We start from the raw sequence: 72,089 nt of genomic DNA on the forward strand, positions 1-72,089 counted from the left end.
TTTTAACTTAATAGCATAAACAAAAGAGTATGGAAATACTCTCAAAACAACTTAAAATCTCCATAACACAAAAAGTTTGTAACGTCGACAATAAAGCTACAAAAATCAAATCAAGCCTTTATCCCAACCCGGTGTTACATGATTAGAGCAAGGAACCAATAAATAAAAGTGATAAACTACAAAAGTCACTTCAAGATGCTATCCTTCCACTTACTTCAGTCAAAGCTACTCCTGAGTATCTGTACGATGCCCATATGAAGACAACATCCCAACAGAAGAGGGTGAGCATACACTTTAATAATTAGTAGTGGAAAACAAAGATTAACTAACAACATCACACATTAATTGCAACAATCACCAACATATCAAGTATTCTCATTCACTCGTCATAACACCAAAAATAATCACCAAATGTAACACAATGCAAATGTACTCGACAACTGACTCAACATGTATGTGGTACCAAATTATGAACACTTGGGTCCATTTCACTCAACGATCCCCACCATAGGATCGATTCTCTCTTGAAATCAAAGCCTACTATGTTAGCATATGTGACGCTACTCATATAAACCCTTTCGACCTCAGAACTGGGACACTGATTTGTACTCATCTTGAATTGAAGGTTTCTCAGAGTCACAATTGTAACGCCCCAAACTACTTTCAGGATTATCGAATGACCCCACAAACCAACACGGATCTTTTCAGTATGTTTTATCCTCACTCACACGCTTTTCGAGAAACTTTCCAGAAGGTCACATATTTAATTTAGGCTTTTATTTAATTTATTAGAAATAATAAAATAATTTAGTACGTTATAATAATAATAGTTAGAATAATTAAAAACAAATTATTATATTAAAGATTTATTTAAGTGTGACAAATATAAATATTTAATTGTATTTATTTGAAATAATTATTTAATTGAGATTAAAATAATATTACAATTGTTTAACCGTTACGGGAGAATGTTTAAGTAGGAAGTAAAATGTTTGAAAGTTTAAGTGTTATTACCGTTAGGCAACACAACAATTATTGGGATTTTTATTATTATCAATAAATAATAATTAACAATTATTAGGAATATAATTTCAACCTTAGAATTAGCACTAGGAGAAATACGATAGAATTTTCTGGGAAAGCAGTCTAGGGCGTTACAACAGCAGGCTTTGAATTCAACATAATTTGTCTAGAATCTTCCGTAGGCATGTCTCTTGAGATAAGCATAATTTCGAATGCTTTCTGTCTCTTTGGATGTCAATCCCAAGAATCTTGGATGCAACTCCCAGATCCTTCATATCAAACTCTTTATTGGAATCAACCTCCACCTTCATTACATCCCCGACATTGTTGTTTTCTATGAGAATATCATCCATATAAAGCAACAAAATAATAAATGAATTAGGTCAAAATCTGAAGTAAACAAAGTGGTCGAACTGACTTCTAATGAAACCTATGTGTGCCATGAACTTGTCAAATCTCATATTCCACTATTGAGGAGATTGTCTCAATCCATATAAAGATCTATTCAGCTTGCACACATAATCTTCCTTTCCCTTTTCTGCATACCCTTCAGGTTGCCTCATCAAGATTGTTACATCTAGATCTCCATACAAGAAAGCAGTTTTCACATCCATTTATTCAATTCTAGGTTGAACTGTGCCACCATGGCAAGTAACATTCGAATGGACTTGTGCTTCATAATAGGGAGAACACATCATTAAAGTTGACACCTTCTTTCTGAGTGAAACCCCTTGCGACCAATCTTGCCTTGTATCTTTTCGATGTCACTTCTTCGATTCCTTCCTTAACTTTGAAAATCCACTTAAAACTGACTAACCTGGCTCTAGCAGATTTCTTGATCAGTTCCCAAGTGTGGTTATCATGAAGAACACATCCCCTTGCGACCAATCTTTCCTTGTATCTTTTCGATGTCACTCCTTCGAGTCCTTCCTTAACTTTGAAAATCCACTTAAAATTGACTAACCTGGCTCTAGCAGATTTCTTGATCAGTTCCCAAGTGTGGTTATCATGAAGAGACTTCATCTCATCATACATGGCTTTCACCCATTCAATCTTGTTTCGACTCCTCATAACTTCATTATAGTCTCTAGGTTCTTCATCTAGAGTCTCACTTGTAGAGATTAAGGCATAAGCAATGAGATTTACATACCCAAGTCTTTAAGGTGGCTTGATGACTCTTCTCGACCTATCTCTTGCCAACAGGTAGTCATCGAAAGTTTTCTAAACTTCCTCAATATCTTCAACATCTTGATCTAGGATACACAATTCAGCATCGACATGCTCCACCTTAACAGGAATCTCTTCACGTTCCATCTCTTCTTCACATATCTGTACATTTCAACTAACATCGTCAGTTTTCTTGAAAGCCATCTCATTTTCATTGAAAACTACATCTCGACTGGTGATACACCTCCTATAACCTGACTCTAGGCACCATAGCCTATAAGCTTTGACTCCTTCAGCGTATGCCATGAATATGCATCTCAGAGCTTTAGATTCGACCTTGTCTTGCCTAATATGAGCATAGGCTATGCATCTAAATACTCTAAGTTTGTTGAGATCTAGCGGGTGTCCCGACCAAACTTCTTCGGGTGTTTTCATATCTAACGCAGTCGAATGACACCTGTTTATCATATACGTTGCTGTCGAAATAGCCTCTACCCAAAATACCTTATTTAACCCAACACTAGTCAACATGCATCTAACTCTTTCCAAAATGGTTTGATTAAACCTTTCAGCCAAACCATTTTTGTGTGGAGTACATGTAGTAGTTATGTGATTTGCAATACCAGAGGTTGCACAAAAACTGTCGAACACCTCATTGCAAAATTCAAGGCCATTGTCGGTTCTCAACCTCTTGACCTTTCTGCCAGTTTGATTTTCGACCAGAGTCTTCCAACTTTTGAAGTTCTCAAAAGTTTCATCCTTAGTCTTCTGGGTGAATACCCATAACTTTCTAGAATAATCATCAACTATTGATAGAAAATACCTTTCTCATGAATGTGATGGACACCCTGCAGGCCCCCAAAGATCAACATGGATGTAATCAAGGGATCGATGTGTTCTTTGTTTTCCTTTATTGAACTTCACTCTGCAAGATTTTCCAAGTACACAGGGTTCACAAAACTTCAGCTTTTTGACTTTGTCTCCACCAATTAGATTTTGTTTCTCCAATTCGACCAGACCCCTTTCATTGACATGGCTCAATCTCATGTGCCAAATTTATGTCTTCGACAAAGGTTTTGTGGATGCAACATCTGCAGAACCACTGACAACTTCAGCCTCAAGGGTATACAAGCCTTGTTTCTTCACGCCTCTTAAGACTTCCTTCGACCCCTTCATGACTTTTAGAATACTTTTCTCTCCTTGGAAAACATATCCTTTCTTGTCGAATTCACCAAGAAAAATCAAATTTATCTTCAAATCAAGTACATACCTGACTTCAGTCAACAACCTTATTGACTCATCATGGAGCTTGAATCTCACAGACCCAACACCTACAATTTTGCAAGCATTATTATTTCCAAGCAATGCAGATCCACCATCTTGATCACATAGTTCCTCGAACAAGTCTTTGTTTGGAGTCATGTGCCAAGTGCCACCTGAATCCATAATCCACTTTTTACTTGAGTCACCACTTGAGACCACAAGAACATCATATGAGTCGAAATCATTATGAATAATAGATGCGTTGCCATTATCCTTACCTTCATGATCTTTCAGGCGTTCATGACACACTTTTATTTTATTACCCTCATTCTTACAGTGATAACATCGAATACCAGATGCATCACCACTATAAGACTTTTACCCTTCTTCTTGTCGAACTTGCCATATTTGTTTGTGAATTTCTCCTTAACTGACAAGCCTTCACCAGTCAAAGATGGATTGTGCTTCTTTAATTCATTCAAATCCTTAGACTACAAGGTTGGTTGAACTTCTTCAAAGGTCATAGACTCTCTTCCATACAAGATAGTTCTTTGAAGTGAGCATGTGATCTAGGCAAAGCACACAACAACAATAATGTTTGATCTTCATCCTCGATCTTGACATCGACATTTTTCAGATAAAAAATCAGCATGTTGAACATATCCAACTGCTCAGCTAGAACTTTGTCTTCACTCATCTTGAATGAATACAAAGTTTGCTTCAGGTAGAGGCGATTGAGCAATGATTTGGTCATGTACAAACTTCCAAGTTTCACCCATAACCCTGACGCTATCGTCTCCTTCGAAACCCGTCGAAGAACCTTATCACTAAGGCTCAATAAGATGGTGTTGTGTGTTTTCTCTACCATAGTCGTTTTTTCTTTGTCCTTTAACGCAACATCTATGGCTTCAGCTTCCTTCAACGCTTATAAACAACTCTGCTGAACTAGTAAGGCTTTCATCTTCAAGCGCCATAGACCGAAACCGTTCACTCCGGTGAAGTTTTCAATCTCATACTTTGTTGACGACATCTTCTCCAAACTCATTGCACTAATTTGTTGTGAAAATGATACCGGAATAACAAAGTATAATCAATTTCTTGATCGGAAAGAAACACATAAGGGTAGAAAAAAGGGAAGCAAGAAGAACACAACAAGTTGGTTATAAACTGATATTCTTTATTTTCTCTTTGGAACAAGATTACAAGTGTTATGGAATAACAAATAACCTCTCTCACCCTAATTAGGATTTGTGTTATGCAGTGATGAGAGACTAGTATGTTATTTATAAGAAAACTAACACACTAAACTAATGAGCTTTTACACACAAGCCCATTACACGAGCCAACATAGAGAACAATCTAACTTAAACAATTGAGCATAACAAACAGACTTAATTCGACATGCTAACAATCCTAGCATACTTCGACTACAATATGTGAACAGACTTCGACGACATGCTAATGATCGTGTCAGATTGTCAAACCAAGAATTTACCCTTCGACCATACTATAGTTTGATTCAATATCTCATATTATGAATTGTAATCAAGAGAAAGAGAAGATCAATTACTACATAATTGATTCAAGTACAAAACTTCTTCATCTATTATCTAAAATTTTGTTTTGATCACAGAGTGTTAAGTGATCATTGTTTGAGATAGAATGTGGTGTGCTTTCTATTCAAGTGTAAAAGAAAATGGTGTGATTTCTTGTTTATGTAAGAAAATGTATGAGTGATCTTGGTGTGAGATTTGTAGAGATTCTAACATAGTAAAATCTTTCTCGGGATGTGAGAGAATTATATATACCTTTAGTTGAAAACAGAAATTGATATATATTTTGGTGTTATTTATTTTTCTGCATTTATTTTCAACACTTTTAACATTCATAACAGTTTTGAAAAAAATAAGAACAACATTTTTATAGCTAGCTCATAATCGAGCAAATTTTTAAAATACCGGAAAATTTAACTGACCCCTTCTATTACATTTCATTCTTACAACAATATATTTCAAAGTGAATATAGAAAAAAAAGTAAATGTGTTTTCCTAAACTATTTGAATCCAAAGTGCTACTCCTAAACCTACCCTTGGTGGTCTCCTTCCTCCTTTCAAAGTTAACATTTTTGAATTGCTTTTATTTTGTGTGTTGCTAGTTTTGTGTTTGGGCGTTGTGGGTTGTGTAGTTTATACATAGTGAGAGAATGTGATTGAGTGAGATGTGAACCATGTGAAGAAGTGGGGTTAGTGTGTGAATTGGTTATTGTTTGATGAAGGAAAGAAACATAAAAGGAAATAGAGAGTTATACTACCAAATTTGATGCTATACTAAATTGAATCTAAATTCGACAAAAACGTGACAAATCACATTGACATGGATCACACCTTTTTGTATATTGTTATTATTATTTTGTTTTCACGTTATAAATAAAAACACCTTACCTTTTTATCCTCGTTTCCACATTCTTTACTTCTAGCATGTTTCATTGTCTTTGTCAAACGAAAAATTGTAATCGAAACCCAATTGCTGCTTCTTCAACGGCACAAAACTCATGCTACATATAATACAAATTAGAGAATATAAATAACACAAATAAGCGACAAGGTTTTGAATGAAGAATCTATGTACAGCTTTCATGTGTTGTTTCCCATTGCAACCATCGAGGGTAAGTAACAAAAAGATAAATGTGACAAATCAGGCTTTTCATGTGGTTACCGTTAAGAAAATTGAAAAAAATGGTTCCTTTCACATGGATCGCATTTTGATGTTCTAAATTAAAATTGAGTCAATTTTTTTTCTAAATTAAAATATATTTAGTCAAATACTGAGATCTATATCAAATATATCTAGTGGAAATTTTTACTGTTGTTATTCTACGGTTATTGTTATAATAAGTATTTTCCACCACATGTCTTTTTTTGGATAGTAATACAAGTAAAAATAATATTTAATATATTTATTTAATAAAATTAAATATTTTAATAGGATACTCCCATAAATTATATTTTTTATGGTAAATTCTTAGGTACTAAAATGTATTTAAATAATTTTCATTTATTCAAAATAAATTATTATAGAAAAGTGACTCGCATGTTATGAATAGGTGATAAATAGGTAGTCAACCAAACTTTAGAGTAGGGTATCAGAGGAGTGTTATTTTTTTATTAGTTAAAGAATTAAACACATATTTTTATTTAGAAATTGTATCCATAATTATTATGGTAAAAAGCTATTTAAATAAATTAAATAGGTAAATAAATTAACTAACCATTTTATTTGTTGTATCATCGTAAAATTTAATTATATTAACTTATATTTCATGTCTACATTTTTTTCTTGTAAGTAAATAGTCATGCTTAATTTCATATATTTAGTTCTCTCATATTTTGTTGATTTTCTTGCATTATAAAATAATAATGATTGATTATATTTAAAATAAAAAACGCATTTCATTGTATAATAATCATTATAATATTTGGTGGAATTTAAATTCTATTTATGTTTTAAAAAAAAAAACTAAAACTAAATTAGATATGTCCAACAAACTATCATTTTTCTAATAATTATTTGTTGAATTAGACTTTATGTTCCATCCTTTTTTTTATTCAATAATTTTTCTTTATAAAAAAAAATCTTATTATTTTTCTCACGTTATAAAAAACAATTGATTGATTATATAAAAAAAATATATTCTATAATAATGATACATTATTTGTAGAGTATAAGAAAAATATATATTAAATAATAAAATAGTTAAAATAATAAAGTATTGAATTGATTAATATTCATAAATAAAAGGAATTAAAAAATATATTATATCAAAAATATTATATAAATAATAATAGATATAACACTTAAACTGAATTTTTTAACCAAATAATCCAATTTTTATTTTTTTTTTCAAAATAATCCACTTTTTAGATTATTTCCCAAAATACCCCACTTTGAAGAGGTGGCGCCAGATGAATTGGCGTCTGCTCTTAAACTTAGTGAGGTGGCGCCAATTGGATTGGCTAATGCACCTAGTGCTGCCAATTCAATTGACGCCCGTGTGTTAATTTATAAAGGAGACGCCAATTGGTCTGACACCTGTGTGTGTTTCATAATTTTTTTTGAAAAACATTGTACATTTTAGATAAAAGTCGAAATCAGACCAATTCATATTAATATTAATACGCGTTTACACAAAAAGACTAATGTCGTTGATCATGATGACCTAACTGATCTCCGGTCCCACATCCCCTAGCTACCCGAACTCGTGGCCCTAACCCAAGTTGATGATTCACCTAAGGTGTTTGAGTATCTGAGAGACCAGGAACATCACCACCAACTGCAGGAGATTGCATGAGATGTTCAAACAAATCTGTGTAGTCTTGTGTATGCATTGAAGAGCTACCACCAAACCTGAGTTCATGACCCATGCCAGAGTAGTTGGGTTGTGTTTGAGTTATTCGAGGGCGACCAAGACGATTGAAGGGAGACATTGGTGTGAATGATGCATCGAGGAAAGGTTGAAATGATTGTTGTGGTGTTTGGTAGCCATATGGGTGTTGCATGTTTTGGTTTTGTGATGTTTGGGTTTCTTGGCTATAGTAGAAGGAAGGACGGTTGGTGTTAAATGATCGTTGAGTGTTTTGGCTAAGGCGGCTATGGTAGGGTGATATGTTGGGTGCATAACGATGTTAGGTGTCTTGATGAAGATCTACTTGTTGGTGTCGCATCCGCGAAAAAACAACCGGCGGGCTAAAAATAAAACACACACAGAGCCGCCACTGCGCGTTATTTATCCCAAGATAGGGAAAGGAAACGCTCAGAGAAACCTGGAAAGGAAATGGTCTCACGACCAGAGAGAAAGGGTAAGGGAGTCGGTTACGCAAGGGGAAGGTATTAGCACCCCTCACGTCCGTCGTACTCGACGGGATCCACGTTCTAAGAAAAGAAAAGGTTGCTAGACATCACACACACACAGGGAACGCAGGTGGGGTTAAGAGGAACGAGCTCGATAAGGTATCGCACCTTATGCCTACATATCTTGTCTGGAACAAGAATCAGAGCCACTGTAGTTCGGCTTACGCACGCCAAACAACACAAAGCATACAAACAAGCAAGGGTGGCAAACATGGAGCCCGACAACCACTGGATGGAATTACGTCGGCATCCGAACCAAAACACACTCAAAACGGCAAACGTGGAGCCCGACAGCCAATCACTGGACTTATGTCGGCATCCGAACCAAACACACAGTCAGATAACAAGTAAACACACACAAAAAGAAAAAGGTTGCCCGGAGTGGTCTCGCACGACCACCTGCCTACATACCTCGTCTGGAACAAGGATCAGGGCGATGTAGTTCCCCTGAAAGGGACTGAATTGCTAGCCAGAAACCAGGGAAAGACACACTACTAGGGAGCTGGACTCGAGCCTAGTGTTGTCATGCATCGTTTACCCTAAGTTCGGTTTTCTATCCTACTTGCATAAGCAAACTACTCCTATCCAGGAAAGAAGCAAGCACACAAGCATACAGAATAATTCAAGCATACATCAAATGAGAACAAGCCTCTCAAACAGATATCCACATAGCACGCACTATAACCAAACAAGTGGCTCACACAATAGGTTTGACTGCCGAAGCGAGTCGTCTGTACGGGCTGGGTTTGCTCTTAACCTTGCCATTACGAGGCTAAGGTGAAGCAGATGAAAGGTGAAGTGAGGATCAGACCTCACAACTCTTATCCCTAACCAGGGAGAGCTTCTGACAAATGAGCATGGGTCCAGAATGGGGGAACCCTTCTATACTCAAAGACTCTGACACAATGTGCACTGCACGGATCTTGGGCTTGTAATCTCAATGCTACAACCATGTAATGGGAGCAAGGAGAAGACTCAACTGAATAGTGGGGGATAGATTGCATATCCCTACCTTCCACCAATTGCCTCTTTTAGAGGACTTTCACCTGCTTGGCACGAAAAATAAACAACCACAATCATTGCCTCTTAAGGAGGACTTCAGACATTTGTTTGCCCGGCCAAATAACAGACCGGGTCTCCAGACTACATGAAGTTAGGAAGTTATACCTCAATGCAAGTTGCTTAAGCAAAGCAAAGCAAAAGTTCACAAGGAACTGAGCAACTAAAAGTACCTGGAAACAGTCAAACACAGTTAGTATTCAGACAGACAAAAATAAACAACAAGTATTAATCAGTCAGACTATACAAACTAATGCACAACAAAGGCAAGCTATGAGCTCAAGCCCAAACTTCACAACCTACAAAACAAAGTTATGTTAGTGTACAAACATCAAACAACATCAATTGAATTGACTTGGATCATTCTCCATAAGCATTGCACCTTTTCATCCTGAAAACTCAATCAAATGTTAGAAACTAGACCACTAGGCCAAGCCTAGGGTCCAAAGATGACAAAAATTCCTAAACAGCAAGGTATCTCTAACCAAACTCAAATTAATGTCAAACAAAAGCCAACACAATTAATCCCATGTCCATATCATTCATTATATTCATTCCATGCACAAAACAATTCAAACTAGTTCAAATGAAGCACCAAACATCCAAACAGAACTATTGCATTCAATTCCATATCAAAACAGTTCCAAAAATCCCCAAATAAATTATACCTAAACAGAACATGTTCAAGGTCTAGCATGTGAAATTTTAGCTTAATTGGACAAATGGAACCATGTCAATGAAAATCAACAAAAACAGACACAATTATATGCTCCAAATCACAACATCAATACATGCAGCCACTTCAAAAATTCATAAATCCATAAAGACAATAAAGAAATGGATGAGACCAAAACAGGGATGTCATACAATGTGTCTATAACATTCCTACCAAATTTCATGATCATTCAATACCATATTAGCATTTCACAAAAGATCTACCAACATGTATCACATGAGCTTGCACAATTGACCAACAGAGATGAAAAATAGCAATCAAATTGAAAATGCCACATAAAATTCCACAAAAATTCACATAGCATCTTAACATGTTAATGAACATCCATGCAAAATTTCACATCATTCTAACAAGCACAAGTCATGAAAATAAATCCAGCAAGATGACCTAACTAGGTGTGACACAAATTGTCACACCTAGGTTCAAAAATTCATAACTCAAACACCAGGAATCCAAAATTCATGAAATTTACATGTAAATCACCATTAGCCAGTCCATAATCATCACAAAAATTTTCAAGCATTTCTTTCAAAGCATGAGGATTTCACATCCAAAATGGCAAAATGTATCAAAAATGAGTACATGTGAATCAACCCTAGGTCAAACCAATTTTTCACCAAGCACAATTTCTAAAATCATACTCATAAAAAACTAGAGACAAAATGGAAGCTATAGAAAAAATCCTCATATTTTTGTGACCTTCCAATAATTTTTTATGAATTTTCTAATGTTTGTATGATTTTTATAATAATTATTTGAATTAATATTAATTAATTAAATGGATTAGAAAGCTTCAGTGGCAATTTTGAAATTATGCCGAACATTGCCAAAACGACGTCACTTCGTTTTAATGTGTTGGCACTTCCTGATTCGTCCAGGCGCGCGGGAAACATGAGTTTGAACATGAAGCGCAGTTTCGCGGATCAAACACACGAGCCTTTCCAGAATTCCTTCTTCTTCTTCGCAGCATCAACACGTTCAACACCTTCCAATGCGATTTTACTCATTCCTCAACCAAAACTTACAAACTAATAACCTTTGGAAAGGTCTCAGCAAGAGGATCATGGATACGCAACTAATTTTGCCTAACTCTCATTGCACAAGCCGGATCGATCATTTAAAGTTTTAACATCAAAGCTTCTAATCAACATAACTCAATCTACAGTTCACTATTTTCAAAACCAATTGCATCACGATGCTCTACGATAAACACTCTACCAAACACATACAACAATTTGAAGAATCATGAAACTCGAATTCTGACCTTAATTCGAAGGCAGTGTCGAAATTGGAGCTTTCAAGTCGTTTGGATCCAAAACAGATGCAGCATAGGCTCCAAGAAGTTGAATGCAAGGCTCAGGTTCGGTCGATTTTGCTCCTAGTGCTCGAATTCTCCAAATGCCATTGATGGAGCAAACTTGGACAGTCACGTTTGCAAGGTTTTGGATGTTGAATGCCACAAACAGTCCAAGGAGATGATGAATCAAGATCAACACAACAATAATTTTCGCATTTGATCAAGAATTGAGAGAGATTTGGTGAATTGAAGTGTTATGTGGTTCTTGAGAATTTGAGAGAATGTGATGAATTTGGATCTGATTTTGGGGAATTGTGAATTCTGTTATGATTATAATGTGATTAAGAATATATATGCCACCTTAATCCAAGCTTAAACATGTTAATTAACCAAATGCATTTGATTAGTGAAATGACTAATTTTCAAGTAAGGGCAAAATGGTACTTTCCAAAGCCAGCTCATTGCCACCTCATGGACAGCTCATACAACTTCCAAATACCTGTCATGAGCTATTGCAACTTGTTTCACTCTCATTGGATGTGTATTTTAGAAAATCACATGTGAATGGCTATGTGTCCATTTTTGCAATTTCATTTTTCAAGCCAATTTCCAAACCACAAGGCCTTAGCATATTATGATGATTCCAACAACTTTCAAATGCCATTTATGAGGTGTTGCAAAAACCCCCACTCAAAAATTCCAATTATTTCACAAGTTGGACAATTTTGCCCTTGGTCCATTTTAACTGTCCAATTGAAATTTGACTTTTTGCATTGACCACTTTTGATAAAATCCAATTATGCACCATGAAAGTACATGTCAAATGGAGTTTGTGCATATAAAGAACTTGCAATTTGGACAAACCATGTGGAAATTATGGCCTCCTGATTATGGGTCATTTCTGAAATTCACTGAGCCATAATTTTCCAACCATACATGGGATTTTCAAGTTCTTGGACTTTTTGGAAAGGTGAGAACAAGATCTACAACTTTCATGTTGAACAATTTTTCATTTGAAGCTTCCTTGGACACGTGGCTTTGAGGTTAAAAACTTTCCATTTTTGAAAACTTCCATTACAAGTCACTTTCTATTTTTGGCAGTTTTAGTTCTGACTTGATTTTCTTCATTCTTAAGCTTTGAGATGTCAAATAACACTTGTTCCAACATGAATGAAGTGTATCCAACTCATTTCCACCTCCAAATTCATCAGATCATGTACAGTTGACCACAGTTGACTTTTCAACTGACAGATGAATCAGGCAATGCATAGATCAATCTGAGCCCCAATCTTCAACTGAAATGGCTCAAGGGTGAAACCCTAGCCTCAATTAGCTCAATATAATCACACAATGAACCCCATAACCATCATAAACCCCATCTCCTGACCATGCCCCTGACTGGCCCAATGCAACTGATTAGGGTTGACCAGTGGTCAAAACCCTAATCTCAAGAAATCTGCCTCAACACTTGATGAAATCCAACCATGATGATGATGATGTATCATTTTAAACAAGATGAAAACCAATATCCTTTGAGAACCATGAAACCCTAATTTGGACCTCCACATCCTCAGATGATTAATGACCAGTCCAATAAAACCCTAGCTTTCACATGACCTCCTCATCTTCTGATCAAGACTTGTGAGGATGACTTTGCACAACGTAACCACATGATATGCAATATGCAATGCCTAATGACCTAAAAAATGAAATGTAACATGCAAAGCTAGTCCCAAGAGAGGAGGGCAAATTTTGAGGTGTTACAGCTGCCCCTATTCAATCCACTGTGAACCTGTCGATATGAATAGCCTCGGCTTTCAGATGATCAGGATGAAGAGTGATTGAATACCAAGAACAGACGAACAATTTGCACTCTGATGGGACATAATTAACAGCGCCTGTCAGCATCGGCGAAGAAACAAACTCGAAAAACGTCGACCTGGATACCAAAATAAATGGTAACGCAGGGATAACCATGGTCTGATCACCACACATCCACGCGGGATTATTATTCTCTTCTTTTTTATGCTTTTCTTGAACCCCGAAATTTTCTTATTCTTTTTCATTTTCTTGGCCTGAACACCACTTCGGTCTGAACACCTCTTCGATCTGGATACCACTTCGGTCTGGATACCGGGAAACTGGCCGGATTGCCGCAAGCTGCATCGATCTAATCTTTGTGAGCTTCTTCGATCTGGAAATCGGAAACTGGCCGGAGTGCCACAAGTTCTTCGTCCTGATGGTTGAGAACCTCTTCGATCTGGAAATCGGAAACTGGCCGGAGTGCCACAAGTTCTTCGTCCTGACTGTTGAGAACCTCTTCGATCTGGAAATCGGAAACTTCTTCGATCTGGAAATCGGAAACTTCTTCGATCTGGAAATCGGAAACTTCTTCGATCTGGAAATCGGAAACTTCTTCGATCTGGAAATCGGAAACTGGCCGGATTGCCGCAAGCTGCATCGATCTAATCATCATGAGCTTCTTCGATCTGGAAATCGGAACTGGCCGGAGTGCCACAAGTTCTTCGTCCTGATGGTTGAGAACCTCTTCGATCTGGAAATCGGAAACTGGCCGGAGTGCCACAACGACCCATGCTGAGGATGACAAGCCCTGAGCCGACTGCTCTCTATTCAACCCTGGCAGACAAACACTTCGCGTTTAGCTGGGGATTATCTTCTTTCTTGTTTTTCTTTTCGGACCCCGAAACTTTCTTGATTAACATTCCCATCTCTGCTGGACAGAAACTTACCCTCCAGTATCGTACTACTGGGGAATATCCTTGATTAAAACCATGATGCTAGACTCCTCGGAGTAACACCTTCACTGTCTGATAAAACCAATCCTCAAGCGGTAACCACGGCTTGAATCGCGCTGATCGCGTAACGTCTTCTGATATTATTTCCATCTCTGTCCGACGGAAACATTTCCTCCAATATCGCACTACTGGGGAACATTGCTGATCTGACGTCATGATGCTAAACTCCACAGAGTAACATCTTCGCTTTCTGGCACAACCACCTCTCAAACGGTAACCACGGCTTGAGACTAGCTCTATGCTTGCAACAATGATGCATGATCTTTTTCTGCGTAATGCTCCATAATTATGGAAATGTTACGCGATTTATTATTTTTTCTATGCAATATGCTATGCTTATTTACATGATGAATGCATAAAAAATATCCCCCTCAAGGGACTCTTCTGAGGAGCTCGAGACACTCTGTTGAGGAACTCGTCACTGCTCCGACTCCACCCTGCTGGGGAATAACACTGCTGCTGGGAAAAGGTAACCCTTGCTGGGGAAAGAACCTCCTTTGCACCCAATCCGCTCGGGAAACTGCTGGGGATAAGCACTACCAACACTCTGTGGGGATACAACAGTTTTTGACTTGCCAGGGATATCGATCCCAACTCTGCTTTGGGAAACCCTCACCGATACCTGCTGCCTTCACCGGGGAAATGCTCACAGATACTCCGCTGGGGAAAATAGCAATCTCCAGACTCAACTGGGGATGCATCACTCTTTTACCTGCTGGGCAACCCTCCTGACCCTGCTAGGGAAATGCCTATTATTCCGCTGGGAACAACCCATGCAATCCATAGGTAGGATCAACTCAGCTGAGCATGCAAACATCCGTCCGCTACGGGAACTTGTCCAATCCACTGGTAGGATGATCACTGTTGGAGATATATTTCATTGAAACCCGCTCCACTCGGGGAACTGCTGGAGATATATTTCTTTGAACCCGCTCCACTCGGGGAGTAGCAACCTTCAGGCCTAGTTGCTGAGGAAACACCGTTGTAAACCTACCGGGGATAACCATCTTGACTCGGCTGGGGAAACCACAGACCTCGGATCTGCAGGGGATTTGGTCCTCTACTCCTGCTTGGGGACCTAGCTGGGAAATGAGAAAAATTGGTACAGAACACCCGTTGACTCGTCGAACCATGGTATCTACCTCCCAATCTCGTATCAGCTTTCCACTTTTGAGGATTCCCAGACTCGTCTGGACCTTTTCTGCTCCATCATCTTGTATTCCCAATCGCTCCGCGCTCGACGGAAATTGAACTCCTGGGAACTATACAAAATTTCAATCTTTCGACTTTGAAGAGTCTTCTTGATTAATTTCAAACGTCGTCGTACGCCTCGACGTCTCCCCTCGTCCCTTCATCCTCGTTCGTTTCTGGTCAGACTCTGCGGGGAATTTCTACAGACTTTCCAATCTTCCGACTTTGAAGAGTCTTCTTGATTAACATCAAGGATCGTCGTACGCCTCAACGTCACTTCCTACCGTTTTCATTCATTCGTCCCTGAGCGAACTCTCTGGGGATCTATTACAAAGCTTCCACATCACAACCTGCAAGTGAGTGACGAATACCTAACAGTTCCTGCAAAACAGATCATCAGATAAAACCGTGCCCCAGGCGTGTCAAGATTTCAACACTTGGGTCACTCAACCTTCCAAATAAGATTTCAGCTTCCAATCTTATAAACATGCATTGGAAGGGACCTGTATGTCTTAAAAATGCAAAATTCTTTATCAAAAATAATTGGATGTTTTTGTAATCAAAGCGGTAATGAAAACAAAAAACAAAATTATTTGACTGAATATGCATTTTATTGATTTGGAAAAGTGTGGCTCAAATGAGCAATACAAAGGAAGCAATTCCTGAAAAGAGGTAATTATGCTCAAAAGGAAAAATCTATCCTAATGGCAATGTGAAACCCGTGATCTCATCGAGTTCCAACTCGGTTACACCCCATATGTCCTCAGACTCTCCATGCTTTCTGCCTTCTGAACAAGATGATTCCGACTGATCCCTACCGGGTATTATCCGTGATGCTTTAACCAAAGCGCAAACGATCATGCTGGACGCAGTTGTTTGTTTCAATCCCTCTTTTGCCTGGACCGCCCTTTCGGGTTTTCAGTCCACCGGGATACCCTTTTTTGCCCAAGTCGCCTTCTCAGGTTTTCGACTTGCCGGGTGTACAATTTTCTCATTTTATCCCTAATTTTTGCCCGAACCTTTTTCTGTTTTTGGTTCGCCGGGATGCCCATTTTTGCCTGGACTATTTTATTCTTTTCGTCCAACGGGTCAATTTATACGAAGTATTTTTTAACTGCGTCCGCATTCACAGGGGATGGAAAATCTTCACCATCCATGGTCGTTAACAACAAGGCTCCACCAGAGAAAACCTTCTTGACCACGAATGGACCTTCATAATTCGGTGTCCACTTGCCCCTTCGATCGTTCTGAGGAGGAAGGATCCTTTTCAACACCATATCACCTACGTGATACACCCGAGGTCGCACCTTCTTGTCAAAAGCCCGCTTCATCCTCTGCTGATACAACTGCCCATGACAGATGGCTGCTAGCCTCTTTTCTTCAATTAGACTTAATTCTTCGTACCGGGTCCTTACCCATTCAGCCTCTTGCAATTTGACGTCCATCAGGACTCTCAAAGAGGGAATCTGAACCTCAACAGGTAATACAGCCTCCATTCCATGTACCAATGAGAAAGGAGTTGCCCCAGTAGATGTACGCACCGACGTTCGATACCCATGCAATGCAAACGGCAACATCTCATGCCAGTCTCTGTAGGTTACCACCATTTTCTGCACAATCACACCATTGGTGTATTCAAACGTTATCCGGGCAACAAAAGCTCATTCACCTTAACCTCCCCATCAGACATCAGAATCCGTTCGGATTCAGGGTCAGGCCCCTCCTCCGGGATCGGTTACTCTCAATCTTTCGATTTGAGTACCTCGAGATGTCCTCATCAGGGAACTCAAACTTCATCGGCTGATAACCTCAACGGGTTGCAGAGAGATGTAATCAGACAATACACCCCTTGATTGCTTTCTGAGCGGATCACAAATCAGTCAACATTCTTTTGCTCTCCCGCAACCCGTCCGGTCGATGCTGGCTTCTCAAACACATACTCGATCGGATCCATCTCGGAAATCCACAAAGTGGTATGAACCAGCATATACTGTCTCGGTCGGCGAGCAGCCTATGCCAAAGTACATCAAGTTCTCCGAGCTGTGAATGTATTGTTTCACAGTCGGTAAACTTTTTGCTAAGGTAAATTGCATGCTCTTTTCGACAAGACTCGTCATGCTGACCCAATACACCTCGTAGACCCCTCGAAGGCCGTCAAGTATCAGATTAACAATTTCTCTCCATAGGAGGTATCAGAATCAGAGGTTCCTGCAACTTATTCTTTTGTTTTTCGATGCCCCTTGGAAATCATTATTTCGCCTGACCGTTTGATCCTTTTTTTCAATATCTTGAATATAGGTTCGCACGTGGCTGTTAGATGAGATGTGAACCATGACAGGTAGTTCAATCTATCTATGAAACCACGAACCCCTCCTTTATGTTCTCGGTTCAGGCGTTTCTCTTATTGTTCTTTTTTTTTTTTTTTTTTTTTTTTTTTTGCAGGATGAACCTCGATTCCTCCCTTACAATGAACCCCCAACATTTTACCGGACCGCACTCTGACAGTGCACTTATTTGAATTCAACCTCAGTTTGAATTGTCTCCACCAGATGCCCCACTCCTGTTTGGGACTTTGCTATCATGTCATCAACATAGCATTCTATTTCATGATGAATCATATCATGAAACAAAGTCACCATGATACGTGGCACCGGCGTTCTGCTTCTCTAGAGGACAGTTTTCTCTTCATGGTAGCTTGTGCACCACGACATTGGTACTTGACCCTAGCATATCCTGACATGACCAGGCGAAGGTATCCACATGTCCCTTCAATAGGACTACCGTTCTGCTCTCGACTCGCCTCTGAAGCGGCCCCAATTTTCCTATTTCCTTCCTGACCTCGGCGGTATACAGGTTAACAATCTCAACTTGCCCTTCATGCGGCTGAATCACCTTCTCCTCTTGTTTTGACAACCTGGTTAATCCCAGCAGATCACAATCTTCTTCGCCTTCTTCTTTGGCATGATATATCGGTTTGTCGAAGTCATATGAGGTGTAACCAAATTGTTATCAACGAGATCCGGAGAATTACTTTTTTTCGAAGTTGGGACGAGACAAATCAAAAGGGGAAAAATGAAAATAAACATTGCCATTTTTATTTGTTTTTAAACTGCAAAAATAAATGAAAAACAAGGAACACCGCTTTTTTGACTGAAAAACATCCATTTATTTATGATGCAGAAAATGCAAATTTATGACATGAGGTGGCCCTTACAATGAACCATTACGTGTCGGGCAACACATATGGCTTCCATGCATATAAACTGAAAACAAGAAATTATTACTCTTCAGGATGAGTGACAGTGCTGATCTTTTTAAGCCTTCCAGTTCCCTGCCACGCACGATTTTATCCAGGACTCAGGTTCACAGTCACTGTCAGTCTCTTCCCCCACCGTATAGGCGTGATCTGAATCTTCAGCAATTGCATTCACCATCACCTGACCATGTGCCGGCATGGGATTGGCATTAACGTTGGGAGATGGTGCGAAGTTGATTGCTTTGGAATCCACCAGGTCTTGGACTACGTGCTTAAAAGCTTTGCAGTCCTCTACACTGTGCCCGGGAGCACCCGAATGGAATTCACATTTGACATTTTCATCAAAACTGGCTGGCCTTTGTTCAGGTCCCATAGGTGCCAAAGTCCTCAACTGTACCAGCCCCATATCTTTCAACTTTTTCAATAGGAAAGAATATGTCACAGGCGGCCTGTCAAAATGCCGATCACTCATCCTCCTCCTGACTGGATATCCTACCCTTTGAGACCTCTGTTGAAATGGCTGACGCTGCTGTTGCTGTTGTGCAGGCTGATTGTCAGCAGGAATAGTTACCGCAGCGGTGTGCTGGAAGTAACGATTCCTACTGGATCCTCTCTGAGCGTAGACCGCACTGGTATTACCCTCATTTTTCCTTTGGCCATTTCCGAAGGGCTTCTTCGATCCTGATGACGAAGCATTACCTTGTATCTTCCCCATTTTCAGCCAACTTTCGATTCTCTCACCAGCCACCACAATGTCTGCAAAGTTGGTTACCAGACAACCCACCATTCTTTCAGCAAAAACCCCTTGCAGGGTACCCATGAAGAGATCAGACATCTCTCTGTCCACTAGCGGAGGTTGAACTCTGGCAGCCAACTCCCTCCATCTTTGAGCGTACTCTTTAAACCCTTCACTACTCTTCTGAGACATACCCTGCAGCTGGGTACGACTCGGAGCCATATCAGCATTGAACTGATACTGTTTAAAGAATGCATCTCCCAGATCCTGCCAGCTCTTGATGTCAGCAGATTTCAACTTGGTGTACCACTCCAAGGATCCTCCAGACAGACTGTCCTGGAAGAAGTACATCCACAGTTTTTGATCTGTAGTGTATGCAGAGATCTTGCGGACAAAGGCTTGAAGGTGGGTTTCCGGGCAGGAACTCCCATTGTATTTGTCAAATGCAGGTGCTTTGAATTTCTGTGGGATCACAATCCCCTCAACTAGCCCCATGTTGGACATATTGACAAATCCCGGAGTGGCGTGGCTTTCCAGAGCCCTTACCTTCTCTGCCAGTAACTGAATCTCTTTGCTTTGTGGTTGGGCACCATACTGCCCAAGCGGTTCATTCAGCATGGAGAATTGATCAGCCTCTCTGTCCTCCTCCCTGTCATCATCAAACCCATAGAAAGGAGGCACAAAATTGTCCTTCAAATTCTGCCCCAGACCGGGCCCAGGTTGACCACCAGCACCAAAACCAGCAGCATTGTTGTTCACCATACCCACGGTTGCTCCTTTTTTACCGTCTCTGGATCCACCCAGCCCCTGATTGGAGACACCATCCAGATTAACAACACTGTTAACAGCTGAAGCCCGCTCGAGCTTTTCAACTTTGTCAGCCAAAGCTTTCTGATCAACTGCAAAACCCTGCATGATGTTGATCAGCTCAGTCATCTTGTCCTTCAGCTCGAGGAGATCAGTACTCGGAAGATCCATCAGTCGAGGAGTGTTGCGCCTGGTGAAGTATCTGTGAGGACGGGTTGAGTGCAAAGGTACAGTTCTACGAGCACGAGCAATGATTCCTGCAAAACAGCAAACAGGTTAATATGCATGAATGCAACGTCTATCCATATGAGGAAGCTTCTGTCTTTCGATCCTGGTTTCATCGAGACAGATGATATTTCTCCAATAACATTTTGACATCCAGATGTCTCTCAACCAGATTCTCAATCCATAATACTCCCCATATGGCTAGACGTAGGTTTGGTGCAGATGAATGCAAAATGAGAATGATGTATGAATGAATGCAATGGGCTGTGCCATCCTCCAAGTCATCTGATCATCTGTTGCTCTGAATCACAGCCCTGATCTCTGAACTGATCACAACCATCTGAAGGCGAAAATGTAACCACAAATCCAACTCAAGGGTTCCGAAATAAACGGAAGACAAATACGTCATCATCATCACCATCACCAATCTCTGAGCAGATACCCATAACCATCTGAATCGGCCTGGGGAATCCTGAAATAAACGGATCCCCACTGATAAATATCTCGGTCCGGGGAATCCTGAAATAAACGGATCCCCACTAATAAATCACGGACAGCATTCCGGCGTCTCGGCAATAAATGACCATAAATCCGACTTATAAATAGGACTCTGATCCACGGAACAATTAGTCACCATCAAAGTCACCATCTGAACATGCATCTGAAAGAATCACCCTCCCCTCACAGGTAAATTCTAAACAGGTCATCCTAAGGCGGACAATAGTCTCGACAATCGGGCAGAGATACTCAATGGGTTTGCCCTTTCGGGTGTGCCATTGCAGCTCTCCTGAGATCGTCTAAACCAAAGATCCGGGAAATAATCGGTCACCAGAGTCAATAATTCAGATGAAGTAACTCAACCAAAGTGGAGTACCCCACAGAGGAAAGCACTATCAAATGAACCTCGTCTGGCTTGTGGTATGTCACGTTGCAACAATATGCTGATCCAGCAAATGAGGAACATGAGACCACACTAGTCCTAGGTGTATACTCGGGCCTGGGTTTTAGCCCCACTCAGAACACCCACCCCAAACAGAGGAACCACCTGCACAGAGGACGGCAACAACATGATAGTATGATGCATGCAGACATTAATGCAAATATATACAATGGTTAGAATAATAAATGCAATAAATAACACAAAACAAGCAACCTAAACTATCCTAGAACGCTAGGAAGGACTCGCTTAGGGAAGATGGACCAGCATAGGTCTACATCTCAGGGTCCCCAGCAGAGTCGCCAGCTGTCGCATCCGCGAAAAAACAACCGGCGGGCTAAAAATAAAACACACACAGAGCCGCCACTGCGCGTTATTTATCCCAAGATAGGGAAAGGAAACGCTCAGAGAAACCTGGAAAGGAAATGGTCTCACGACCAGAGAGAAAGGGTAAGGGAGTCGGTTACGCAAGGGGAAGGTATTAGCACCCCTCACGTCCGTCGTACTCGACGGGATCCACGTTCTAAGAAAAGAAAAGGTTGCTAGACATCACACACACACACACAGGGAACGCAGGTGGGGTTAAGAGGAACGAGCTCGATAAGGTATCGCACCTTATGCCTACATATCTTGTCTGGAACAAGAATCAGAGCCACTGTAGTTCGGCTTACGCACGCCAAACAACACAAAGCATACAAACAAGCAAGGGTGGCAAACATGGAGCCCGACAACCACTGGATAGAATTACGTCGGCATCCGAACCAAAACACACTCAAAACGGCAAACGTGGAGCCCGACAGCCAATCACTGGACTTATGTCGGCATCCGAACCAAACACACAGTCAGATAACAAGTAAACACACACAAAAAGAAAAAGGTTGCCCGGAGTGGTCTCGCACGACCACCTGCCTACATACCTCGTCTGGAACAAGGATCAGGGCGATGTAGTTCCCCTGAAAGGGACTGAATTGCTAGCCAGAAACCAGGGAAAGACACACTACTAGGGAGCTGGACTCGAGCCTAGTGTTGTCATGCATCGTTTACCCTAAGTTCGGTTTTCTATCCTACTTGCATAAGCAAACTACTCCTATCCAGGAAAGAAGCAAGCACACAAGCATACAGAATAATTCAAGCATACATCAAATGAGAACAAGCCTCTCAAACAGATATCCACATAGCACGCACTATAACCAAACAAGTGGCTCACACAATAGGTTTGACTGCCGAAGCGAGTCGTCTGTACGGGCTGGGTTTGCTCTTAACCTTGCCATTACGAGGCTAAGGTGAAGCAGATGAAAGGTGAAGTGAGGATCAGACCTCACAGCTCTTATCCCTAACCAGGGAGAGCTTCTGACAAATGAGCATGGGTCCAGAATGGGGGAACCCTTCTATACTCAAAGACTCTGACACAATGTGCACTGCACGGATCTTGGGCTTGTAATCTCAATGCTACAACCATGTAATGGGAGCAAGGAGAAGACTCAACTGAATAGTGGGGGATAGATTGCATATCCCTACCTTCCACCAATTGCCTCTTTTAGAGGACTTTCACCTGCTTGGCACGAAAAATAAACAACCACAATCATTGCCTCTTAAGGAGGACTTCAGACATTTGTTTGCCCGGCCAAATAACAGACCGGGTCTCCAGACTACATGAAGTTAGGAAGTTATACCTCAATGCAAGTTGCTTAAGCAAAGCAAAGCAAAAGTTCACAAGGAACTGAGCAACTAAAAGTACCTGGAAACAGTCAAACACAGTTAGTATTCAGACAGACAAAAATAAACAACAAGTATTAATCAGTCAGACTATACAAACTAATGCACAACAAAGGCAAGCTATGAGCTCAAGCCCAAACTTCACAACCTACAAAACAAAGTTATGTTAGTGTACAAACATCAAACAACATCAATTGAATTGACTTGGATCATTCTCCATAAGCATTGCACCTTTTCATCCTGAAAACTCAATCAAATGTTAGAAACTAGACCACTAGGCCAAGCCTAGGGTCCAAAGATGACAAAAATTCCTAAACAGCAAGGTATCTCTAACCAAACTCAAATTAATGTCAAACAAAAGCCAACACAATTAATCCCATGTCCATATCATTCATTATATTCATTCCATGCACAAAACAATTCAAACTAGTTCAAATGAAGCACCAAACATCCAAACAGAACTATTGCATTCAATTCCATATCAAAACAGTTCCAAAAATCCCCAAATAAATTATACCTAAACAGAACATGTTCAAGGTCTAGCATGTGAAATTTTAGCTTAATTGGACAAATGGAACCATGTCAATGAAAATCAACAAAAACAGACACAATTATATGCTCCAAATCACAACATCAATACATGCAGCCACTTCAAAAATTCATAAATCCATAAAGACAATAAAGAAATGGATGAGACCAAAACAGGGATGTCATACAATGTGTCTATAACATTCCTACCAAATTTCATGATCATTCAATACCATATTAGCATTTCACAAAAGATCTACCAACATGTATCACATGAGCTTGCACAATTGACCAACAGAGATGAAAAATAGCAATCAAATTGAAAATGACACATAAAATTCCACAAAAATTCACATAGCATCTTAACATGTTAATGAACATCCATGCAAAATTTCACATCATTCTAACAAGCACAAGTCATGAAAATAAATCCAGCAAGATGACCTAACTAGGTGTGACACAAATTGTCACACCTAGGTTCAAAAATTCATAACTCAAACACCAGGAATCCAAAATTCATGAAATTTACATGTAAATCACCATTAGCCAGTCCATAATCATCACAAAAATTTTCAAGCATTTCTTTCAAAGCATGAGGATTTCACATCCAAAATGGCAAAATGTATCAAAAATGAGTACATGTGAATCAACCCTAGGTCAAACCAATTTTTCACCAAGCACAATTTCTAAAATCATACTCATAAAAAACTAGAGACAAAATGGAAGCTATAGAAAAAATCCTCATATTTTTGTGACCTTCCAATAATTTTTTATGAATTTTCTAATGTTTGTATGATTTTTATAATAATTATTTGAATTAATATTAATTAATTAAATGGATTAGAAAGCTTCAGTGGCAATTTTGAAATTATGCCGAACATTGCCAAAACGACGTCACTTCGTTTTAATGTGTTGGCACTTCCTGATTCGTCCAGGCGCGCGGGAAACATGAGTTTGAACATGAAGCGCAGTTTCGCGGATCAAACACACGAGCCTTTCCAGAATTCCTTCTTCTTCTTCGCAGCATCAACACGTTCAACACCTTCCAATGCGATTTTACTCATTCCTCAACCAAAACTTACAAACTAATAACCTTTGGAAAGGTCTCAGCAAGAGGATCATGGATACGCAACTAATTTTGCCTAACTCTCATTGCACAAGCCGGATCGATCATTTAAAGTTTTAACATCAAAGCTTCTAATCAACATAACTCAATCTACAGTTCACTATTTTCAAAACCAATTGCATCACGATGCTCTACGATAAACACTCTACCAAACACATACAACAATTTGAAGAATCATGAAACTCGAATTCTGACCTTAATTCGAAGGCAGTGTCGAAATTGGAGCTTTCAAGTCGTTTGGATCCAAAACAGATGCAGCATAGGCTCCAAGAAGTTGAATGCAAGGCTCAGGTTCGGTCGATTTTGCTCCTAGTGCTCGAATTCTCCAAATGCCATTGATGGAGCAAACTTGGACAGTCACGTTTGCAAGGTTTTGGATGTTGAATGCCACAAACAGTCCAAGGAGATGATGAATCAAGATCAACACAACAATAATTTTCGCATTTGATCAAGAATTGAGAGAGATTTGGTGAATTGAAGTGTTATGTGGTTCTTGAGAATTTGAGAGAATGTGATGAATTTGGATCTGATTTTGGGGAATTGTGAATTCTGTTATGATTATAATGTGATTAAGAATATATATGCCACCTTAATCCAAGCTTAAACATGTTAATTAACCAAATGCATTTGATTAGTGAAATGACTAATTTTCAAGTAAGGGCAAAATGGTACTTTCCAAAGCCAGCTCATTGCCACCTCATGGACAGCTCATACAACTTCCAAATACCTGTCATGAGCTATTGCAACTTGTTTCACTCTCATTGGATGTGTATTTTAGAAAATCACATGTGAATGGCTATGTGTCCATTTTTGCAATTTCATTTTTCAAGCCAATTTCCAAACCACAAGGCCTTAGCATATTATGATGATTCCAACAACTTTCAAATGCCATTTATGAGGTGTTGCAAAAACCCCCACTCAAAAATTCCAATTATTTCACAAGTTGGACAATTTTGCCCTTGGTCCATTTTAACTGTCCAATTGAAATTTGACTTTTTGCATTGACCACTTTTGATAAAATCCAATTATGCACCATGAAAGTACATGTCAAATGGAGTTTGTGCATATAAAGAACTTGCAATTTGGACAAACCATGTGGAAATTATGGCCTCCTGATTATGGGTCATTTCTGAAATTCACTGAGCCATAATTTTCCAACCATACATGGGATTTTCAAGTTCTTGGACTTTTTGGAAAGGTGAGAACAAGATCTACAACTTTCATGTTGAACAATTTTTCATTTGAAGCTTCCTTGGACACGTGGCTTTGAGGTTAAAAACTTTCCATTTTTGAAAACTTCCATTACAAGTCACTTTCTATTTTTGGCAGTTTTAGTTCTGACTTGATTTTCTTCATTCTTAAGCTTTGAGATGTCAAATAACACTTGTTCCAACATGAATGAAGTGTATCCAACTCATTTCCACCTCCAAATTCATCAGATCATGTACAGTTGACCACAGTTGACTTTTCAACTGACAGATGAATCAGGCAATGCATAGATCAATCTGAGCCCCAATCTTCAACTGAAATGGCTCAAGGGTGAAACCCTAGCCTCAATTAGCTCAATATAATCACACAATGAACCCCATAACCATCATAAACCCCATCTCCTGACCATGCCCCTGACTGGCCCAATGCAACTGATTAGGGTTGACCAGTGGTCAAAACCCTAATCTCAAGAAATCTGCCTCAACACTTGATGAAATCCAACCATGATGATGATGATGTATCATTTTAAACAAGATGAAAACCAATATCCTTTGAGAACCATGAAACCCTAATTTGGACCTCCACATCCTCAGATGATTAATGACCAGTCCAATAAAACCCTAGCTTTCACATGACCTCCTCATCTTCTGATCAAGACTTGTGAGGATGACTTTGCACAACGTAACCACATGATATGCAATATGCAATGCCTAATGACCTAAAAAATGAAATGTAACATGCAAAGCTAGTCCCAAGAGAGGAGGGCAAATTTTGAGGTGTTACAGTTGGTGGTGGTATGCGGTATGCTCTTGGTATTGTGGTTGGGTGTTTGGCATGTTAGGGTCGTAGGTTTGTGTGTTTATGGATCAGAATTTTTGATGGATAGTGGGTTGTGAGTAATTGGTCTGACAATGTTGTTGGGAGTTAGATGTTGAACTTTCTTGTGTGTAAGTTGCCTGACGTGGATCGTATAGGTACATATCATCGGTGATGAACTCAAATCCAATCGATTTGTACCAAGCCATATAATTACGAGTTGGTTTTTCTTCGGTTGGCATCACAGCGTCAATTAAGACATGGTCTTGTCGGTGCTTCCATTTTCGACACTCAAATCTAGCGAAGCTTTGCCATGGGTTAAAGTTCCATTGGTCATTAACTTTTCGTAGATGCCATTCTCTGAGGTTTGTTGAAGGATTTTGGATGTGTTGAAGCATACCAGATTACAATTTAACACGGTCACTATTGTGCATCTCCACAGTGGTGAATCTTATGATTGGTGTGCATGTAGTCTAAACAGTTGCGTCTTGTTCGTTGATTTCATGGTCAAGATCCAAATTTAGATATGGACGCCAAATGAATTGAAATGTGACCATATATGAATTGAAAATATGGGGTATCTGTGTAAAAAATTCACTTAAGCTTATCTAAATAAATTTAAGAAAAATATTTTTTAAAAGGTGAAGTCATAGTTAACAATTATTTTCATTGAAAACTTTGAAATTGTCTTTTATGCAATTTTGACTTTCAACAATCATCTTGGTCTCCCTTGAACCCCCTATGGTGGTCGGCCATCATGAAATATTTTTAAATCCTATGGCCGTGACTCGACGCCCCTTTTCCTAATTCCAAACTTTCTTAGAAAATTGAGTTCGAAATTCCAAAGAAAAATTTCGTTCAAGCTCTCAATCAAAATTCAAATGTGTGTCAAATTCTAACATCTCAGTTGTGTCAACACCGTTACAAAGAAGACTGCTTGTCCGTATCCATCCTTGAGGAGAAGTACTTAGTTGGGATTAATGCTTGCAAGCACAATCTCCATGGACATGTGATTTGTCCTAAGGGGTCCTCTTTGTTAACCGTTGCAACATTGCGAAATAAGCTAACTCTGTTGTGGAACAAGCTCGGCCGTTGGGGGGATTACGTGGCTTGGGAAGGTTTCTATGAGCTTTCGTTCTCCTTTCTTGAAGATGCGAAAAGAGCAATATATAACGGTGGTTAGAACCTCTCTCCAGGAACCCTTAAACTCTTTTCGTGGACCAAAAACTTTAAACCGAATCTTCAAAAATCAACTACTTCCCAGGTATGGATTCATATGTTTGGTATTGCTCAATTTTTGATCGACATTTTAGTCATTTTGACGAGTCCTGTTTGATGTTGATCTTGCTTCACCTATTTTCTTCAACGTCCTTGTGGAGAGGCAAGGCTTCACTTTTTTCGTCCACATCGAATATGAGAATTTACCATTGTTTTGTTCTGTTTGTAAAGAAGTTGGCCATTCTTTGGATTCCTACAGAAAAATAACCAAAGAGCCTTTGAACAATGCTCTTGGAGCCAAGAAGAAACCAACACAAATTTATGTTCAGGTTCACAAAGAGAATGCCAAAGTTGTGTAGGTCCGGTTCCTGAACCAACAACAATAGTGGACAACCAAAGTGGAAATAGTCCTTTGGTGGAAAATGTTTTTTGGAGTAAAATCGGCTTAGCAAAATTCAACAACATGGATTTTTTGAAGAGGTTATAAGTGGTATTGAGAAATCTCCACCTTTAAGTAAAAAAATTCACAGCTCTGCTGGATGTTATAGAAGAGTCTGTGGAATCGGGTGACATTTCCTTGGACAAAGAATTTGTTGATGCGACCCAAGTGATCAAAGACGAAAGTGACGCTACTGAAAATTTCTTAGACTCTAACCTTAAAAATCAGAATTTTCTGCGTAATTCTTGAAGGCCTTGGCTGAAAATAATATTGGAGATGAAACTAACACTGTTGATTTGGAGGATTCTCTGTTAGAACCTCCTGGTTTCACTATCATTAGAAGCAAGAATAAGAAGAAAAAAGTCAAGATGACTAGTGTTTATATCACCAGATCTAAGGTTGTCCATACTATAACTTTCAAATGATTTGTCTTTATTGGAACTCTAGAGGCTTGGCCAATGATCCTACTAAATTGGCTCTTCGTAGATTAATCATAAAACATAAACCGACTTTCTTTTTTTTCTTCTTATGAACCATATATGACTTATGATAACTTCCCTCAAAACTGGTTTCGAAACTTGGTTTGAAGCTTATTACTGTCAACTTTAGGCCTAACAACATTGCTAATTATGGTGTTTTTGTAAGCTTCATTTGAAATATGTCATTCTTTCCATTGGTGAACAACACATTGTGTTTACTTCTACTTTCGAGAATAAGGGTTTTGGGTTGGTTGTTATTTATGCTTCTACTAGCTACCTCAAAATAAGAGATATTTAGCATGATTTATCTTCTATAATTTCTAATCATAAAATTCCTTGAAGTTTTTTTGGAGACTTTAATGTGGTTATGGGAGCTCATGAGCATCTTGGTGCTTCCTCTCTGGCTAGACTCCATATTCAGAACTTTCAAGATTGGACCGATGCCAACGATTTGCTACATTTGACTACCATTAGGGCTTATTACACGTGGTGTAATGGTAGAATGGGTAGTGTTAATACGTCGAAGAGACTTGACAAGGCTACATTAACATGGATTGGTTTTCTATTTTCAACCAAATTTCTTGTTGTTCTCTTACCAAAGTAAGATCTGGCCACTTTATTTGTTGCTAAATTTCAACAATTCCTTTATTTCTAATGCTTGTCAATTTAAATTTCAACAAATATGGACAACTCACCCTCTTTGTTTAGATGTTGTCAAATCCTCTTGGAATTTAAAGTTTTCAGATTGCCCTATGATTGTTCTGTTTGAAAAGCTCAAGTTCTTCAAGAATAATTTGAAGATTTGGAACAAAGAAAATTTTGGTAATGTGCATCACTTAGTTAGTGATACTGAAGATTAGTTGGACATGGTGTAGACAAAGATTCAATCTGATGGCTATTATGACAATATTAGGTCCGTGGAAAAGGATTGCATGAACAAGCTTGAATATGGCTTACATAAGGAGCATATTTTTTGGAATAAAGAAGCTAAAGTGAATTGACATTTGGAGGGCGATAGAAATACTAAATTTTTTCTATAGGATTACTTTGATTAAAAGTGCTACTAAAAACATTTATGCTCTTATCATTGATGTCTCTCTTGTTTCTAACCAAGAGATCCTTAGCACTCATGTGGTGGACCATTTTAAGAATTTATTTCCTTCTCCGGTTAGAAACACTATTGACTATGACCTCATCAAAGATAACATTCATACTCTTATTAATCAGGATATTAATCAAAGGCTCACTGGAATACCTTATGATATTGAAATCGAAGAGTTCATTTTTAATCTTAACAAATATGGTGCTCCCGGTCCTAACTGTTTTGGTGTTTTCTTCTTCCAGCACTTTTGGGATATTATTCCTCAGGATTCCGTTATGGCTGTAAAACAATTCTTTATCTCCTCTTGGATTATGCCTAATTACAATGTTAACACTTTGATTTTCCTTCCTAAAGTTCCCAATGATGATTCTATTGAGATTTTTAGACCGATTGCTTTAGATAATTTTAAATTTTAAATCATCTATAAGGTTATTGTAGATAAGCTCTATCCCATTATACCTTTAATCATATCCAAGGGGCAAATGGGGTTTGTTCAAGGGAGATGCATTAAAGATTGCATAAGGCTCACTTTTGAAGCGATCAACTTGATGCATAAGAAATTTTATGGTGGCAATTTGGTTATGAAAGTGGACATTAAAATGGATTTTGAATCTATTAACTGGTTAATTTTTATGCAGGTCCTGAAGCACTTTGGATTCAATGATACTTTCATAAACTGGTTTGGATCATCCTCTCTTCATCCAAGATCTCTATCTCTTTCAATGGGATCCATAGTTTTTTTAGTGTGGTAGATGTGTCAGACAGGGTGGCCCCCTCTCTCCTCTCTTATTTTGCATAACTGAAGAGGTTCTTAGCTGAAGTTTAACCAACCTGGTTATCTATAAAAAAATCAAGCTTATCCCAGGTCTTAGAGGGTTGGAAGTCCCCTATCATTATTTTTTTGATGACGATGTCATGATGTTTTGTAGAGGTGACAAAGGCTCCATAGCTTCTCTCATTAATAACTTTTATAGATATGCCATTTATTCTGGTTAAATGGTGAATCCTCTTGAATCTTATATCTTTGTTGGGTCTGTTACTGAGGCTAGGCTTCACCACATTTCCAATCAGTTAGGTTTCAAGATTGGTTGGCTTCCATTTTCTTATTTGCGGGTTCCCATCTTTAAGGGTAAGCCTAAGTCTAGGCATCTTAGACCTCTACTAGATAAAATTATTTCTAAGTTATCCAAGTGGAATGATTCTCTTCTCATCTTTGCGGGAAGAATTCAAATGGTTAAATTATTTGATTCCTTTATGCCGGTGCATAGCTTCACCATCTATTCTTGGCCTAAGTCTTTGATTAAAGAGTTAGAGATAAACATTAAGAATTTCATTTGGTCTGTTGATCTTAGTAAGTCAAATATTCTTAATGTGGCTTGGTCAAAGGTGTGCAGACCTTTACATTAATGAGGCTTAGGCATCAGGTCCATTTCTACTCTAAATGAAGCCTTCAACATGAAAATGGCCTGGGATCTTTTGAATTCCTATGAAAACTAAGGCATCTTGTTAAAAGCTAGAGTTATTAGAGAAGACATTCCTATCAAGTACAACATTGCTTCTTGTATTTGGAGAAACATCAAAAACAAGTTGGTTTGTGTTACTTCTAACACCATAACTATTTTGGGCGATGGTTGTAACACTAATTTTTGGCTTGACTCTTGGTGTGGTCCTCCCCTTGCGAATCTCATTCGGGATTAGGAGAATATTAATACTCACACTATGGTTTCTGATTTCTTACATGATGGTTCTTGTAACTTTCCTTATAATATTACTAACATGATTCCTAATTTGTGTTTGTTTGCATACCGGGCCGTTGTCCCTTTAGATAACATATCTGGCAGTAAATTCTGGATTCACACTACTTCTGGAGATCTGACTCTTAAAGGTGCTTACAACTCCAAATCTGATAGCTTTTATTCTCTCTCTCTTGGTTTAAGCATATTTGGATTCATGATATCCCCCCTTCTAAAGCTTTCATAGTTTGGATGCTATTTCACAACCTAATGCCTACATATGATAATCTTTGTTTGCGTGGTTGTCACTTAACTTTGATGTGCAGTCTGTGCAAGTCTCATCATGAATTATCATACCATCTTTTCTTTTATTGTCCTTTTGGTTTGCATATCTAGAACTGGTTTTTTAATATGGAAATTTATGACACGAGTTGGAGTCCTCAGTGCAGAACAATCATCCAAGCTATCGAGAATGTAGCAAATGTGAGTAATATGGGTAATAGTCTCACATTGGTTGGAAATATGGAGACTTAAGCATTTATAAGTGGAAGAATCCACACATCTAAAAAATGTTGGATCATGAGGAGGGGCATCAACATTGGGCTAAGAGCAATACACAAGTGAGAAAGACACCACATATTCACCAAAAACCTTAAGGTGATTAGGTGTGTGGGTTCTCCCACTTATAAACGCTCAAGTCTCCATATTTATAACCAATGTGGGATTCCAACTCATACTTGACTTATTATTCTTAACACAAGCTTCCATAGTCCATATTACTAATACCATATGGATGTCTTGTAATCATGTTAGATTCCATAACAGAACCACTCATTGGAAGATGGCTCTTAACCAAATTCTTGTCGAGGTGGCCTTCATAGGTAATATTACTACAAAGATGGTTAGCTCTTCAATCCATGAGTTCACTATTTTTAAGTCATTCAAACTTAAGTTGCATCCGCCCAAGGCTCTGAGAATCATTGAAGTTATTTGGAGGCACCTAGCTGATGGTTGGCTAAAGTGTAACACGAGCGGCTCCTTCTCCACATATTTGGCTTCTTGTGGAAGTTTGTTTAGAAATTCTTTGAGTGACTTTGTTTTTGGGTTCGCAGATAAGTTTGATTACTTTTTCTCTATTCATGCTGAGCTTTTTAGGATTATAAAAACCATTAATTTTGCATCTAATTTCGGTTGAAATAGTATTTGACTTGTGTCGCATCACGCGAAAAACCGGCGGGAAAAGAAAGAACAACAGAGCCGCCACCGTGCGTTATTTATCCCAAAAGAGGGAAAGGAAACGCTCGAAGTAAACCTGGAAAGAACATGGTCTCGCGACCAAAGAGAATGGGTTCGGGAGTCGGTTATGCGAAGGGAAGGTATTAGCACCCCTACGCATCCGTCGTACTCGACGGGATCCACGCACAAAAGGAAGGAAAATGGTTGCTAAAACGCTGCTCACACACACACACACACTGGCTGAAAAGAGACAAAAGAAACTGACTGAAACTGACTCGGCAGGATGTCGTATCCTGGGCCTACTTAGTCTATCAGGCATAGACATCAGAGTCGAAGTAGTTCGGACTGGGGAAACGACACATGCTCGCTAGGATATCGCATCCTATGCATACGTATCTTCTCGGACGAGAGAAGAATCAGAGCATTCGTAGCTCGGCTGACACGCACACAAACAAACACAAACACAGGCAAACGTGGAGCCCGACTGCCAATCACTGGACTTATGTCAGCATCCGAACCTAAACTCACACAAAGAGGCAAACGTGGAGCCTGAATGCCAATCACTGGACTTACATCAGCATCCGAACCAAACGCACGCACACTGGAACCCAAATGCCACTCGATGGACTTACATCAGCTTCCAAGCACACAACAACACAACAGGTTAATAGGGAGTCGGGGACTCGAGCCTATAACTGTCAAACACACACAAACAGACAAACAGCAAAGGCTAAGGAGTCACAGACTCGAGCCTAGCAAAGGTCAGACAACACACACAAAAGAAAGAAAAGGTGCCCGGAGAGATCAGCTCAATCTCCTGCCTACATACTTCATCTGGTGTGAAGATCAGGGCGATGTAGTTCCCCTACGGAGGGATAAAGGACCTAGCCTAACCAGATAACAGAGGGAGACACAACTAGGGAGACTACGACTCGAGCCTAGATGTTATCATGCAAAATCATCCCTAAGTTAAGGTTTCTAGCTAACTGGCACAGGGAGCCAGACTATCCTAATCATGACTTGCACAGGAAGCAAGCCACACACACACTTAACTTGCACAGGAAGCAAGCCAAGCAAAACCTAACTTGCACAGGAAGCAAGTCTAAACTAATCCTGACTTGCACAGGAAGCAAGTCAAACAATCCTAACTTGCACAGGAAGCAAGTCAAACAATCCTACAAGCACAGATAGCACACACTATACACAAGCAAGTGTCTCAAACAAGGGTTAGGTTTTAGTCGAGGGGTCATATCAACCTCAACAAACAAACCTCTGGAACTGGGTGAATGCGCTCTTAACCTTGCCATTGAGGGACTAAGGTGAAGCAGATGAAAGGTGAGTGAAGATGAGACTTCATAGCTCTTATCCCTGGCCTGGGAGAGCTTAAGACAAGAATGTGTGGGTTCAGAAAGTGGGAACCCTTCTACACATTTAAAACTGACTCAACTGTGCAATTACACAAGATCTTGGGTTTTTATCTGTAATGCATTAACACAGTGGTGTGAGCAAAGCAGATGACACACTGAATAGTGGGGGATAGATTGCATATCCCTACCTTCCACCAATTGCCTCTTCACTTAGGAGGACTTTGACTCTATGCAAGGACAAAAGTAAACAGTCACAAACATTGCCTCTTAAGGAGGACTTCAGACAGTTGCCTGGCCAAGTAACAGGCCAGGTCTTCCAGACTACATGAAGTAAAAGAGACATACCTCAATGCAAATTGCTTATACAAGCAAAGCAAAGCAAAAAGTTCACAAGGAACTAAGCAACTAAAGCACCTGAAACAGTCAAGCAGATGTTAGTATGCAACTTCAAACAAAGCAAAAAGAAACAGAGATCAACAGTCAATCAGAAGCAAATGGATTGTGCAAGGCACAAGGCCCAAGGCATGTGAGCCAAGCCACCTACAAAACAAACAAGTTAGACAATGATATTTGAGCAAGCTCAATCAAAAGAAATGGTCTCAATGGCCACTTGATGGTCAACCTGAAAGCACAAGCTCAAAAGTGAGTAACAGGACCACTAGGGCAAGCCTAGGGTCAAAAGAGAATAAGAAAGTCAAAACAGCAAGGGATATCCAATAAAAGTCAAGTTTAAACATTCAAGAAACACCACCAATTGGGTTCACATCCATATCAATCATCATCATCATTTCATGAACAGTTTAGGTCAAAACATGGCATTCAGAAGCTCAATGAAGTCAACAGCAAGACTTAACTCAAAAGCAAACTAAAATATTTCCAAAAATTACCAAATAAATCATGATCAATCTTAACACATAGCATGGTAAGCATGTCAAATTTCGTCTCATTTGGACAAGTGGAAGGCAGTCAATGAAAATCAGAAAGTCAAAGCCATTTTGAACATGCTCAAAGAAGTCAACCAAACATGCATCAACTTAGAAAAATCATAAGTCAAGAATGGTGTATGATAAATGAATGGGACTAAGACCATGGCAAAGATAAGGATGTCTAGTTATCACATATCAAATTTCATGTCCATCCAATAAAGTATGAGAATTTCACAAATGAAATGGGAATAAATGTCACACAAAGTCAACAAATGACCAAGCAAGGGAGAAAATCTCAAACAATTAGGAAATGCCACAAATGATTCCAAGAAAATTCACATGTAAACTAGACATACAAGAGTAGGTTCATGCAAAATTTCAATCCATTTTGAGGTCAAGAAGCATGGTAATGAAAATCATGAAGTTGGTCATCAATGGTGTGACACAAATTGTCACACCCTAATTCAAAAAATCATAACTCTCAAACCACAAATGATAAATTCACAAACTTTACACCAAAATCACCATGAGTGTGTCTAGTTTGAGCACAAAAAATTTGGGAGCCATTGGATACATTCTCATCATTTCACAAATGTTTTGGCAAAGTGTACAAAATTTGGTCACATGTCACAAACCCTAGCAACATTTAAAAACCACTCATCCAAAAATTCTGGAAAAATAATGATAAAAAAGTAGAGATCATGATGAACACAACACAAAAATCCCAATCAAATTGGATTAAAATTGAAGCATTTATGATTTTTGGAAGATTGGATATAAAATGTGAAATTAAAATGGAATAAATGAAGCAATAATGGCAAAGTTGTAATATTCTGGGTCACTTAATTAAACACGGTCGTTTTGGCCATTGCAAGGAAATGTTTTCATTGGTTAATGCTGAAAGGGGCCATGCACACGTGAATGAAAGGGAAAAATCTGGAAAATGCATTTGATGAACTAGGGTTTCATGCTACATCCTTCCCAAATCGTGATTTCACAAACTTGCCCAGAAATTGCAATTGGCTATACCATTGTGTTCATCAAACAACATACAACATGAGTCCAACATTGGTTTTCATTAAATCAAGCTAGGCAAAGAGAAATCAATGAAAACATTTTTGAGCATCAAACTTCATTTCATCACATCTTCATGAATACACAACCATTTTCAAAAATAAAAACATCATGATGCTCAGCATAAGAGGACCTATCCAAAGCATGTAGTAATTTGAAGAATAGTGGAAGTTGAATTTTTACCAATTTGGAAGAGCAGTCGTGTTGCTGATGCTTTTTGATGTTGCTGACTCGAAACAGATGAAATAAAGCTTTCCAAATGTTGATTAGTTGAAGAACTTTGGCTTGTGGATGCTTGGAATGAGCTCAAACGATTTCTGCCATGGATGATGCAAGGTTGAAGACAGTGGTGGAAAGGCTTCTACAGGTGGAGAAATATGGTTGCAACAGGTCCACAACGTAGTTTGGATGATGTTTCAAGCCAAGCAAAGTTTTGCTCTTTGGAAGTTTTGGATAGATTTTGCAAAAGTGTAAAAGATGAGATTTTTTAGAATGAGTGAAGCCAAGGTTTTTTCTGTGTTATGAGGCTGCTTCTGGTTTCATTGTTGACATGAAATGATGAATGGATGTTGAAAAACAAATGCCAGGCTAGGTTCTTTTGGAAGCTCTTGACAGAAAATGAAAAATGCATAAAATGTGAAGTTTGAGAGAATGAATTTCTGTGGTTGGTCTACTGTTGGATGGATGCTAGTTAGGTTTGGCAATGATGAAAAGTTGATGAACAAGGCTGCTGTTAGAAGTTGCTTCAATGTCTTGGAACTGTGGAGTTTTGACAGCCTTTTTTAGGAAAAAGGCCAAAGTGGTTTTCTATGAGTGAAGTTCTTTAGGATGATTGATTTTCTGCTGCAGTGGGATGGCTCCTTCTAGTGTTTGCAATATGACAGAAAATGGTGGAATGGATGTTGAAAACACAATGCAAGGCTAAGGTCCTTTAATGTCTTGGACAGAGTTTTAGAAATGCAAAGCAAGGTGAGTGAGGCTTTTGGTTGGTCTGCTGCTAGCAGGTTTTTTCCATGACAGAAAAGTGATCAAAACCTGCTCTTTTTGTGTTGCTGGTGGTTTTGAACAGCACTTGCAATTTTGTCCAAATGCCAAGCAAGGTGATCTTCTTTTTTAGAATCAGTGAACCATGGTTTCCTTGCTGCAGTTAGATGGTGGCTAGTTGTGTTTCAACATGATGCTTGGATGCAGTTTTTAAGCAAAGCAAAGCCAAACTCCTCTTAAGTTCTTGGACAGATTTTGTAATTTGATGAAAATGCCAAGTGAGAGAGTGAGGATTTTTGTGGTTAGAGGCTGCAATTGAATTTTGAAATGATAGAAAAATGCTGCATAATGTCTGCTGTTGGATGTTGCTTAGTGGTTAGGTAATGTCTTGCCACCTTGGAATTTTGGACAGCTTTTTCTTAAAAGCAAAGTGAATGAATGAAGTCTGTCTGCAGTGTTATCTTGACAGAAAAATGCCATGCCTCTGCTGTTGGAGTTGTGACAGACTTTTAGATAAATATGGCCAAAGTGGTTTTTCCCAGCATGAATGAATGAGTCCAGTTATGTCCTTGAAATGCAACAGCAGGGTGCAATGTTGAGAGAGTGTCCTGTGCCATGGGCTACTATGACAGAAAATGATGATAATCAAAACTGTCTTGTGGTCCTGTCCCAAAAACCATGAAAATGTGGATGTAGCTATGTACTTTCTTCCCAATTCCAAGCAAGTTAGTATGGCCATATGTACTGTTGGTTATGGCTGCACAATGAGGCTTCAAAAATGACAGAAAATGAACTTCCAATTTTCTGTCTTAAGAGTACAAGGCATGGTTCAAATGCAAGCATGGAGTAGCATGGTGAAAGTGTCCTTTTGTCCAAATTTCAAGCAAGTTAAGGAATGGCTTTATGTACTGCACAATTGAGCTTGCCAACACATTTTAAATGATATTTCTGAGCTATTCCAATTGGCCAAATGGTAGAAAAATGTTTATATCAAAAAGTCAAACATTGGTCAAACTTGCATTTAAATGAGATAAGTCAAAAAATGCCATTTTGATTGGTGAAGTTTTGGCTCATGAAATTTATATTTTTGGAAAGAGGGGATCAAATGTGACTTGTAGGAAAAAACCCCACCAAAATTGGCCAAATGGTTTGAGAGATATGGCCTTTTGAAGTTCAAGAAATTCTGAAATCGATTCGATCATAACTTGCCAACCACACATGGGAATTAAGAGTTCTTGGACTTTTTGGAAATGGGAGAACAAGATCTTCAACTTTCATGTTGGGCAAAAATTCATTTGAAGCTTGTATCATGATGTAAGTTTGAGGATCAAGACTTTCCATTTTTGGTAAGTTTCAGTTACAGGTCCAGTTTCCATTTTTGGAAATTTCTGATTTGGCTTCAAATTCTTCCATGATAGTGTTTGACATGATATATGAGGCCTATTTGGACATGAATAAGCTCTCTCAAACCAAATCCATCCATCAAAACCATAAAATCAACCACAGTTGACCAACAGTTGACTTTTAGGGTTTCTGGCTGACTGTGCATTGACTTGATGACTTCCAAACCCTAATTCCTTGAGACCTTGACTTCAAATGATGTCCCAAGTTGTATGGACTCTTGATTATTGATCATGGTGCCCAAATTCCACAAGAATGGCCACCATCCACTGCTTTGCCTGACTGTTGACTGTCTAGGGTTTTTGACTGTCTGTGCATGAACTGATGACCTCTGAGCCTTCAACCCTTGACTTTAACACTTCAAATGAACCCTCTAGTCATGTGAACTTGTTGGACAAACCCTAGGGCCTTGGCTCCTTGAGAATTGTGCTTGCTTGCTTGGTTGACTGATCTCCTGATCAGTTTGACCTAATTCTTTAATTGGCTTGCACTTGAGGCAAAAGGGGCAATGCAATGCTATGCAATGGACCATGATATGCTATGACTCAATATGAAAATGTATGTACGATGATAGGTGCAAATTTGAGGTGCTACAGCTGCCCCTATTCAATCAGCTGGGAACCCGAATGGATGAGAGCAACGGCTGTCAGACTTTCAGGGTAAACAGGGATTGAATACCAAGAACCGTAGAATTTGCACAATACAGGGATCCACCAATGGAAACGTCCACTGGGATTTGATATTTATTGCTGGGTATATATAGTTTTTGGTTTTGTTTTCAAAGGGTACGGCCACATCCAGACATCGCAACGACGATGAATGGGAAAAGAAATCACAACTAGATGCCAACGGACAACTAGGAAAAACTCGACGTTTATCAAGACCAACGGAGAGGTAACCAGACATTAATGAACGACTGGGAGGGATACAACCATACATCAACGGACGAAATGGGAAAAACTCAACGTTTACCAAGACCAACGGAGAGGTAACCAAACATTAATGAATGAATGGGAGGGATACAACCATACGTCAACGGACGAAATGGGAAAAACTCGACGTTTACCAAGACCAACGGAGAGGTAAATCCACGTGGGGACAAGTACAACTAGACGTCATAGGACGAATAGGAAAAAACTCGACGTTTATCGACACCAACGGAGAGGAGGAAACTCTACTGGGGAGAGTGAATACAACCAAATCATCAACGGATGATTGGGAAAAACTCGACGTTTATCGAAACCAACGGAGAGGTAACTCTGCATGGAGAGGGGTACAACTAGACATCATCGGATGACTAGGAAAAACTCGACGTTTATCGACACCAACGGAGAGGAGGAAAACTCAGCCAGACGTCATAGGACGAAAGGGAGACTCAACGTTTATCGACACCAACGGAGAAGGAGAAAACTCAACCAGACGTCATAGGACGAAAGGGAGACTCAACGTTTATCGACACCAACGGAGAAGGAGAAAAACTCAACCAGACGTCATAGGACGAAAGGGAGACTCAACGTTTATCGACACCAACGGAGAAGGAGAAAACTCAACCAGACGTCATAGGACGAAAGGGAGACTCAACGTTTATCGACACCAACGGAGAAGGAGAAAAACTCAACCAGACGTCATAGGACGAAAGGGAGACTCAACGTTTATCGACACCAACGGAGAAGGAGAAAACTCAACCAGACGTCATAGGACGAAAGGGAGACTCAACGTTCATCGACACCAACGGAGAAGGAGAAAACTCTACTGGGGAGAGTGAACACAACCAAATCATCAACGGATGATCGGGAAAAACTCGACGTTTATCGACACCAACGGAGAGGAGGAATCTTCACTAGGGGAGGGACGACGTTACGAACATCGAAAGATGATGTTTACAGACATCAAAGAAGACCAGACACTTACGCATGACTGGGAATCACCGAAAGATGGTGTTTACCGACGCCAAAGAAGACCAGACACTTACGCATGACTGGAAATCACCGAAAGATGGTGTTTACCGACACCAAAGAAACAACATACCCGGGTGCTGACAGGGTATACTGACATTCTCAAGATGACAGGGCTAGGCTGAACACTTGCAGGGGGTCTCACTGGGGAGAAACAAACTTTCTGTCACCAACAGGTGAGGAAATAAACCTCTGTGGGGATTATAAACACCAAATGTTGACTGGAGCCACTGTAGCCAATGCGTTGTACAGGTTGAATAAAAATCCGTCTCTGCAAGGGATACGGTTTGATGGGGTTTCGAACACATGAATGCATATGTTTGAATTTTTCTATGGCGTAATGCTCCATTTAGGAATGGAAATGCTACGCGATTTTTGAAGATGCAATGATTACTACATGCAAAATGCAAATGAACCCTGGCTAGGGAGCCAAAATGATCAGATACTCTGACTCTGTGGGGAGACTCCTCTTGGGGAAATACTCTGCGGGGAACTCTGCTTGGGGAATGGTAAAGCGACTTCACTGGGAGGAAGACTCAACCGATCTTCAGATAGGATAAACCCTGCTTCGGAGAATGTCTGTTACTCCGCTAGGGATATCCCACGCAATCCACAGGTAGAATAGATTCAAGCTGGGGATGCACATACCAGTCTACTACAGAAACTCGTCCAATCCACTGGTAGGATGAACTCTGCTGGAGAAATAAATGCTACTCCACTAGGGACGACCCAACCAATCCATATGTAGGAGAATCACTGCTGGAGATGTATTTCATGGGACCCGCTCCACTTGGGGAGCTTGCTGAGGAAAAACCACACCATTCTGCTGAGGAGAACGATCCTAGTGGAGAGAACAACCATAGTGGTGAGAGTAATAACTCTGTTGAGGACGATAACACGTCATATCATACTGGAGATGAATTCCCACAAACCTGCTGGGGATAAATACTCACGGCCATACTGGAGATAACAGCATCACAAACCCAATTGTTGGGGGACACACAAACAGTCTACTGATAAACTCCACTAGGGGATGAAAGTGGGATTTTACAACTACCAGCCAGTGGGTAGAAAACCACAAAGATAGGACTTACAACTACCGGTTTGTAGGTAGAGGCCACAGATTCCGCTGAGGATGAAATGAATGAGTGCCGGTTAGTGAGCCACTATTCATTCATGCCCCAGGGCAGCACAGGAGACAGTCAACAAGAAGCCTATTTAGGATCGATCCAAAAAGGCAGACTGAATCAAGACTCATCCTAATGAGGAAAGAACTCAAATAGGGAAAACCCATCCCATTAGGGAGGGAACAGAAGCAACCGTCATCCACGAGGATGTATCTCAGTGGGGAAATGGCAGGAAAAGATTGACCCTTTCTGCTTAAGGGGTAGACTCTACATGGAGAGATCAGACACACCCATATCTGCTTAAGGAAAAAAGAAGACCCAAACTGGCAAGACGCTAATAATTGGGAAGTAACACTGTTGGGGATATCCACTCGACTGAGGAATCACTTGTTGGGAAAACACCAACCTCTCAACCATGCTGATGAACCCAATCCTGAAGCCGATCCAATGGCGCGATGCTAAACTCTTTCCAACAACCCAACCTCGGCTGGTCGCCACGGCCTAGGGCTAATGGATATGCTTGCAATGTTGATGCATGAGTTTTTTTTTTCTTGCTTTACACAATGCCCCATGATTATGGAAATACTATGCACTAATGACGCAATATGCTATGCTTATCTAAATGATGAATGTATAAACACACGTCTCCTTCAGAGACAACACCGGGGAATTCCAGGAACTGTGCTGGGGATCCTATAACCATGTCAGTTTCCATTCTGCTGGGGAAAGACAAACCTTGCTGGGGAAAAACCATCAATACAACCTCTGCTGGGGAGACACCTTCAGGCTTGCTGAGGAGACACTGATCTCGAATCTGTTATGGAGGTAACGCTCTCACACCTACTGGGGAAATACAACTTATTAGACACGGAACACCTGTCGAGTCGCCGAACAGCGGCATCCAACGTCCACCCATAGTGTCGGCTTTCCTCTTTTACGAACTCCCCGACGCTTCTGGACTTTTCTGCTCCATCATCTTGTATTCCAAATCTCGTCCGTACTCCACGGGGATCGAACTCTTGGGATTCATACATACTTTCCAATCATCAGACTTTGAAGAGTCTTCTTGATTAATTTTCCAGGATCGTCGTCGTAACTTTCATCGTCTTTTCACCGCTCAACTATCCGTTGCCCCTAATCAGGCTCTGCACAAGAGATCGTCAGATAAAAACGTGCCCCAGGTATGCCCCAGGTGTTCTGATATTTCAACACTTAGGTCACTCAGACTTCCAAGTAAGATTTCCAGATTTCAATCACATAAGCATGCATTGGAAGAGACCTCTATGTTTCAAAATGCAAATATTCTTATCAAAACGAATGGATGTTTTCGTAATCAAAACAGTAATGACACAAAAACAAAATTTATTTGACCGAACGCACGCCTTATTTGACTGGAATAAAAGATGGCTCACAATTGAGCAACACACAGGAAGCAAACCCTGGAAAGAGGTGATTGCGCACAAAGGAAAAATTCTACCCTATTGACAATGCGGAACCGTGATCTCATCGGGTTCCAACTCAGTTACACCTCATATGTCCTCAAGACTTTCCGCACTTTCTGTCTTCTGAACGAGACGCTTCCGATCGGTCTCTGTCGGAGATTAGCCAAGTCATCATGGGCACAAATGATCATGCTGGACGCAGTTGTTCGTTTCATTCCCTCTTTTGCCTGGACCGCCCTTTCGGGTTTCAGTCCACCGGGATACCCTTTTTTGCCCAAGTCGCCCTTGCGGGTTTTCAACTTGCCGGGTGTACAGTTCTTTTCTTTTATTTTTATCCCTAACTTTTGCCCGAACCTTTCTCTTTTTCTTGGTTCGCCGGGATGCCCATTTTTGCCTGGACTCTTTATTCTTTTTTTTTGTCCAGCGGGTTTCTTTCACGAAGTATTTTCTAACTGCGTCCGCATTCACAGGGAATGGAAAAATCGTCGTCATCCGTGGTCATAAACAACAAGGTTCTGTCAGATGGGACCCTCTTGACCACGAACGGACATTCATAACTGTTTGTCCATCTGCCCCACAATCGTCTTGAGGAGGAAGGATCCTTTTTCAACCAATTCTTCCACGTGGTACGCGCGAGGTCATACTTCTTGGTTAACAACATGCTTCGTTCACTGGGTACAACTGCCCCATGACAAGTAACTGTCAGCCCTTCCCTCGGTTGGACTCAACGTGTCATTCTGAGTCTTTATCCATTTAGCCTTCTCTGGTTTCTCATACATCCGTGAGGAAGACACTGTCCCAGGTAGATGCACATCCCTAGGTTCAATATCCAGGATACAGACTTTATGTTCAGCCACCATTGTTGGTGCAACCAACTGGGATCCGGGAAGCACTAACTTATTCACCTCATCTCTTTCCCCCTCAGACATCGGAATCCGTTCGGATTCGGGGTCAGACCCCTCCTCCGGGATCAGTCACTCCCAATCTTTCGATTTGAGTACCTCGAGATGTCCTCATCAGGGACCTCAAACTTCCTTGGTTGATGACCTTCCACGGGTTGCTGCTAGCTTTCCAAACACATATCTGATCAGATCCATTTTGGACATCCACAAAGTGGTATGAATCAGCATACACTGTCTCAGTCGGCGAGCAGCCTATGCCGAAGTACATCAAGTTTTTTCGAACAGTGAGTGTATTGTTTCACGGTCGATAAACTTTTTGCTTAGGTAAATTGCATACCCTTTTCGACAAGACTAGTCATGCTGACTCAATACGCACCTCGTAGACCCCTCGAGGGTTATCAAGTACCGGATTAACAGTTATCTCTTTCACTGAGGTATCAGAATCAGAGGTTCCTGCAATTTATCCCCCTCTTCTTTTTTTTTTTTTTTTTTTTTTTTTTTAGCAGGATCGACCTTGATTCCTCTGATTCGCTCACAACAAGCCTCGGTAGCTTGATGGACAACACTCCATAAGTGCACTGATTTAGACTCAAAAGTATGAGTTATCTCGACCGGTCAAACAACTTGCCCCAAGTCTACCGGATGCCCCTGTTCTGCTTGGGACTTTGCCATCATGTCATCAACATGGCATTTGCTTTCACGATGAATCATATCACGAAACAAAGTCACCGTAGACCTCTGATACGTGGCACCGGCCTCATGTGACGGAACGACATCAACTTAGAACAAGAAGGTGCCCCTTGTGTGATGGACTCGGTTTACTTCATACCATCTGGCAACAATTCAATCTGGTCTGGGCCAAGAAGTCATCCATGAAGATAAACACTGAGACTTGAGCCATATAATCAACCAATACCTCATTGTGATGTACCGGGAATCCATCTTTTTGATCAGCTCTGCTCGCATTTTGATAGTCTATTCACACCTTCTCTCCTTCTCATCCTTTGTCGGCCTCAGCTTTTGCTTTCTAACCTCGGCGGAGCCTGGAGTAACAATCTTGAATCGCTCCTCGTGCGGTTGAATCACCTTCTCCTCTTGTTTCAATGACCTGGCTAATTCCAGCAAATCACAATCTTCTTCGCCTTTTTCTCTGGCATGATAGATCGAATTGTCGAAGTCATACAGAGGTGTAACCAAATCGTTATCGGTGAGATCAGGGGAGTAATCACTTTGGAACGAGACAAAATCAAAAGGAAAGAGAATGAAAAAACGTAGCCATTTTTATTTGTTTTTTCTTTCTTTTTTAAATTGCAAAATTAAATGAAAAACAGGGAACATCGCTTTTAACTACAAAACATCCATTCATTACTGATGCAAAATGTTGCATAATGAAACACATGAGATGGCCCTTACAATGGACCATTACGTTTCGGGCAAAACGTATGGCTTTCATGCAAACAAGAAGTGAAAAACAGAAATACTACTCTTCAGAATGAGTGACAGTGATGCTTTTGGAGGCCCTCCAATCGCCTGGCACGCACGACTTTAGCCACGCCTCAAGCTCGCGGTCGCTGTCAACATCTTCAGCCATTGAACGGGCATGGCCAGGATCCAACATCCCTGCACTGACGAAGGTGTAAGGTGGGCGACATCCTCTATTTGATCTAGACGACTCTTGACCCGGCTGATAACCGACCCCAAACATGTCTGCTTTTATCACGATGTCAATAATCCTTCCCCAGCCTTGGGCCTCTTTGTTCTTCACCACTTCCAGAGCTTGTTTATAAGAAGAAATGGACAGCTTCTTCTTTTTCTCAGTGACAAAGGTATTCTCCACCTGGACGGTTTCAACTGCCAGACTGGGTACTTTGCATTTTTCATTGTCCATTTCTGCTTTCTTCATCTTCTGGGTCGGGTCCTCCATCAATACACACCCTTCTGTAGTGACAGTCGCACAAGCATTATCAACAGCAGGGAAGGCTCCATCCCGTAGCAGAAGTTTTGGACCCATAGCCATTGGACCTTTTAGCTGACCCTCTTCAATCACTTCTATTCCTTTCTTGACCTTTTTCACCATCTTGACTTTTACAGGACCCCTTCTGGGCGCAGGGTTGACATCCCCCTTCATAATCTGGGCCAAGTTAATGGTCTCGGAGTCCACCATGTCCTGGACGACATGCTTAAAAGCTCTACAGCCCTCAATGTTGTGTCCGGGCGCCCCAGAGTGAAACTCGCACTTGGCCTTCTCATCATAGTTTGGTGGCCTCTTCTGCCGTTCTATGGGAATCAATATCCTTGGCCGTACTAAAGCAAGATCCATCAACCTTTGGAACAGAAGGGCGTAAGTCACGGGTGGTTCCTCAAACTGACGATCCTCTTTCTTCTTCTTCACCTGGCTTTCAGCTTTCGGTGTCCTCTGTTGAGGTGGCAGTTGTTGCTGTTGAACAGGGGATTTGCTGACAGGAGTGGGTACAGTGGCAGCATAAGGATGATAACGATCTTTGCTACGTTCTTTCTTTGCGGGCACACCAACTGGCTCAACCTTCTTCTTGAATGGGCCACTGTCGGAGGGTTTCTCTGCTACAGTACCAGAAGGTTTGTTCACTTCGGAGGACGGAGCCTTCCCCTGGACTTTCTCCACTATCAGCCATTTCTCAATTCTTTCCAATCTCTCAGACATGGCTTTCTGCCCCAAGGCAAGTCCTTGCACAACACTGAACAACTCCCTCATCATCTCTTTCAGTTCAAGGATGTCGGCGTTGGGAAGATCCATCGGCTTGAATTTGTTGACCCCCAGCAGGTTATCTGAACAGACGAGCTATGTGCACCTGGTTGAATACTGAAACCTACAAAACAGCAAATGGGTTAGTATGACTCACACATGCAATGTCTGTCCGTACTAGGAATATTCAGTCCTTTTTTTTTTGGTTTCATTGCGACAGATAAAATTCCATCAACAACATTTTGACATCTGGATGTCTCTCGACCGGGGTTTTAGTTAAAAAATAATAGACCCTGAGTACGGACAGACATGAGTTGAATGCAGATGAATGCGAGATGATATGATGCAAATGCATGAATGCAGGCCCTTGTGCCACCAAGTCAACTGTAGACCCTCTGCTTTTCTGAATCAGTCAATCTGTGGGATCAAGTCACCATAAATCCAACTTGGGGGGTTCCGAAATAAACGGAACCGGAGATTATATCACTTATCTTTACAGGAACAACCACTGAACGGGTGACAAACGGGTCCTCTGAACAAGTACTCTCAGCTCAGCCCGGGGATCCGAAATAAACGGAACCCGCTGATAAACCACGGACAGAACTCTGGCGTCCCAGAAATAAATGCCCCATAATTCACAGTCACCATCAGTACCAAGAGTCACCAACAAAACACCAACAAATCAGCAACTGTACCTGTAATGATCAAACCCTCCCCACTCACGGGTGTTATCTAGGCCAGGGTAAAGTCGAGAGAAACGCAGCATAAATAACCTTTCGCAGAATATCATCCTGTGCACACCCGATGTATGCACCGATAATATCCCACCAGGGTCTGAACTGCTCGTGATATCAATGTTCCGCTAAGTGGCGTACACCACCCGCTTCCCATGAATCACTCTATTCCTAGGTTTCCTAGATTTCACTCATAGCCTGGGTATTGGGCCTTTTACCTCGAGTAACTCCCACCCCAAACAGAGAAACACAGCCAGATGAACAGATGAATATGAATAAATGCAAACATTAATGCAAACAATAAATGCAAGCAGAAAATGCAAATACATACAATAAATGCAATAAATAACAGCACAAAGCAACCAAAACCCTAACCTAGAGAGCGCTAGGAGAGACTCGCTCAGGGAAGATGGACCAGCACAGGTCAACTTCTCTAGAGGTCCCCAGCAGAGTCGCCAGCTGTCGCATCACGCGAAAAACCGGCGGGAAAAGAAAGAACAACAGAGCCGCCACCGTGCGTTATTTATCCCAAAAGAGGGAAAGGAAACGCTCGAAGTAAACCTGGAAAGAACATGGTCTCGCGACCAAAGAGAATGGGTTCGGGAGTCGGTTATGCGAAGGGAAGGTATTAGCACCCCTACGCATCCGTCGTACTCGACGGGATCCACGCACAAAAGGAAGGAAAATGGTTGCTAAAACGCTGCTCACACACACACTGGCTGAAAAGAGACAAAAGAAACCGACTGAAACTGACTCGGCAGGATGTCGTATCCTGGGCCTACTTAGTCTATCAGGCATAGACATCAGAGTCGAAGTAGTTCGGACTGGGGAAACGACACATGCTCGCTAGGATATCGCATCCTATGCATACGTATCTTCTCGGACGAGAGAAGAATCAGAGCATTCGTAGCTCGGCTGACACGCACACAAACAAACACAAACACAGGCAAACGTGGAGCCCGACTGCCAATCACTGGACTTATGTCAGCATCCGAACCTAAACTCACACAAAGAGGCAAACGTGGAGCCTGAATGCCAATCACTGGACTTACATCAGCATCCGAACCAAACGCACGCACACTGGAACCCAAATGCCACTCGATGGACTTACATCAGCTTCCAAGCACACAACAACACAACAGGTTAATAGGGAGTCGGGGACTCGAGCCTATAACTGTCAAACACACACAAACAGACAAACAGCAAAGGCTAAGGAGTCACAGACTCGAGCCTAGCAAAGGTCAGACAACACACACAAAAGAAAGAAAAGGTGCCCGGAGAGATCAGCTCAATCTCCTGCCTACATACTTCATCTGGTGTGAAGATCAGGGCGATGTAGTTCCCCTACGGAGGGATAAAGGACCTAGCCTAATCAGATAACAGAGGGAGACACAACTAGGGAGACTACGACTCGAGCCTAGATGTTATCATGCAAAATCATCCCTAAGTTAAGGTTTCTAGCTAACTGGCACAGGGAGCCAGACTATCCTAATCATGACTTGCACAGGAAGCAAGCCACACACACACTTAACTTGCACAGGAAGCAAGCCAAGCAAAACCTAACTTGTACAGGAAGCAAGTCTAAACTAATCCTGACTTGCACAGGAAGCAAGTCAAACAATCCTAACTTGCACAGGAAGCAAGTCAAACAATCCTACAAGCACAGATAGCACACACTATACACAAGCAAGTGTCTCAAACAAGGGTTAGGTTTTAGTCGAGGGGTCATATCAACCTCAACAAACAAACCTCTGGAACTGGGTGAATGCGCTCTTAACCTTGCCATTGAGGGACTAAGGTGAAGCAGATGAAAGGTGAGTGAAGATGAGACTTCATAGCTCTTATCCCTGGCCTGGGAGAGCTTAAGACAAGAATGTGTGGGTTCAGAAAGTGGGAACCCTTCTACACATTTAAAACTGACTCAACTGTGCAATTACACAAGATCTTGGGTTTTTATCTGTAATGCATTAACACAGTGGTGTGAGCAAAGCAGATGACACACTGAATAGTGGGGGATAGATTGCATATCCCTACCTTCCACCAATTGCCTCTTCACTTAGGAGGACTTTGACTCTATGCAAGGACAAAAGTAAACAGTCACAAACATTGCCTCTTAAGGAGGACTTCAGACAGTTGCCTGGCCAAGTAACAGGCCAGGTCTTCCAGACTACATGAAGTAAAAGAGACATACCTCAATGCAAATTGCTTATACAAGCAAAGCAAAGCAAAAAGTTCACAAGGAACTAAGCAACTAAAGCACCTGAAACAGTCAAGCAGATGTTAGTATGCAACTTCAAACAAAGCAAAAAGAAACAGAGATCAACAGTCAATCAGAAGCAAATGGATTGTGCAAGGCACAAGGCCCAAGGCATGTGAGCCAAGCCACCTACAAAACAAACAAGTTAGACAATGATATTTGAGCAAGCTCAATCAAAAGAAATGGTCTCAATGGCCACTTGATGGTCAACCTGAAAGCACAAGCTCAAAAGTGAGTAACAGGACCACTAGGGCAAGCCTAGGGTCAAAAGAGAATAAGAAAGTCAAAACAGCAAGGGATATCCAATAAAAGTCAAGTTTAAACATTCAAGAAACACCACCAATTGGGTTCACATCCATATCAATCATCATCATCATTTCATGAACAGTTTAGGTCAAAACATGGCATTCAGAAGCTCAATGAAGTCAACAGCAAGACTTAACTCAAAAGCAAACTAAAATATTTCCAAAAATTACCAAATAAATCATGATCAATCTTAACACATAGCATGGTAAGCATGTCAAATTTCGTCTCATTTGGACAAGTGGAAGGCAGTCAATGAAAATCAGAAAGTCAAAGCCATTTTGAACATGCTCAAAGAAGTCAACCAAACATGCATCAACTTAGAAAAATCATAAGTCAAGAATGGTGTATGATAAATGAATGGGACTAAGACCATGGCAAAGATAAGGATGTCTAGTTATCACATATAAAATTTCATGTCCATCCAATAAAGTATGAGAATTTCACAAATGAAATGGGAATAAATGTCACACAAAGTCAACAAATGACCAAGCAAGGGAGAAAATCTCAAACAATTAGGAAATGCCACAAATGATTCCAAGAAAATTCACATGTAAACTAGACATACAAGAGTAGGTTCATGCAAAATTTCAATCCATTTTGAGGTCAAGAAGCATGGTAATGAAAATCATGAAGTTGGTCATCAATGGTGTGACACAAATTGTCACACCCTAATTCAAAAAATCATAACTCTCAAACCACAAATGATAAATTCACAAACTTTACACCAAAATCACCATGAGTGTGTCTAGTTTGAGCACAAAAAATTTGGGAGCCATTGGATACATTCTCATCATTTCACAAATGTTTTGGCAAAGTGTACAAAATTTGGTCACATGTCACAAACCCTAGCAACATTTAAAAACCACTCATCCAAAAATTCTGGAAAAATAATGATAAAAAAGTAGAGATCATGATGAACACAACACAAAAATCCCAATCAAATTGGATTAAAATTGAAGCATTTATGATTTTTGGAAGATTGGATATAAAATGTGAAATTAAAATGGAATAAATGAAGCAATAATGGCAAAGTTGTAATATTCTGGGTCACTTAATTAAACACGGTCGTTTTGGCCATTGCAAGGAAATGTTTTCATTGGTTAATGCTGAAAGGGGCCATGCACACGTGAATGAAAGGGAAAAAATCTGGAAAATGCATTTGATGAACTAGGGTTTCATGCTACATCCTTCCCAAATCGTGATTTCACAAACTTGCCCAGAAATTGCAATTGGCTATACCATTGTGTTCATCAAACAACATACAACATGAGTCCAACATTGGTTTTCATTAAATCAAGCTAGGCAAAGAGAAATCAATGAAAACATTTTTGAGCATCAAACTTCATTTCATCACATCTTCATGAATACACAACCATTTTCAAAAATAAAAACATCATGATGCTCAGCATAAGAGGACCTATCCAAAGCATGTAGTAATTTGAAGAATAGTGGAAGTTGAATTTTTACCAATTTGGAAGAGCAGTCGTGTTGCTGATGCTTTTTGATGTTGCTGACTCGAAACAGATGAAATAAAGCTTTCCAAATGTTGATTAGTTGAAGAACTTTGGCTTGTGGATGCTTGGAATGAGCTCAAACGATTTCTGCCATGGATGATGCAAGGTTGAAGACAGTGGTGGAAAGGCTTCTACAGGTGGAGAAATATGGTTGCAACAGGTCCACAACGTAGTTTGGATGATGTTTCAAGCCAAGCAAAGTTTTGCTCTTTGGAAGTTTTGGATAGATTTTGCAAAAGTGTAAAAGATGAGATTTTTTAGAATGAGTGAAGCCAAGGTTTTTTCTGTGTTATGAGGCTGCTTCTGGTTTCATTGTTGACATGAAATGATGAATGGATGTTGAAAAACAAATGCCAGGCTAGGTTCTTTTGGAAGCTCTTGACAGAAAATGAAAAATGCATAAAATGTGAAGTTTGAGAGAATGAATTTCTGTGGTTGGTCTACTGTTGGATGGATGCTAGTTAGGTTTGGCAATGATGAAAAGTTGATGAACAAGGCTGCTGTTAGAAGTTGCTTCAATGTCTTGGAACTGTGGAGTTTTGACAGCCTTTTTTAGGAAAATGGCCAAAGTGGTTTTCTATGAGTGAAGTTCTTTAGGATGATTGATTTTCTGCTGCAGTGGGATGGCTCCTTCTAGTGTTTGCAATATGACAGAAAATGGTGGAATGGATGTTGAAAACACAATGCAAGGCTAAGGTCCTTTAATGTCTTGGACAGAGTTTTAGAAATGCAAAGCAAGGTGAGTGAGGCTTTTGGTTGGTCTGCTGCTAGCAGGTTTTTTCCATGACAGAAAAGTGATCAAAACCTGCTCTTTTTGTGTTGCTGGTGGTTTTGAACAGCACTTGCAATTTTGTCCAAATGCCAAGCAAGGTGATCTTCTTTTTTAGAATCAGTGAACCATGGTTTCCTTGCTGCAGTTAGATGGTGGCTAGTTGTGTTTCAACATGATGCTTGGATGCAGTTTTTAAGCAAAGCAAAGCCAAACTCCTCTTAAGTTCTTGGACAGATTTTGTAATTTGATGAAAATGCCAAGTGAGAGAGTGAGGATTTTTGTGGTTAGAGGCTGCAATTGAATTTTGAAATGATAGAAAAATGCTGCATAATGTCTGCTGTTGGATGTTGCTTAGTGGTTAGGTAATGTCTTGCCACCTTGGAATTTTGGACAGCTTTTTCTTAAAAGCAAAGTGAATGAATGAAGTCTGTCTGCAGTGTTATCTTGACAGAAAAATGCCATGCCTCTGCTGTTGGAGTTGTGACAGACTTTTAGATAAATATGGCCAAAGTGGTTTTTCCCAGCATGAATGAATGAGTCCAGTTCTGTCCTTGAAATGCAACAGCAGGGTGCAATGTTGAGAGAGTGTCCTGTGCCATGGGCTACTATGACAGAAAATGATGATAATCAAAACTGTCTTGTGGTCCTGTCCCAAAAACCATGAAAATGTGGATGTAGCTATGTACTTTCTTCCCAATTCCAAGCAAGTTAGTATGGCCATATGTACTGTTGGTTATGGCTGCACAATGAGGCTTCAAAAATGACAGAAAATGAACTTCCAATTTTCTGTCTTAAGAGTACAAGGCATGGTTCAAATGCAAGCATGGAGTAGCATGGTGAAAGTGTCCTTTTGTCCAAATTTCAAGCAAGTTAAGGAATGGCTTTATGTACTGCACAATTGAGCTTGCCAACACATTTTAAATGATATTTCTGAGCTATTCCAATTGGCCAAATGGTAGAAAAATGTTTATATCAAAAAGTCAAACATTGGTCAAACTTGCATTTAAATGAGATAAGTCAAAAAATGCCATTTTGATTGGTGAAGTTTTGGCTCATGAAATTTATATTTTTGGAAAGAGGGGATCAAATGTGACTTGTAGGAAAAAACCCCACCAAAATTGGCCAAATGGTTTGAGAGATATGGCCTTTTGAAGTTCAAGAAATTCTGAAATCGATTCGATCATAACTTGCCAACCACACATGGGAATTAAGAGTTCTTGGACTTTTTGGAAATGGGAGAACAAGATCTTCAACTTTCATGTTGGGCAAAAATTCATTTGAAGCTTGTATCATGATGTAAGTTTGAGGATCAAGACTTTCCATTTTTGGTAAGTTTCAGTTACAGGTCCAGTTTCCATTTTTGGAAATTTCTGATTTGGCTTCAAATTCTTCCATGATAGTGTTTGACATGATATATGAGGCCTATTTGGACATGAATAAGCTCTCTCAAACCAAATCCATCCATCAAAACCATAAAATCAACCACAGTTGACCAACAGTTGACTTTTAGGGTTTCTGGCTGACTGTGCATTGACTTGATGACTTCCAAACCCTAATTCCTTGAGACCTTGACTTCAAATGATGTCCCAAGTTGTATGGACTCTTGATTATTGATCATGGTGCCCAAATTCCACAAGAATGGCCACCATCCACTGCTTTGCCTGACTGTTGACTGTCTAGGGTTTTTGACTGTCTGTGCATGAACTGATGACCTCTGAGCCTTCAACCCTTGACTTTAACACTTCAAATGAACCCTCTAGTCATGTGAACTTGTTGGACAAACCCTAGGGCCTTGGCTCCTTGAGAATTGTGCTTGCTTGCTTGGTTGACTGATCTCCTGATCAGTTTGACCTAATTCTTTAATTGGCTTGCACTTGAGGCAAAAGGGGCAATGCAATGCTATGCAATGGACCATGATATGCTATGACTCAATATGAAAATGTATGTACGATGATAGGTGCAAATTTGAGGTGCTACAACTTGAAATCGATACTTTTTTGTTTTGTTGACTATTCAACATCCTAAGGTGATCCCTTAGAACATTAAGACCGTTTGACTTAGTTGTTTATTCAAAATTAAACTCTTAATATTAAGATCATTTGTTAGCATATTTGACTATCAATTCTTCTTTACCGCGTTATCATTTTGTTAATCTCTAAGAAACTTTTGGTCTAATCCCCTCTTTTATATTTTTATTCCATTTCTAATATATTAGTTCTCTTTTGGTGGAAAAAAAATACTACACATTATTTCCATTAAAATTAAGCCTTACATATAAGATAGGTAGATATCAAAAAATCATAAGAGCATCAATATCCACCTTTTTTGTGTGTATTCACTTTTCAAAAAATAACAGTCAGGATTCTTTGAATATTTGGCTATGTAGTTTAGTTGTTTTGTTTAGTAACGTCCCCACGGTAAGGAACGTTTTTTCATTAAGTTAAACTAAAAATATTTAAAATATTAAATGTAGAGTGTATTGTGATATTTTGTAAGATTTATTTTAAAAAATTCGATAATCTTTTTGAATATTTAAAAGATATGAATTATTTGTTTAAATAATTAAAAAATGTAAAATAATATAATTTTTTTAATAGAGTTCACTTAAAATAAATTCTAAATGTGGATACTTTAATTTTAGATATGATGGGACTCTGACTTAAAGTTATATTGAAATGATGACGGATAATTTAGATATTCTTTAGTCTTTCAATCTTGACCACTATCCAGAAACATCACCCAAAAAATATAATGAGTATAAAATTCATTAAGATGGAATATTAAATAAAATAGTTAAAGATGTCTCCCGTCATGCAATGTTCTAAGTAATTTTTTTCCTTCTTTTTTTCTATAGATCTATTATTTACTTAATCATTTCCTTATTCTTATCATCCACCCGTTAAGAAATCGCGTAATACATGTCCTTAACTTTGTTTTGAGTGTCTAAATTAATAGGAGAAATTATATTCTTACATCAAAACCTACACCTACACGCACGCAGTGACGGAGTCAGATAAAAAAATTTGGGATGACCGTTAACGTAAAATAAAGATTATAAATAAAATGTAAATAGTATTTTAAATAAAACATTAAAGTTAAAATAAATACAAAGTTAATTACTAAAAACTTAAATTACATGACTTAAAACTACCTTAAAGTAATGCTTTACGCGTTCCGAGTGACTTGAAATCGTCAATAATTGACTCTGAACTAATGCTTGCACTAATCTCCCTTTCAATATATATTGTCATGCTATCTCCAAGAAACCCATCATCCATCTTGTTTCTCAACTTAGTCTTAATAATTTTCATTGCTGAAAAAGACCCCTCAGTTGTGGCCGTAGAAACGGGAAGAGTCATGATAAGACGAAGTAGTCTATCAATCAAGAAGTAAGTTTCAGCCTGTCCAGATGCAACCAAACATGAACATAGTTCTTGAATAGTTGATAAATTATTCAAGTTTGATGCTTGACGAGCAACAAATAGAAAATGTTGGAGTTGAAATTGCAAATTATTTTTCTCTTGATCAGTAAAATCCATATGATAATATTTTTCAACTAAAGAACAAATAGTATCAATGCTAAAAGCTTTATATCCATCCTTAGGAGATAAAGAACAAGAAAGAGTTAACAAATCCATTGTCTGCTCACTGAATCTGCTATTCAACTCTTGTAATTGTTTGTCAATGGTAGTGAAAAAGATTTCAACTTTAAAGTAATGTTGAATTATGACTTGATTCTCTTCAAGACGGGAGCGTCCAAATCTTGTTGTTGAATGAACATCATTAAGATCAGGAATCTCAATATCATATTTTTCACAAAAAGATACCACTTTAGTAAACAATATATCCCAACCATTTTCTCTCAAACCTTGAATAAGATGTTTTGTTGAACGAACCAAGTTCATAGCATTAACTACATCTTGATTTTTTTTGTAAGGCTTGACAAAGCATATCTGTTATTCCCATGATTTCTTTCATCAAGTGCAAAATAAATATAAAATCAAATGCCTTCAAGTAATTGTAACAACTATCTGCATCCCCACGTGTAGCATAACTCCCTCTATCTTTTGCAATTTTTTTTAAAACTAAACAAGTTGCTTCATACATGTTTATCAAGCTAGAAATTGAATCGTAATGTGATCCCCAACGAGTATCTTCAGCTCGTTTCAATGTACCAACTTGATTTGCACCTTTACCAGTTACAATCTCATAAATCTCTAACAAATAAGCAATTTCTTCTAATTGGGCAGCTTGTAACTCATCATGACGCTTTGTAGAAGAACAAACAACATTCACAACAAAGATCAGCTTCTCAAAAAATTTATGAACATGTTTGACTTGTCTTGATGATGTAACTAATACAAGTTGCAATCGATGAACAAAATAATGAACATAGTATGCATAAGGACAATCCTTCATAAAGAGGGCTTGTAAACCATTCCATTCTCCTCTCATATTGCTAGCACCATCATACCCTTGGCCACGAATGTTAGAAACATCAAGTTTATGTCGAGAAAGTATATCACATATTGCTTCCTTAAGAGTTAAAGATGTGGTGTCTTTAACATGTGCCACATCAAAAAATATCTCTTGTATTAAACCAACTTTATCAACAAATCTTAATACAAGAGTCATTTGTTCCTTTTTTGACTCATCACGAGCTTCATCAACAACGATACAAAATTTGGAATCACCAATTTCCTCACGAATACTCTTTTTCACCCTACTAGAAAGAATTTGCAAGAGCTCTTTTTGAATTTGATGTGAAGTATACTTGCAATTTTGTGGAGCATTTTCCAACACAACTTTTGAAACTTCATAATTGTAGGATGCTAAAAGTTTCAATAACTCAAGAAAGTTACCTTGATTTCTTGATTTGCTACTTTCGTCGTGACCCCTAAAAGTGCAAGCTTGTAGTGTTAACCAACGAACAGTGTCAATTGAAGTCTTGAGTCGTAACCGATTATTCATTCTTTGACTTGAATAACATTTCTAATATGACCATCTTGATTCAACAAGTCTTGACAAGCTTTCATTGCATTGTTGTGTGGTGAGCAAGGATCCTTCCCTATGTGTTTAAGAAAGGAACAATGTTTTCCATTCCTAACTTTCTTCCAATTTCTAAAATCCATAGAAATAAAGACAAGTGATCTGGGACGTCCACTTAGTTTTTTGCTAAAAAGGTAACATGGTAAGCAATATGCAGCATCTTCAGATGGTGAATATTCTAACCATGATGGAAATATGCTAAACCAAGTATGTTGAGACCTTCTCGGATGATCCTGGTTACCGGACAAAGGATAGTTTTCTAAATGAATTTGATATGGACCCCCTTTTAGATAAGCTCTTCGTATTGCATCCACTTGATTTGGTGGATATTGCCAAATCGGAAAACGCTTTCCAGGATCGCGTTCCAAAGAATTTTCAAAACCATGATGCTCTTCAATTGTTGGATTCTCAAGAACTGTTTCAGATTCGGATGTCGGGATTATAATTTCTTCATCTCTCTCTTCTCTTTCAATTTCACATGCTTTCCTTTTGAAAAAAGAATCAATTTTCCTATTATTCATCTTTACTCTTCCTATAATATCATATCAGATCCAAAAATCAATTTACAGAACATAAAAATTAAAAGAGAAAAAAATTAATAAATTTAATTAATCAACTTTAATTCGTTTTCAAATACCGGTAACTTCACTATTAGAAATTAGCAGCAACAGTGATTAAATAAACCTTATTACATCAAACTAGAGTATTTTCCAGGTAATAAATAATTTAATAAAAACCATAAAAAAAACAAATAAAAACTACTCGAAAGTTAAAAAAATCATTTAATAATCTATTAAATATGTAAAGTAGAGTATTTTCCAGGTAATAAATATTAAGTTATTCTTTAACAAATTTATTTTTAAATTATTTTCATTAAACTTTAATAATTCCATCTATAAATTAATTGTGTTCCCTAAAATATATTTTGTTGTTCCATTGTGTTTAATAGCATGAGGTTGAGAACATCCGTATATTTTATTAATGAAATAATTATATAATTATTAAAAATATATTATTTTCACTATATTTGATCAAATAATTTGAATATATTTTATTATAATTCAAACCAATTGACCAAATAACTTGATGAGATTTTATGATAATTTAAACCCCAAAATTAGATTTTAATTATTATTTTTACAAAAATAATGGATGTCATTTGTATTTTTGATTATTAACTAATGCTAAAATCTACGGTTATTAGACAAGTATTTATTTGATACATTTTTTTAAAGAATAATAAATGTCATACATTAAAAAATAGTTTATATTATATTTCCACAGTCTCAATAAAAGCAAAATATCGCACCTTTTTCTTTAAATGAATATAAATATTTTGTCATGTGAAGTTTATGGTAGATTATTTTTATAAGTTAGTGATGTTTTTCATTATTTTTATAACTATAATTATAAAAATCCATAACAACTATTAATTAAAGAATTTGTAAATAAAATAATTAAATATAAGTTTAGTGTTGAGAATTATTAAATTTGTATACCAATTAATCAATAGAAATTATAAAAATAAATATTTAAAATGAAATTACATGATTGATACATCAAATTTTTTTTTATGTTTATTTCAGATGGAGTGTTGGTAGATGAATGTATTCAAACAAAGAAAGAAACAAGCAAAGAAATTGTTTATTTTATATTCAAACTTTACAAATTGCAACAACATTCACCCCCTAAACACGAGCCACCTGGTTTGCCCAACGATCCTTTACAAAAATGGTCACACTGTTCTGGTGCAGTTGGACAATAATTCGATATGAAGCATAATTTTCCGCCTGCTCCTTAAACTATCATTTCATTCCATTAGAAATAATATATAAAATTATATTGATAAGATTATTTTTTATAAATAGATAATTTAATTAAAAACATAACAATGAATATGAAGCAATGCAAATTGAGTTTTATAAATAGATAATTACCGGCAACCATGCCTGAAGCAATGCAAATAATCAAAATGGTTAAAAAGAGAGTCTTGTAGGATGCCATTTTATTTTTAAATGTTGAAGTAAGCATCTTGCAAGAGCCTATTTATAAGGACTTTGGGAATTGAATTATGAAATAAGATATTATTTTGATTTTTGAAAATTCAATCTTTTAATTTAAATCTTTTTATTTATTTTATATGCTTTTTTTAAATCGACCAAATGAATAATACTACACAAAATTTCCAAATATTATTTTAATTATATAATTTCTCAAAAATTAAACTATTTTTGGGATAGATTTAAATTTTTATTCATACCATATAATGATGGGATACATTATTGTTCAGAATTAAACATCATATAAATATACAAGTGTTATATGACATAACCTATTAAATGTCTGTGTAAAAAAAAGCCATTGAAATGTCAACTTTAATATGTTTTAATAACATCTCTTTTTGTAGTAAAACATTTTTTAGTCATTTATTAAATTGTCATGAATATTAAATAGTTTCTAAACTCAAAATAAAAGAATTTGATAATTTTATTTCTCAATATCTTTTAAGAGTGAAATTTTATTTTCCGAATTGCTTTATATAGATCCCATAATTAATCTACAAATGCTGAGAATTTAGTCTATATAATATCTTTATTACATCTTTTGGCTACAATGTCTTCCCATCCAATGGTACAAAATAAAATGTAATTTTTTTTGAATAGTTATAAATTTTTTTTTATTTTTTTCTATATTATGTGATTACAACGTCTTTCATATCCAACAGTGAAATTTAGAAACAAAACTCTTTCAGTTGTCCAAAAATCTAACAAAATACTGTTGGAATATTCAACAATTTTTTATTTTGAAATTTTTTAACCACAAATTTTAACTTATTTTATAAATTTTTAATGATTCAATCTATAAAGGAGTTGTATTTGCTAATTATTTTTTTTATATATCATTATGGAAAATTTAAAATAGATGGAAACACATTTCAAATTGAAAATAGTCAAAAAATAAATAAATATTAATGTGTAAGATATTATCAGAACGAAGGGAATCTTCTAATTAAATATAAAATAAATATATATATTAATTCAGAATAACAATATTTTCTGTATTTTCTGTAACTTAAACAACAATATTACTTTTAAGTATTATTTTGATAAAAAATATTGGGCAACACTTAAGTTTTTCTGTATTATATGAATATTGATAAAATAAGAGAAAAATATATTCCAAACTTAAAAAACAATAATTTGATATCCTTATTAATAAATATTAAATAAAATTTATTAAAATTTATTTTTCTACTATTTTTCCAGAATGTAATATCTTGGCCTAAACCATTGGTTTAAAATCCAATCGCTTTTGTTTTTAATCTCTCATAAAGCCCATGATTGTTACAAGTAGTGTATTGTCTACTAATAAATATTAATTTATTTATGAAAATTATTTTTACAAAACCTAACGTTTTGTTCTATCAATGAATTGTATTTCCTCGATTAGTTTTTGTTGTGCCATTTTGGAAATTTTAACTTCATGCCGATATATTTCAAATTAGAAATCTTCACTTTTATTTCAATGTTATTGTGTTTAATATTAAGAGGATAAGAACATCAGACTAACTTATAGAATAAGTTAATAAATATTAATTTGAAATAGATTATGTACATTATATTTTATCAAATAATTTGTTGGTCAAATAAATTAGTTTCATATATATGAATATATAAATTTTATGTGACATATCCTATAAATGCCAATTTTTATAGGTTCATCAATGTTTTAAAAATTGAACCGAAGATCGAACCGGTGAAATTTCTGGTTTAAGGTTCAATTGATTCAATCGGTTAATGTTACGGTTGAACTGTTTATTAAATAAACTAATATTCATAGATATGTCAGACATAATCACATGTTCACAACATAATAAAATAAATATTTCAAAAATCAATTACAAACTTAATACAACAAAACCAATAGCACATATAATAACACAACATAGTTGCACAATTCATTTCATCTTCATTTAATAATAATTTGAACAAATTAAAAAATTATAATAAAATAAGTTAAGCTAATTCAAGCCAAAATTAAAATAATATAAGATACTAAGTAAAATAAAGTTCAAATAACTAAGAATACATAAATTAAATAAAATAGAATACAAAAAATAAAGAATACAATATACTTAATTAAACAAAAAAAATCGAGTTGAACTAAGACAAATAAGTTATAGTTGACAACAACAAACAATATTGAATTAAACGACAATTAACATTGAGCTGGACATCGTGATTATGTTTGAAAGAGACGACGTGATGATGATGCAGTGTAGTTGAAAGAAAAACTATAACGATGTGACGAAACTTAGAAGTTTGTATGGGTGTAAGAAAATATAATTATTTTTTGTGGTTGGTTAATGAATGTTAAGTTTTAATATTGACATTTTTTTTTTACAAAATGGTCAATTTGATGTATTTTTCTGAACCAGACGGTATAACTGTTGGTGCAAAGGTAGAATATATGATGAATGGAAATATTCTTATTCAGAGAATAACGGCTACAAAAAGGATTAAAAGTTACAATGATTGACACCCTATTTATAAGCCTCTAACAAATTTAAATATGAATCAAATCTAATATTTAAATCTAATATCTAACAAACTTAAATATGAATCAAATCTAATATTTAAATCTAATATCTAACAAACTTAAATATGAATTAAATCTAATAATTAAATCTAATACCATCCCTTAATTCATATTCCATCAAAACTTGTAACACCAATTCCATCCCTTAATATGAGAAATTGGTCAGTCTTGATAGCTTTCGTCAGAACATCTGCCAACTGCTTCTGAGTGCTGCAGTGTACAACTTCTAACACTCCCCTCTGAACTTGATGTCTCAGAAAATGATACTTGGTCTCAATGTGCTTGCTTCTCCCATGCAACACTGGGTTTCTGGCAAGATTGATTGCAGACTTGTTGTCAATCATCAGCTTCAGAGGTTTGTTTACTTTAATCTTCAGATCCTGCAATAGATTCAGAATCCACACAGCTTGGCATGCAGTAACAGCACCTGCAATATATTCAGCTTCACAAGTTGACAACGCCACAACAGGTTGCTTCTTGGAACACCAAGAAATGGGACCTCCCAGAAATTTGAATAAGTACCCAGACGTACTTCTTCTGTCAACTCTGTCTCCACACCAATCAGAATCTGAATAACTCAGAAGTTCTGACTCATCCTTTCTTCCAGAAGGAAGTAATGCTCCATACTTCAGAGTTCCCTTGATATACCTCAGAATCCTGACTGCAGCTTGGTAATGGGACCACTTAGGTTTACTCATGAACCTACTAACCATCCCAACTGAATAGCAAATATCAGGTCTGGTATTGCACAAATACCTCAGAGAACCAACTAACTGTTTGAAGGTTGTAGCGTCCACATCCTTTCCATCAGAGTCAGAATCCAGCTTCTGATTTGTATCAGAAGGTGTGACAGCAATCTTACAATTCTCTAATTCAAATCTCTTCAGAAGTTCTAATTCATACTTGAGCTGATGCAAAATAATACCTTTCTCAGAGTATCTGAACTCCATCCCTAGAAAGTATGTCATTTTGCCTAAATCAGTCATTTCGAATTCATTCATCAGAACTTTCTTGAACTTAGCTATCTCCTGTTCAGAACTTCCAGTCAGCAGTATATCATCAACATATAAGCATACCAGAGTCATATTTCCTTCAGAAGTATGCTGAACATAGACACCGTACTCCATCTCACATTTCTGAAAGCCTTGCTTCTTGAAAAAAGAATCAATCTTCTTATTCCAAGCTCTGGGCGCTTGTTTCAATCCATATAGAGCTTTGTATAATCTGTACACCATCCCTTCCTGATTCTTTTTCACAAATCCAGGAGGTTGTGACACGTAAACTTCTTCTTCTAATGGACCGTTCAGAAATGCAGATTTTACATCTAAATGCATCAGAGGCCAATTCCTGTTAGCAGCTATTGCAATCACCATTCTGATTGTTTCATGTCTTGCTACAGGTGCAAACACTTCAGAGTAATCCAGCCCAGGTTTCTGTAGAAATCCTCTGGCTACCAATCTTGCTTTATGTTTGCCAATTGAACCATCTGGCTTTAACTTCTGCTTAAAAACCCATCTGACGCTGATGGCTTTCTTGTCTTTTGGAAGTTCTGTCAGCTTCCAAGTCTTGTTTCTCTCTATAGCATCAAGTTCTTCTTTCATGGCCTTCAGCCAGAGCTTCTGCTTAAGAGCCTCTTCTGTACTTATGGGTTCAGAGTCTACTAACATGGCACACTGAATAACTTCTCCTTCAGAGTCTACTTCAGTGTCTTGCAGCATGTCAAATTCTGCATATCTTCTGGGGATGTTTCTGACTCTTTGTGGTCTCTGAACTTGTTCAGAGTCTTCAACTTCAGAGTTTCTACCTTCAGATGGTTGACTTCCTCCAGAGCTTTGACCATCTGAAGGTTCTGGCATATTTCCAAAGTCTGAATTGCCACCAGAATCTGGATTACCATCAGAGTCTGGGTCATCAGAGTCTGGATCATCAGAGTCTGAAACATCAGAGTCTGGAACATCAGATTCTGGATCACTATCAGAGTCAGAATCAACGTCAGAGTTTACTCCAACCTCAGAAATTTGAACTCTGACCTTTCTTCAGAGGTTCTAACATTAGAATCAGATTGAGACTTATCCCAATTCCAAACTTCTGATTCCTTCACAATCACATCTCTACTGAATTCAATTTTATTGGTTTCTGGACAATAGAGCTTGTATGCACCTGTACTGTGGTACCCTATCAGAATCATCACTTTGCTTCTATCATCCAGCTTCTGTCTTCTGGCTTCTGGAACATGTTTATAGCAAACAGAACCAAACACCTTCAGATGACTAACACTTTGCTTATCTCCAGTCCACTTCTGTATTGGAACTATTTCCTTCAACTTCTTTGTAGGACATCGGTTGAGTACATACGTTGCAGTGGCAACAGCTTCTCCCCAGAGCTTCTGAGGAAGCTTCTTCTCCTTTAGCATGTTTCTCACCATATCAAGCAAAGTGTGGTTTCTTCTTTCAGCAAGACCATTGTGTTGAGGGGTATAAGGAGCAGTAACCTCATGCTCAATTCCATTCTCCTCACAGAACTTCTGGAACTCTTTGGAGTTATACTCACCTCCACCGTCAGTTCTAAGAATCTTCAACTTCTGACCACTCTGATTCTCAGCCTTCATTCTGAACTTCTTGAATTCATCAAACACCTCGTGTTTAAACTTAATAAGGGATACCCATGTCATTCTTGTGAACTCATCAACAAATAACACAAAGTATTTATTCCCTCCAATCGATGCTACTGGAAATGGACCACACACATCAGAATGTACAACTCCCAAGGCATGTTTTGCTCTTGGAGCAGTTTCTGACGCAAATGGCAATCGTGGTTGTTTTCCTTCCATGCAAACTTTGCATGACTTTTCAGGCTTCTTAATTGCAGGAATTCCATGTACCAACTTCTTTGAATTCAGATGTTTTAAGCTTCTGAAATTCAAGTGACCAAATCTTCTGTGCCACAGCTCACTCTCCTTCTCAGCACTTGTTGCACTAAGACATTCTGAGTCTGCAGTTCTGACATTCACCTTGAATGTTCTATTCCTTCCCTGTTCTGACTCCATAATCAACTTCTGATTGCAGTCATACAGCTTCAGAAGATTGTCCTTCATGGTAACTGAAAAACCTTTCTCAATTAATTGTCCCACACTCATCAGATTGCTTCTGATGCCAGGTACATACCACACGTTCTGAATCAATGCTGTTTTCCCATTGTTCAGAATCACTCTGACATTTCCCATACCTTCTGCATTAAGATATTTATCATCAGCACATCTGATCTTTGTCCTCTTTTCAGAGTCAAAGTCAACCAGCCATTTCTTGTTTCCAGTGAGATGATTTGAACAGCCAGTGTCCATATACCACCAGTCTATCAGATCCATATCATCAGATTCAGAGGCCATCAATAGCACAGATTCGTCATCAGAACTTCTGGCTATATTTGCTTCTTCTGATTTTCTCTCCTTGTTTGACCAACAGTCTCTAGCAAAGTGACCAAACTTCTTACAGCAGTAACATTGGATTTTCTTCTTGTCATACTTCTCTTTTCCCTTCTGAGCATTCTTTTGTCTATCAGAGGTTGAGCTTTCTGACTTCTGACCACCATCAGATCTTCTCCTGACTTCTGACTGCTTCTGATACCTCCTATCAGAAGTTGCTTTCAGAGCCTGCTGCTCTACTTCCCTTTCAGAAGTTCTTTCAGTCAAACGCAACTCTTGCGCTTCTAGACTGCTCTGCAGCTCTTCAATTCTCATGGTGCTCAGATCTTTGGAATGTTCTATTGCTACCACAATGTAATCAAATTGACAGGTAAGGGATCTCAATACCTTCTCCATGATTGTTTCTTCAGAAAGAGTTTCTCCACACGCTTTCATCTCATTAGTGATCAGAATCACTCTGGAGATGTATTCAGAAACTTTCTCATTATTCTTCATGTTGAGATTCTCATATTGCTTTCTCAAGGACTGAAGCTTCACCTTCTTCACTGATGCGTCACCACCATAACATCTAACCAGTGTGTCCCACGCAGCCTTTGCTGTCGTTGAATCTGCAATCTTCTCAAACACATTTACATCAACACATTGATGAATGAAGAACAATGCTTTCTGATCTTTCTTCCTTACTTCCTTCTGCGCGTTTTTCTGTTCATCCGTCGCATCTGCTGCTACCGGAACATAACCATCAGTGACAAGATCTAGAACATCTTGAGCACCGAACAGTACACGCATTTGGATCATCCAACGATTCCAGTTTTTACCGTCAAATACTGGAAGTTTGGTGTTCATGTTGCCGTTTCCGTTCATCTTTCTACCTTGCACAGTACACTCAGATTTCTCACACAGTGTTTCCCAACCCACAGAATTAAAATTCTGATCAGATTTTGTTCAAGATTCAACACGAATCTAAGAATCAAAATCAAACACACAAGACCTCACGTTCACTCGTGTTTCCCGTGTTTCCCAATGAATCCGAACCGGAGCTCTAGATACCAATTGTTGGTGCAAAGGTAGAATATATGATGAATGGAAATATTCTTATTCAGAGAATAACGGCTACAAAAAGGATTAAAAGTTACAATGATTGACACCCTATTTATAAGCCTCTAACAAATTTAAATATGAATCAAATCTAATATTTAAATCTAATATCTAACAAACTTAAATATGAATCAAATCTAATATTTAAATCTAATATCTAACAAACTTAAATATGAATTAAATCTAATAATTAAATCTAATAATAACAAAACTGACTCTGGTTCTTTGGTTCGAATGATTTTGGACGGTTTAATCTAGTTTTTCCGATTTTACAAATCGGCCGGTTCACTCTAGTTTTTTCGATTTTACTCCGGTTTTGATCCAGTAGCGGTTTTGAAAGGTTGACCTAACCGAATTCATCTCCGATTCCCGGACAAACCGATTGAACCGACCGATTCGATCCAATTTTTAAAATACTGGGTTCAAATAAATTATTTTCGTACATATAAACTTTATACGACATATCCTATTAAATTCCAACTTTTATACGTTCAATTAAGATCTCTTTTATTAGTCACGATTAATAATGTGAAATATTTTCTCAACTCTTGATTTTAAAATATTATAACTCTCTTTCTGGTTTTCTTTTTAAAATGAATCTTAATTTTAAAATTACTTTATGTAGAACCCATAATTCTTCTTCAAGTGCATATCATATAATATCGATGATATTTTTATTTAATAAAATATCTTTCATAATCAATATTATAGAATAAAATAAAAAAATTTACGGATGGATTTTAGGTAGTATTTTAATAAAAATATTGGCCAATATATGGATTTTTCTCTAATTCTTACGCATCCATAAAAAAAAACCAATAAAAACTACTCGAAAGTTAAGAAAATCATTTAATAATCTATTAAATATGTAAAGTAGAGTATTTTCCAGGTAATAAATATTAAGTTATTCTTTAACAAATTTATTTTTAAATTATTTTCATTAAACTTTAATAATTCCATCTATAAATTAATTGTGTTCCCTAAAATATATTTTGTTGTTCCATTGTGTTTAATAGCATGAGGTTGAGAACATCCGTCTATTTTATTAATGAAATAATTATATAATTATTAAAAATATATTATTTTCACTATATTTGATCAAATAATTTGAATATATTTTATTATAATTCAAACCAATTGACCAAATAACTTGATGAGATTTTATGATAATTTAAACCCCAAAATTAGATTTTAATTATTATTTTTACAAAAATAATGGATGTCATTTGTATTTTTGATTATTAACTAACGCTAAAATCTACGGTTATTAGACAAGTATTTATTTGATATATTTTTTTAAAGAATAATAAATGTCATACATTAAAAAATAGTTTATATTATATTTCCACAGTCTCAATAAAAACAAAATATCGCACCTTTTTCTTTAAAGGAATATGAATATTTTGTCATGTGAAGTTTATGGTAGATTATTTTTATAAGTTAGTGATGTTTTTCATTATTTTTATAACTATAATTATAAAATCCATAACAACTATTAATTAAATAATTTGTAAATACAATAATTAAATATAAGTTTAGTGTTGAGAATTATTAAATTTGTATACCAATTAATCAATAGAAATTATAAAAATAAATATTTAAAATGAGATTACATGATTGATACTTCAAATTTTTTTTTATGTAAATTTCAGATGGAGTGTTGGTAGATGAATGTATTCAAACAAAGAAAGAAACAAGCAAAGAAATTGTTTATTTTATATTCAAACTTTACAAATTGCAACAACATTCACCCCCTAAACACGAGCCACCTGGTTTGCCCAATGATCCTTTACAAAAATGGTCACACTGTTCTGGTGCAGTTGGACAAAAATTCGATATGAAGCATAATTTTCCGCCTGCTCTTGAAACTATCATTTCATTCCATTAGCAATAATATATAAAATTATGTTGATAAGATTATTTTTTATAAATAGATAATTTAATTAAAAACATAACAATGAATATGAAGCAATGCAAATTGAGTTTTATAAATAGATAATTACCGGCAACCATGCCTGAAGCAATGCAAATAATCAAAATGGTTAAAAAGAGAGTCTTGTAGGATGCCATTTTATTTTTAAATGTTGAAGTAAGCATCTTGCAAGAGCCTATTTATAAGGACTTTGGGAATTGAATTATGAAATAAGATATTATTTTGATTTTTGAAAATTCAATCTTTTAATTTAAATCTTTTTATTTATTTTATATGCTTTTTTTAAATCGACCCAATGAATAATACTACACAAAATTTCCAAATATTATTTTAATTATATAATTTCTCAAAAATTAAACTATTTTTGGGATAGATTTAAATTTTTATTCATACCATATAATGATGGGATACATTATTGTTCAGAATTAAACATCATATAAATATACAAGTGTTATACGACATAACCTATTAAATGTTTGTATAAAAAAAAGCCATTGAAATGTCAACTTTAATATGTTTTAATAACATCTCTTTTAGTAGTAAAACATTTTTTAGTCATTTATTAAATTGTCATGAATATTAAATAGTTTCTAAACTCAAAATAAAAGAATTTGATAATTTTATTTCTCAATATCTTTTAAGAGTGAAATTTTATTTTCCGAATTGCTTTATATAGATCCCATAATTAATCTACAAATGCTGAGAATTTAGTCTATATAATATCTTTATTACATCTTTTGGCTACAATGTCTTCCCATCCAATGGTACAAAATAAAATGTAATTTTTTTTGAATAGTTATAATTTTTTTTTTATTTTTTTCTATATTATGTGATTACAACGTCTTTCATATCCAACAGTGAAATTTAGAAACAAAACTCTTTCAGTTGTCCAAAAATCTAACAAAATACTGTTGGAATATTCAACAATTTTTTATTTTGAAATTTTTTAACCACAAATTTTAACTTATTTTATAAATTTTTAATGATTCAATCTATAAAGGAGTTGTATTTGCTAATTATTTTTTTTATATATCATTATGGAAAATTTAAAATAGATGGAAACACATTTCAAATTGAAAATAGTCAAAAAATAAATAAATATTAATGTGTAAGATATTATCAGAACGAAGGGAATCTTCTAATTAAATATAAAATAAATATATATATTAATTCAGAATAACAATATTTTCTGTATTTTCTGTAACTTAAACAACAATATTACTTTTAAGTATTATTTTGATAAAAAATATTGGGCAACACTTAAGTTTTTCTGTATTATATGAATATTGATAAAATAAGAGAAAAATATATTCCAAACTTAAAAAACAATAATTTGATATCCTTATTAATAAATATTAAATAAAATTTATTAAAATTTATTTTTCTACTATTTTTCCAGAATGTAATATCTTGGCCTAAACCATTGGTTTAAAATCCAATCGCTTTTGTTTTTAATCTCTCATAAAGCCCATGATTGTTACAAGTAGTGTATTGTCTACTAATAAATATTAATTTATTTATGAAAATTATTTTTACAAAACCTAACGTTTTGTTCTATCAATGAATTGTATTTCCTCGATTAGTTTTTGTTGTGCCATTTTGGAAATTTTAACTTCATGCCGATATATTTCAAATTAGAAATCTTCACTTTTATTTCAATGTTATTGTGTTTAATATTAAGAGGATAAGAACATCAGACTAACTTATAGAATAAGTTAATAAATATTAATTTGAAATAGATTATGTACATTATATTTTATCAAATAATTTGTTGGTCAAATAAATTAGTTTCATATATATGAATATATAAATTTTATGTGACATATCCTATAAATGCCAATTTTTATAGGTTCATCAATGTTTTAAAAATTGAACCGAAGATCGAACCGGTGAAATTTCTGGTTTAAGGTTCAATTGATTCAATCGGTTAATGTTACGGTTGAACCGTTTATTAAATAAACTAATATTCATAGATATGTCAGACATAATCACATGTTCACAACATAATAAAATAAATATTTCAAAAATCAATTACAAACTTAATACAACAAAACCAATAGCACATATAATAACACAACATAGTTGCACAATTCATTTCATCTTCATTTAATAATAATTTGAACAAATTAAAAAATTATAATAAAATAAGTTAAGCTAATTCAAGCCAAAATTAAAATAATATAAGATACTAAGTAAAATAAAGTTCAAATAACTAAGAATACATAAATTAAATAAAATAGAATACAAAATATAAAGAATACAATATACTTAATTAAACAAAAAAAATCGAGTTGAACTAAGACAAATAAGTTTTAGTTGACAACAACAAACAATATTGAATTAAACGACAATTAACATTGAGCTGGACATCGTGATTATGTTTGAAAGAGACGACGTGATGATGATGCAGTGTAGTTGAAAGAAAAACTATAACGATGTGACGAAACTTAGAAGTTTGTATGGGTGTAAGAAAATATAATTATTTTTTGTGGTTGGTGAATGAATGTTAAGTTTTAATATTGACATTTTTTTTTTACAAAATGGTCAATTTGATGTATTTTTCTGAACCAGACGGTATAACAAAACCGACTCCGATTCTTTGGTTCGAATGATTTTGGACGGTTTAATCTAGTTTTTCCGATTTTACTCCGGTTTTGACCCACTAGTGATTTTGAAAGGTTGACCCAACCAAATTCATCTCCGATTACCAGACCAACCGATTGAATCGGCCGGTTCAATCTAGTTTTTTCGATTTTACTCCGGTTTTGATCCAGTTGCGGTTTTGAAAGGTTGACCCAACCAGATTCATCTCCGATTCCCGGACAAACCGATTGAACCGACCGGTTCGATCCAATTTTTAAAATACTGGGTTCAAATAAATTATTTTCGTACATATAAACATACAAATTTTATACGACATATCCTATTAAATTCCAACTTTTATACGTTCAATTAAGATCTCTTTTATTAGTCACGATTAATAATGTGAAATATTTTCCCAACTCTTGATTTTAAAATATTATAACTCTCTTTCTGGTTTTCTTTTTAAAATGAATTTTAATTTTAAAATTACTTTATGTAGAACCCATAATTCTTCTTCAAGTGCATATCATATAATCTCGATGATATTTTTATTTAATAAAATATCTTTCACAATCAATATTATAGAATAAAATAAAAATATTTACGGATGGATTTTAGGTAGTATTTTAATAAAAATATTGGCCAATATATGGATTTTTCTCTAATTCTTACGCATCCATAAAAAAAACCAATAAAAACTACTCGAAAGTTTAAAAAATCATTTAATAATCTATTAAATATGTAAAGTAGAGTATTTTCCATGTAATAAATATTAAGTTATTCTTTAACAAATTCATTTTTAAATTATTTTCATTAAACTTTAATAATTCCATGTATAAATTATTTGTGTTCCCAAAAATATATTTTGTTGTTCCATTGTGTTTAATAGCATGAGGTCGA

The sequence above is a fragment of the Lathyrus oleraceus genome, chromosome 1 (assembly GCF_024323335.1).
Source record: "Lathyrus oleraceus cultivar Zhongwan6 chromosome 1, CAAS_Psat_ZW6_1.0, whole genome shotgun sequence".
NCBI lineage: Eukaryota > Viridiplantae > Streptophyta > Magnoliopsida > Fabales > Fabaceae > Lathyrus > Lathyrus oleraceus.